General features: G+C 40.0%; 1 protein-coding gene across 4 annotated transcripts; it reads right to left on the reverse strand.

Moving 5' to 3' along the window:
- Nucleotides 1-28,496: 28,496 nt before the first annotated feature.
- Nucleotides 28,497-59,687, reverse strand: CD200R1L (CD200 receptor 1 like). Of its 4 annotated transcripts, XM_057301863.1 has the most exons (9): nt 59,438-59,672; nt 58,481-58,637; nt 54,034-54,131; nt 50,746-50,814; nt 42,128-42,193; nt 40,181-40,498; nt 39,806-40,054; nt 32,560-32,683; nt 28,497-28,761 (listed from the first exon to the last, which is right to left on the reverse strand). In XM_057301863.1, the coding sequence occupies exons 5-9, from the start codon at nt 42,174-42,176 to the stop codon at nt 28,749-28,751; spliced, it is 753 nt and encodes a 250-aa protein (XP_057157846.1). In that variant the 5' UTR covers nt 42,177-42,193; nt 50,746-50,814; nt 54,034-54,131; nt 58,481-58,637; nt 59,438-59,672; the 3' UTR covers nt 28,497-28,748. The 4 variants fall into 4 exon arrangements, with proteins under 4 accessions (XP_057157846.1, XP_057157845.1, XP_057157844.1 ...); XM_057301862.2 differs by lacking the exon at nt 54,034-54,131 and having other exon boundaries at nt 59,438-59,687; XM_057301861.1 differs by having other exon boundaries at nt 58,481-59,672.
- Between the last annotated feature and the right edge of the window lie 12,402 nt (nt 59,688-72,089).

Here is a 72,089-nt window from a genome sequence, read left to right on the forward strand (position 1 = left end):
TGTGGCCCCCACCGGGAAAATGACTCAGCACAAGAAGACAACTTCAACGCCTTATGATTTCAACCCTGACCAATCAGCACTCCTGGCTCACTGGCTTCCCCCCACCCACCAAATTGTCCTTAAAAACTCTGCTCCCTGATTGCTTGGGTAGACTGATTTGAGTAATAATAAGACTTCTGGCCTCCCGCACAGCTGGCTTTGCATGAATTACTCTTTCTCTATTGCAATTCCCCTATCTTGATGAATTGGCTCTGTCTAGGCAGCCGGCAAAGTGAACCCCTTCAGCAGTTACATTCTGAGGCCCAGACTCTCTACCTGAAAATCAGGATTCTTTGGGACACAATAAGAAGGATTACATAAGTTGTCAGTGAATATGGTCTTGGCCATCTGGGGGTCTCCCGTGGCTCCACAAGTCACTTCTTTAAATGAAGACTGGGGCTTGAGGACAGAAGTTTCCTCTAGCATACCCACAATGCTGCACTTTATTTTTTTTTTATTTTGACACAGAGTCTCACTCTGTCACCCAGGCTGGAGTGCAGTGGCACGATCTCAGCTCACTGCAAGCTCCGCCTCCCGAGTTCATGCCACTCTCCTGCCTCAGCCTCCTGAGTATCTGGTACTACAGGCGCCCACCATCATGCCCGGCTAGTATCTTGTATTTTTAGTAGAGACAGGATTTCACCGTGTTAGCCAGGACGGTCTCGAGCTCCTGACCCTGTGATCCGCCTGCCTCAGCCTCCTAAAGTGCTGGGATTACAGGCGTGAGCCACCGTACCCGGCCTGCACTTTCTAGCAATATAAAACCTCACAGATTTGAGTCAAAGCTACCAGGACTAATCAAAGCCCGCCCATCCTTCTATCAGGGTAGATGTAGTAGGCCAAGGATGACTTCTTGGCCTGCTGTTTTCTTCTTGGACATGATATTGAGTCAAGATGAATTTAAACCCATAATCAAATAATGAGAGCTCATCCTCTGCCCCATAATTCACGTTGACCTGGAAAGTATATTACCTCCTTCCTAATTGCCATGTGAATCACATGCATCTGATGCTCAGAGGAGTGAAGGTAAGACCAGGATTTCAAATATCAGAATTTGAGGTACATCTGATTCAAATTTAAAGCATTGCTGAAATGATGCATTTAGCAAAAAACATGATATCTCTCCCCGCAGTCCCCCTGAGAATATGTGCATAATAAAGGTATCATCCATTTTACATGCAAAGCCTTTGTGATGTTTTCCACTGTCTCAAATCTAATCACAGTTAACCCAACAAAGGGATTACAGCTTTATCGGGAGTTTATTTTCCAAGACTGCCCCATGGCTCTGCGAGATATGGTATCCTGTTTTTCCCACTATGCTGAGCCCAAAGATCCCATTAAATAAAGTTGGACTCTTCAGTTATGCAGAAATATAACCAGTCTGCTCAGTGTGGCTTGGTACTATATTTTCATTTAGGAAAAAATAAATTTCTAATACTAAACAGTGTTGACCCCTGTAACTCAGAAGTTAGAATATAATAAAAGGAAATTCTAAAATTTCACCAGAAGAAAAGGCACTCTATATTCACATACACATGTTTTGCCATTTAATGTACCATAGCCGTAGAGTCTACCTGCTAGTCAATGATGTCTGAAGTTTTTCAGTGGATAAACTAGTGAGGGCATTCTATATCCCTTTGTAGTATGAAACAAACCCATCAGAAATCTTTATAGCACCAAATCTAATCTATTTTCTTGATACATAATTAGTTCAGCCCAATCTGAACATTTGGTATTGTGTGGGCTTGGTAACAGAGTAGCTGGAGAAAGATATAAATAGGGTGGCACGTCTCCACTGTGTAGGTTTCCATAGACTAAAGATCTAATACTGCCATGGTCCTCAGTAGGCCAAACCAGTGGAATAGATTGTCCAGGCCCAGGTATGATTAGGTTCAATCAACCTTTTTAACTAAAACAAAATTATTATATTTCCATGTAAAATTGTGAACTTAAATCCCAAGGAGGAAACCTATTATATACCTTCAGACCTCTACACACTCTCTTTCTACTAACAGTCATAGAAATTCAAGCCACGGGCCAGGCGCAGTGGCTCACACCTGTAATCCCAGCACTTTGGGAGGCCGAGGAGGGTGGATCACGAGGTCAGGAGATCAAGACCATCCTGGCTAACACAGTGAAACCCCGTCTCTACTAAAAATACAAAAAATTAGCCAGGCGTGGTGGTGGGTGCCTGTGGTCCCAGCTACTTGGGAGGCTGAGGCAGGAGAATGGTGTGAACCCAGAGGAGGAGCTTGCAGTGAGCCGAGATTGTGCCACTGCTCTCCAGCCTGGGCAACACAGCGAGACTCTGTCTCAAAAAAAAAAAAAAGAAAGAAATTCAAGCCACGTCTCCTCAGGTGTGTTTCCTTTGACGCAATGATGAATGATCTAGTAGGAGATGGTGGCAATGGCAGAAGGTTGTGGAACTGTTTCTTTTGAAAGGACATTGATAACCCCATTCTACATTGGATTTTTGTTCACCCACATAGTTGCCTCTGGCTGTTACCTCCACAGAAAGGGAGATATTGCATTTTCCAAAATGGCTGCAACAATACTTCCATCTTTCCTGCTCTTATTATGTGATCTCACCACACCCATATCTTGAAGGGAGTCTAATTCTCCTCAGTTTGAATCCGGAAAAAGCATATGGCTACTCCTACTAGTAGAATACAGCAGAAGTGATGTTGTGTGATTTCAAAGACTGGGTCATAATAGATAATGTAGTTTTTGCCTTGTTTGCTAGAATGTTTACACTTGGAGTCCAGAGCTGCCCTGTTAAGAAGCTCAACTACCCTGAGGTCACCATGATGTCAGGAAGCCAAACTCCATGGAAAGGCCATTAAGTGGGTACTGCACTTGACAGCCCAGTGTCATTCCCAGCAAACAGTCAACACCAACAGTGGGAGAGTTGTCTTGAATGTCTACACCAGTCTAATCTTCAGAGGACAGCAGCTCCGTGACATCTGACTTCAACTGCTTGAGAGATCTTATGCCAGAAATACCCAGCCAAGCTCTTCCCACATTCCTAGCCCCAAAGAATTATTAGCAAAATAAAACAGTTGTTTTAAAATGGTTGTTTTAAGCCACTAAGTTTTAGGGTAATTTGTTGTGAAGCAATAGTAGCCAAAACAGAATTATTTCGTAGTCACTTTTATTTCCTATTGTTATGGGGCAGGCAGCGGAGCGGGGGGAGTGTTCCTTTTCCTTAGAGCTGCCAAGATGGTGACAGGCCACTTCCAAGATGGCGGCAAGCCTCTTGTTCTCTGACCTGGGGTTCTTGGCCTCACGGATTCCAAGGAATGGAATCTTGGGCCATGCAGTGAGTGTTATAGCTCTATTAGAAGCCATGGGTCACGGAAGAGAACCGTGCAACCCAGCGATTAGTGTTCACCTTGCTTAGGACAAACCCAGGCACTTAGCTGTGCGGGAACAATGGCGAGGGTTTAGCCCGATCAGGAGCAGCAGTGGGAGCCTTGCTGGATCAGGAGCGCAGGGGACACCCTGCTGCATCTAGAGGGGTGGAAGACAGCGTCAGGTCTGTGATGGCGGCAAACAGCAGTGGTGGATGGCCAGCGAAAGCTCAGCTGGAGCCATAACAAACACAGACCAGAAAAGTGTGCAGTTGCAAGATTTAATAGAGTGAAAACAGCTCCCATAAAATGGGAGGGGACCCAAAGGGGGTTGCCCTTGCTGGCTCCAATGCCTGGGTTTATATCCCGATTATTGTCCCTCCCCCTGTGCTCTCAGGCGATACATGACTGGCTATTTCTTTACCTCCTGTTTTAGCCTAATTAGCATTTTAGTGAACTCTCTTTACTACCTGACTGGTCGGGTATGAGCTAAATTGCAAGCCCCGTGTTTAAAGGTGGATGCGGGCCAGGGGCAGTGGCTCACACCTGTAATCCCAGCACTTCGGGAGGCTGAGGCGGGCGGATCACGAGGTCAGGAGATCAAGACCATCCTGGCTAACACAGTGAAACCCCCTCTCTACTAAAAAATACAAAAAATTAGCCGGGGTGGGGGCGGGGTGGCAGGCGCCTGTAGTCCCAGCTACTTGGGAGGCTGAGGCAGGAGAATGGTGTGAACCCGGGAGGTGGAACTTGCAGTGAGCCAAGATTGTGCCACTGCACTCCAGCCTGGGCAACAGAGCGAGACTCCCTCTCAAAAAAAAAAAAAAAAAAAAAAAAGGTGGATGCGGTCACCTTCCCAGCTAGGCCTAGGGATTCTTAGTTGGCCTAGGAAATCCAGCTAGTCCTGTCTCTCACTATTATTCAGGCCGTTTCCAAATTTAAGGAAATCAGAAGTTTCGGGTCACCCTCAGGGAAGGAGCATCTTTTCTAACACACTTGACTGCTGAACTTTCCAACATCTTAGTGTTCCTAGAATCTGCTAACAGCCAATGGGCCCTGATAAGCAGCCATATTATTAGGGAATTAGGCATAGAAAATTACATTTACCAACACTCTTCTAAGAGAAATTGCTCTGTATATTTGGGAACACACTTTGATCAACTACATAGCAGGGATGAGTTGAAAATAGGGCAGAGTGAGATACTCAAGTCCATTTTCAAGTAGTAACAGTCACTAAACTTCCTTCTAAGAGGAGAAGGGAGTCATATATATTGTAGATCTTTTTGCTTTGTTGAGCACCTAGCTAAGTAGGGAATGCAAATTTAGGAGAAGAACTGAATTACTCAGCAAAATAGAGGAAACTGGACCATGCTTGGAAAAAGCAAAAAGGAAACACCCCATTTGCTGAGTAGCCATAATGCGAACTTTGGGAAACAGAGATATTTAACAGTGTTTTGAAAGAGTTTGCTGTGGAGCATATAAGAAAAATGGTATCCCCTCTCATCTTTAACAGAGTTTCAGTAAATAATGTATTGTTCAATAATTCTCCTGTTGCTAGTGGTTTAGGGAAATGCAAAAGTGTTGAAGTTAGCAAGGGGATGAAAAAAAGACTATATTCAGAAGCCATCAGAAAGCTAGGATAATCCCAGACTGGTAAAGATGTAGCAGGGACAAAACATTTTTAAAAAATAAAATAAAATAAAAAAAGGATGAGGCTGAGTGTAGTGACTCATGCCTATAATTCCAGCACTTTTGGGAGCACTTTGGGCTACGCAAGAGGATCACTTGAGGCCAGGAGTTCAAGACCAGCCTGAGCAGTATAAAGAGACCTCAACTCTACAAAAATAAAATTAGCCTGGCATGGTGGCACACACCTGTAGTACTAGCTATCAGGGAGGCTGAAGCAGGAAGGTTGCTTGAGACCAGGAGTTCAAGGCTGTAGTGAGTGAGCTATGATGGCACCACTGCACTTCAGCCTAGGTGACAGTGTGAGACCTTGTCTCTAAAAAACATAAAAATTTTTAAAAATTAAAAAGAGAATGAAAATTGCAAAAATAATAATTTACCTTATGGTATCACCCAGTTATGGAAGGTATTTTTTAAAAGAAGAATTTTATGCACACTGTCCTCTGAAGATTGGAAGAGAGAACAGGTACACACACAGGAATTATTATGCACTTATCAGTACTTTTTTTCTCCAGGTGCTAATGATTATTTGATTTTGAAGGATAAAGAGACTTGTGGAGAAAGTTGGGCTATAGATAAATAGAAAAAGTCATATACCGGAGTCCCATAAAAATGGCTCAATGTTTTAACCAACTGCTACCAGTGAGTCTTCATCTCTTGCTCTTTTTTAGTCTTCTCAAAATTTTCCGCTCGTCTGTCCCATTTTTAGGAAATTAGTTCCAATGTGAGTCTATCCTGATGAAACAATCTGCACTGAATTGTCACCCATTGAGTCTATTTTGTGTATTTTAGCTCCCAGGGTCCTGTGCATTTGTAGCCTATACGAACCTCTTACTCCATAAAGTTGGGTGTAAGAGAAGTATCTCATTTCTTTCTTCAAATTTAATCCAAATTTGAGTGTGAAAAAATGCTGAATATATGTGAAGAGATTTTTTTCTTGAGCTCTCCTTAGCTATCTTTTTGAAAGCAGAGCCTCCCAAAGGAATTCAATGATTATAAATCCCCTCCTTGAGAGTTAACCAGGGAAGATTGACTCCTATGGCTAGAGAGGAGAAGTTGGCACCAGGATAAGAATTTCTCTAAACAAACATTGCCAGAAAACTATCTTTATCTCCCATCCATTCTCTTAAAGGCCAGTTTACCTTTCCTAAAAGTCTTTTGTTTTCCTGTAAATGCCCTTTGTCCCACTCCCCTTCCCCTGCTAAAGATGGTACATAAGCCCTCAACTTTAACCACTTCCTTGAGTCATATTTTTCTACAAACTTCTGTGTACATTCATGCATAAAATTTGTCTTGTCTCTTGCCAATTTGCTTTTGTCAGTTTAATTGGGAAGGCACCAAGTACTAAACCTATGAGGGTACAGGAAAAATTTTTCCTGCCCCACAAACCTCCTGCCTTCTAAGGTGTAGAAAAATTCTACCTCTCATTACTGGGGTTGGTGGGGAGGAATCTTCCCTTCAGGCTCCACCTATAATCTGGGAGACTCAGGCTCCAACTAGAATGTAGGAAATAGAGGGAGAACTGAAGGGAGGCCTTCAGTTCACCCTGATGATGATACATGCTCATTGTCCAGGTTTCGTTGTTCCAGGATACTGTAGAGTCTGGTGTCTGTGTAGAATCCCCTGCTGTCTGTGGGCAGAGCCCTGTGCTGGCATCCAGCCACCTTAGCTGCAGCTTTCTTCAGTCTTGTCTCCTCCCTGAGTCTCTTCATGGTGCAGGGAGCACATCCCCCGACTCTCCATGCAGATTTCCATTCACTCCAGTCTTAAAGAGTCACCCTTCTCAAAAAACACTTATTTCTGCCCCATCTCCCTAGTACAATCTACTCAAAGGGCTCAGTTATTGGGAACATAAGAGCCAGAAAGACCCATGGTTTATAGTAATTTTTGCTTCCTATGCCCACCACATAAACCTCTCTTGAGGCAAGGGAAAGGCTCAGAGGGCAAAGCTACCTTCCTGGGAGAAGGAAAGGAAAACACAAGGCAAAAAGAAAACAATGATATCTCAACAAAACACTCAAACACATATTTAACAAGTTATTCTGGAAGCAGCAACTACTGCTAAAAGTAGCCCTATTTGAACTCAACAGAATGGGCCCTTTAAAGTGAGTCCTCTAGTTCCTGCGGACCATACCACGGCCCCTCCCCAGAAAGGCTACACCGGATTGAAACACAATCCACTTGAGAAAAATCTTGAGTTTGGGCATGTTATTCTTGGAGACACATTTCTCGTCATATAGCAACGCTTGTGGAGCTTTCATTTCCCCTCAGCAGAAAATTCCGAACTGAGATGGTCACCTTGAAGGTAACAGCACCCACAACAATCTTGGAATCTCTGATCACAATGTCCTTCCTTCTTTCTAAGGCGGGATTAACCGACCTTCCCTCTTGAGTTCAGTTTCCCTGCCCACTCCAGTCTCCACCCCATAAGAGATGAGACCTGCCTCCCAGGACATGGGCTTAAATGACCTCTGAGAGGTAAACATTGAGAAGACATTTTCCTGCCCTAGACCCTACCCTTCAGGCGCCTGTCAGCAACGATTCTGATGTTAGTGAGCCAAAGGCAGCCCTGTCCTACCTGGCTCCTGCCAGAAGCTGCTGCCTTTGAAAATAGCAGAAAGAGCTTTTTCTGTTAAGAGGAAGCAACAGAACCCCTGGCAACAAGCAGACCTCATACTTCCCTCAAGCCACTTGTTTACAGACGGGCCCAGAGTAGGGAAAATGAGGTCAAGGAGCCGCTTCTGTTTCCCTCTTTACTGGGCCTAGGTGACCTGAGAGATGACCTTCAGAACCACATACCTTTATCTACTGCCTCGGTGCCTGTGAGACTTGTGATATCAGCAGGGTTCTGCAGAAATCCCTTGTTATCCTTCTAAAGATAACAAGTTAGAAGTCTTTTAAAAGGATATAGATTTTCATGTGCAAACTAAGAGATATATTCTGGAAAAGTGCAAACTATATAGTTTTCATAGGGCATTTTCCTGCATTCACTTTGATCAAATAACCAGCAGCCCAAGTCTTTACTCTCTGTTTTTATACTTCTTTTAGCATCCTCACTTTATAAATGAGGTAAACTGAGGCTCAGAAGGATTAAGTGACTCATTTCAGGTCCCACAGCTAGTAAATGATATAGAATCCCGAGGATTCCAAGCTAAGATTTCTGATTTTCTTTACCCGTTTGTAGCCTTTTCAGATGTATATTTCACCAAATCATGTTTAGGTTTATTTGTTAGTTTAACATAGGTGGCTTAAGACTGAAACTTTCTAACATTAAGAGAGTCTGAATCCCTGTTAGAAAAACCAGACATGTATTTATGAAATTCTAAGCAAATTATGTGTCTCTGGGAGAAACCGGTAGATCACAATTGGCAAAGGAAGTCTAAACCAGTCTCTCTTAATTATGTTACCAAGAGTTGCTTTCTGTGTATAGGTCATTAGTTCGATTTAAGCATTAGTGTGTGCAAAGGGTGTGTTTCTGTGTGTGTGTATTAGAGGTGTCCATGGGATACACAAATAAGCTTTAATATAGAGCAGGATAAAGCCAAAGAATAAGTACATTGTATACAACAGAACAACTAGAGTGTTCTGTAGCTTTGAAAAACATTGTGGCCAAACAAAATGTTCTGCCAGGGGCAACATGGGCTAGGTCTCTATCATCCGAATATGAATGGGTCATATTTTCAGGTTCTGTTGGCCTTTGAGGCCCAGCCTAACACACTATGTTCTTGTGTAGCTGAGTTGCCCAACAAAACCAACGGTTCCATTTGAAGATCAAGAAAGAAAAAGTTAACTTTCATTCCCTTTCTCAGAACTGTACCTTCTTTAGAGAAATCCTTAGTCCTCAACAAGTGCCTCTAAAGAGAATAAAATGAAGCATGTTTCTTCTGAGAAGCTATAGCATTTTGAAAGCATATTTTCAATTGGATGAGGGTTTCATTACAACCATGTAATAGTAACTACTGTTAATTGAATGTGCAGGTATAATACAGATGTCATCTAATTTAACCACCAAGAAAGGCTCATGACAAAGGCAGCATTTGTCATATTTTCAGATTCAGAAACTGGGGTTTAAGTATTTTAAGTAATTTGATCAAAAAGAACCTGTGGAAAATGATGGAGCTTTCTGACCACAAAGCCTTAGCCACTATGCTATATTGCCTCTCAATTTTACACTAGGGAAAGGCTAAATTATCCACACAGGATAGACGGTAGTTAGCACGAGATGACCAAGAGCCAAGTTGTGAAGAACTGTCCTTGTAAATTAGAGGACAACTTTAATTTTGATCTTTGCTTTGAAGGGAACTCACCCCAACAAGCACATTCCAGTTTTTAGCTGGTTACATTTGTTTTAAAACATACTGATATTTAAATGCTTTGCTAAAAACACAATTCCTCTCATCTTCTGAAACAAGAGAAAAAAAGTCACATAAAATTATGTCCAAATTATTCACATGTAAAAACTTTGCTTGAGCTGATTACATGATTATTTTGTCCTAAAAGAAAATTACATGGAAGTTCAAATTTATCTGAAATGGAGAACTCTATGGAAGTTTCACTACAAGTACCAGTGACATTGATAATTTTAAATCACAATAGTCTTCATACAAATCCCATTGTAATGTTCTTGAAAAGTAAAAATGATAGCACCAAAAATTGTAAAATAGTGATTCGTTTTGTCTACTTGGCATTGCTAATGCTAAAGTCAAGATACAAAAACAATTACAGATAGGGGAAGTTACTTGCAATGCATACATAGACAAAAAAATTATAGCCTGAGTATATAAAGACACCCACAAATCAATAGGAAACATAAATATGAACAATGACAAATGATAGCACAAGAAAAAAATGGCTTATGAACAAATGAAAAGCCACTCAACCTGACTAATAATCAAAGATATGTATTTTAAAATCATGAGATACTCTTTCAGTCCTTCAGAGTAGCAAAAGATAAAAAGTCTAACAAAACCAAATTGGAGATGATATTAAAATATAAAACCATTAAAGTGTAGGCCAGGGACTGTGGCTCATGCCTGTAATCCCAGTGCTTTGGGAGACCAAAGAAGGAAGATTGCTTGAGGCCAGGAGTGTGAGACCAGACTGGGCGACACAGCAAGGTTCTGTCTCTACAAAATAAAATTAAAGTGAAAATTGACACAGCCAATTAGGAGAACTGGGAGTTACGACATTTTACATCTCACTATGTACATGTCAAGAGTTTTTTTGTTGTTGTTTTGTTTTGTTTTGTTTTTGTTTTTGTTTTTGAGAAGGAGTTTCATTCTTGTTGCCCAAGCTGGAGTGCAATGGCTCCATCTTCGCTCACTGCAACCTCCACCTCCCAGGTTCAAGTGATTCTCCTGCCTCAGCCCCCCAAGTAGCTGGGATTACAGGCATGCACCACCATACCTGGCTAATTTTGTATTTGTAGTACAGACAGGGTTTCACCATGTTAATCAGGTCAGGCTGGGCTCAAACTCCTGACCTCAGGTGATCCACCTGCCTCAGCCTTCCAAAGTGCTGGGATTACAGGCATGAGCCACTGTGCCCAGCCTCAAGAGTTTTTTACAGAGATAATCCTTGAAATAAAATTGTTCGGAAAGAAAACTCAATTTTAGTAAATATAGCTATATTTACAAGACAAACTCTTGACATATACATAATAAGACATGTAGGATTAGCAGCATTATGTATCATAGAAAAATTGTGGAGAATATCCATCAATGGTAGAATATCTAAACGAATGGTGATATATTCAAACAATGGAATATTATTTAGCAATGAAAATGAAAGAAGAACAGCTACACACAGTAACATGGATAAATACTTCGGACATGATGAGAAGAAGCAAAACCTATAAATTTCAGGAGAATGAACACATATGAAACCATTTATATAAAATTTAAAATATGCAAAATTTAAAAATATATTTTATAAGGATACAAATATATGTGGAAGCTATAGAGAATTTCAAGACAATGACACACCTTGAGTTCAGGACCATGGTTATCTGTAGAAGGGAGAAAGGAGATGAAATCAGGGAGGGGCACATAGAGGGCTTTAACTGGGTTTGTCAAGTTTTGTTTCTTAAGCTCAGAAGTTGATGAGGTATTTCTCTTTTACTGTTTACATCTTTTTTTAAAAACAACTCTGGGAAAAAATCTAATTTGATTAAAAAAATGGGCAAAATATTTAAATAGGTATTTCTCAAAAGAAGACAAACAAATGGCAAACAGGCATATGAAAATGTGCTCAACAGGCCAGGTGCGGTGGCTCACACCTGTAATCCCAGCACTTTGGAAGGCCTAGGCAAGTGGATCATTTGAGGTCAGGAGTTTGAGACCAGTCTGGCCAACAGGGTAAAACCCTGTCTCTACTAAAAATACAAAATTAGCCAGGTGTGGTGGTGCATGCCTGTAGTCCCAGCTACTCAGGAAGCTGAGGCAGGAGAATCACTTGAGGCGGGGAGGCAGAGGTTGCAGTGAGCTTAGATCCTGCCACTGCACTCCAGCCTGGGCAACAGAGCAAGACTCTGGCTCAAAAAAAAAGAAAAAGAAAAACGAGGAAAAAAGTGCTCAACATTATTGATCATCAGATAAAAGAAAATCAGAACTAAAGCTATAATGAAATACCATCTTACGCAATTAAAATGGCTTATATCCAAAAGAGAAGCAATTACATTTTATAAATTTTTAAAGGTACCCCCAGAGACCAACACCCTCTCTCCAAGTGGGCAAAGTGAAGGGCTGCTTGTCAGCTTCTGAATGCATCTCTTCCTTTTGACCATGGCTGTGACTGAGCTCCCAAGAACTTCCTTTTCAGATAGAAGAATGAAGACAATTCTGAAGCCCATTTGGGAAGAATGAGAAACTCTCCCAAATTTTTACCCTGAGCTCCTTTTTCAACAATACTCAGGAACCCACTAGTGTGGATTCCATGCTCTGCCCTCAGTGTGGGAGCTGGTGTGAAAAGGAGACCTAACTTTTAAAGGCAGAGATAGATTTGGGTTTGAATTCTAGCCTTGCCACTTTCTAGCTTCGGCTTCTTCATTTATAATATGGAACTAATAAGACAAACCTACTTCACTGGGTTTTTATGAGGATGGAATTAGTTACTTCCTATAAAATGCCTGGTATACGTAAACACCCATAAACAATGTTTTCATCATTCATACAAGTTAGCAGTCTAGGAAAGTAGTCTGTTATTATTCTCTTTCTTGCTCTTTTTTTCTCTAAGATGTCTGCCATTTTCAAATTTGCCCTGTAACTATATTCTTTCAAATTCCCTTTCCTGAGGTTTATGGTGACATCTATCCTAATTCACTGTTAGACGGTCAATTTGCTAGTTATTTTTAAACGTAGAAAAAAAGAAAAATATTAAAATGTTTTACTTATTCATGGTTCTTACTCCCTTAAAAGCACTAGTGGAGGTCATTAAGACCATTACCTCAGAGTGCTCAGACATTACTAAAACAAATTACTCTGGGTCAGTATAAGGAGAGCCTTAACACTCATTCCAGTAGAGGAGGTTAGGAGGCCCCCTGAGAAGAAGCGAAAGAATGGATCTCTTGTTGGCTCACACATGACATTATTTAGAAATGGTTTGTTTTTCTAATATGACCAGATGGCTCCCAGCCACATATAAAAACACTCCAAGCTACACTGATTCGCTTGACAAGTGTCCTACAAAATGCAGTTAACCTAGACTGAAGGGCATGTGTCTATTTGGGGATAAACCTTATTCAAGGTTTGTATTGTCTGCTGATGAGAGCTCTTCCTTGAGAATATTAAAATACCAATGTTAGAAGGAAAAGCACTTCGTTGAGCCAGAAGTTGTAGGTTTGCATATTTACTCCACTACTTCCTGGTGAGGTGGCATGAGTAAACTGTTTAGTTTCTAGGCCTCCATTTCTTCATTTGTGAAGCAGGGATTATAATACTGTAACTCACAGAGTTCTGATAAGATTTAAGGGAATATTATGAATGACTCTGGAATGGAGCCAGATGCCTAGGAAGCACTCAAAGATGTTAGGTAAAATATCAGCTGACAGTAGATGAACTTGGACATGTGTCTTCAAATTTTATATCCAGATTTCAAGATGGTGGGGGACATAATGGAATAGAAAAAAGTTTTAGATTTTCAGCCAAGGAAAAAAAGAAATTGAACTTGCTACTGGCTGGGTGGCTCTGAACAAATTTCTCAACTTTTCTGAGTCTTATTTATTTTTTTGTAGGTACATAGTAGCTGTATATATTTATGGGATACATGAGATGTTTTGATAGAATTCTTGCAATGTGACATAATGAGTCTTATTTTCCTAAGGTACAAAATGGGGCATCATAGTATCTTCTCTCTCTACTTTCTAGGATTGTTGAAGGCTAACAAATTTCATCTTTGTGTATCCCCAACCTTCACATTCTGCATGCTTTCTGTCCCTAAAAGTAATTACCATTGTTAAGCATGTATTTGTGTTTTCTCAAATTACTAACTTCTGATGGAATAGATAGTCTTTTAAAAATTCAGTGGAAGAATTCTAGCTGGGCTTTGGAATTCTAGTCTTCTCTAAGAGAGCACTTTATATGTAAAGGCAAACAGCAACTCCACAACAGAACACTAGTAACAGTAATGATTAGGATAATTATTTATCTCTGGAGAAACACCACCATCTTCTGTGACTTTATGCTTGCAAGTTCAATCAGATGAAATAATTCCATAATAGTTTAAATCCCAGAACTACCTTTACTCAGAATCTGAGTAACAGTTTCTGAATACTCTAGAAATCAAATGTTATAGCCACTTGGCTGCATTGTTGGGTAAATCAAAAGATAAGGCCTGTAATAGCCTGAGTTCTTGAAGGGTTCACACTCAGTGAGTTGGGTGGTATTCTAGCACATGGGGTATGCATGGAAATTTACATAATGTGGCTTGGAGGAAAATAATTCTTGTTAGATTTTAGTTTGGCTGAATGGGAAATATCCAACTTTATTGTCTTATCTCCCTTTAAAAAACAAACAAAAAAATTTCTTTAATGTTTACATTATACATGAATACAATCTCACTAAAAAAATAAGTTCTATGGATAAAGTTTATGTCTCCTTAATCACTACTCCCCTTCTTAAAGGTGACTACTATTACCAGTTCATTGTACATCCTTCCAGAACTCTTTTCTCTGAATTTCTTAGCACATATGTGTGCTATAGAAATATATAGTTTCACAAGTGTGTATTTGTACATAAATAATACAAATTATTCTATGACTAGCTTTTTACTCTACAGTGTGTATTAAGGGGGAATTCCATGCCAGTTTGCAGATAGCCACCTCATTCTTTTTAACTGTTGTATACCACTCTGTAGCATGAATGTGCTACTTTTTTTTTTTTTTTTAAGACAAGGTCTCCCTCTGTCACCCAGGCTGGAGTGCAGTGGCGCAACCTAGGCTCACTGCAACCTCCGCCTCCTGAGTTCAAGCAATTCTTCTGCCTCAGCCTCCCCAGTAGCTAGGATTATAGACACCATGCCACCACAGCCCGGCTAATTTTTGTATTTTTAGTAGAGATGGGTTTCATCATGTTGGTCAGGCTGGAATGTGCTACCTTTTGTTTAACCACCTTCCTCCTGAGTTACAAGTGAGTCATTTCAAATATATTGCTCTTATAGATACTGTTGCAATGAATATATTTGTTCATACCTTCTTAGGTACATGTATAGATATGAAAAAAGTAATTACTGATCTTAGGATATACACATTAAAAGCTATAACCCTGAAAAGTTACCTTTCCACATGCCTGTCCCAGTTTATTCCCTCATCAGCAGTGCATCATGGAACCCATTTCCCTGTACTTTCACCAAGATTTGATAGCAAATATTTCATTTTTGCTTAATGAGAACAAAATCTTATCTTATTGTGGCTTTTATTTGTATTTATTAGATTAGTAGAAATATATATTACCTTTTCACGAGTGTATTGCTTATGTGTATTTTTCTTCAATAAACTACCTGTCAATATATACATAAGTCTTCTCTAGACTTTATTCTTTGAATCTATTTGCATTTTCCTGCATAGATGCCACATTTGCTTAATTACTCTAGCTTTTTAATATGCTTTAATATCTTGGGAAGGGGACTTTTTTCCATTTGTATAGACCATTTTCCTTGCAAATTACTTACACAAGGAAATATCTAATCTCACATTACACTTGTCACCAAATGATAGACACTAATCTCCATTTCTTAGAAATGAGGAAATAAAACCACAAAATGTACAAAGTCAGATCTAAAACCCCTACCTTTGGGTCCAGACTTTTCTTCTAAAGTTCTGCAGTTATACCAGATGCCACAGAAACATAGGATCTTAGAGGAGAAGTAACTTAGGTAAGATTATCTAATCTAAACTCCTCCTTTTACAGATGAGTAAATTAAGGTGTGGGAAAGCTAAGTACCTAAAACCTAGCATTAGAACACAGATCTTCTGGTTTTTGGTTGGTTGGGTTTCTATAATGGCAGTATTTCATAAACAAATTCTAGTGGGTTTTTTTCCCTATCACTGTCCTGAAAGAGGAAAAAAATTTAGAACCATTGTCAGACCTTTAGTTTTTTTTCAGTTTTTTAATTATGAAATAAAGGGAAATAAATTGTTAAAGTTGAGACTGGGCACATACGAGTTCAAACTCAAGAGTCTTTTATATGTTTATACCAACTCTGTGGGAGAGACAGGGGGAATAAAAGCATTCTCAGTTACAATAATGAATATATTCTGTTTATCCACTGCCCACCTCCTGGATGTCTCAAGCATTTCATGGATGGTGCTGCATCTGTAAGCGAGGATGGACAAACGTGTCCAGAACAAGCAGTTGTAACTATTGTGAGGCCCCATCTGGAACAGAAGGTGATTCAATCTCTTCCTTTGATTGGAATCTTTCATACTTTGTTTTTCAGCATTCTGAGCTAGGAAACATGTGAATACTGAATTTCAACAGCTATCTCATTTCACCTGATAGTACTTTTCTTTGCCTAGGCAAAGGAAAAGAACAGTTTAACCTGCATCACAAACTTCAAAAGAGTTGTAGCTACTCCTGGAAAGAGAGAGATAGGAGGCTGCCCATGCTTCAACATCCTCTGGATTTTGAGCCAGAATGAAAAAAAAGAAGAAAACAACACTTGAAGTTCTGACTTAGTCTGGGCCCACAGTCTCAGATCCTTTGAGTTACACAGCAGGAAGGAAAGAGTCCCCTATGGGGTCATGAACCACATTGTCTGATTGAATAATTGGTGCTTATTTCTGGGTCCTCAACTTGGCCATCTAACAGCTTGCATGTGCTCCATTTATAGTCCTCAGGCAAATTCTTTAAGCTTTTGAGTTGCATTTTTCATTTCCATTGGTTATAAATAATAGGTCAGGACAGATGTCTTTAATAGCCTAAGATCTAAAACATATGTTTGTGCAATGAGACCACAGAGGTAGAACTATAGAACCTGAAGCCAATTTTATTTTTAGAAGAGACTTCAGTTGTCTGTTCAACATATTTATTTTAAACGTAATTTTTGTTCATCCAATATGTCATGCTGTTAAGAAACATACCAGATAAGAAGGCCAACCTCCTGCCCTCCAGGAGTACGTAATATCATTCCTCAATGCTCCTTCTTCATGCTCAAAGAGTACCAGATTGAAGAACTGGAGATCCCAAAAAAGGTAATAGGAGTAAGGTGAAGTTGAAGGGGAGCACACTTTCCCTTCAGTCAGTCTCAAGCCCGTGAAAAATCCCTACCAATTTTCTTCAGGCCCTTCAGCAGGAATGTAGAATAGCTGTATGGACCTCTCAACTATACATGATAGCTTTGGTCTAATTTATAAAAATGTTCCTTTGTTCCCTCTGAGACTGCAGTTCTCCTATCTGCACACACACTTTCCTGACTCTGCAGCAGAAACTTAGTTACGAGACCCATTTCTTAGGTCACTCTGTCTTCCTCTTTGGGTGAAGAAGTTTCCTTCTTCTCAGATATTCCTCCAGTGAATTTTATGTCATTCTTCACTAATTTTGCAGACACTTTCCTGCTCCTTCTGGAGATTTCTGGTCCTAGAACAACTTCACTACTATGTCTTCTTCTTCTTCTTCTTCTTCTTCTTCTTCTTCTTCTTCTTCTCCTCCTCCTCCTCCTACTCCTCCTCCTCCTCCATCTTCTTCTTCTTTTTCTTCTTCTTCTTCTTATTCTTCTTCTCCTCCACCTTCTTCTTCTTCTTCTTCTTTTCTTTCTCCCTCTTGTTCTTTCTTCCCCTTTTCTACTTTCTACAAAAATAAGATCTAAGAGGTAATGATGTTGTGGAACAATCCTGAGTTAGGATCTTGACTCCACCACTTAATAATTGGAGTTTCAATGTTCTTGACTGTAAAATAGATTAAACGTTAACACCTACCTGCCTCAGCAGATTGATGAAATGATTAAGGTATATGAAGCAGATGCCTCTATAAGTATTGGCTCCAGTCTCCTTTTTAAATCCCAAATTGCTCTTTTATGCTATATACCATCCAACTCCAGTCTGTGGTCATCTTTCTTACTTTTAAAAAAAGTGTTCTTGGCTTTAATCCCTGAATTTCTCCCTGGACTAATTTTCTCTGTCCTGTGAGCATTGCCTTCAGTTGGCCAAGCCAGCTTTGTCTCCAGTGATGTTCAGCTTTCCCCACCACTACTCGCACCACTAGGTTGTTGTAAACTGTAGATCATAGGACCATCTTCTAAGACATCCCCATCATATACCTCCTACAGGTCCTGTGATATGTTGATTAGTTGCTTCTTTATTGTGATAGGTAAAAAGGGAACCCTGATTTGCAGTGTGGTGTAAGTATTCTTACTATGTGCTACTTCCAGCTACCAGTGGTTTAATGATCAGCTTACAAATATCCTGAATATTTAATAATAAATCTTTCAACCTATCAAGAGCTAGCTCCAGCATACAGCTGGCACAGGTTCCAGCTAAATGTTCCTCTTGTTTCAAAGGGATCTCCTTATAACTCTGTAACTATCAAATTTCACAGGACCTTCTACTATGTCTTGCCTCCACCCTTAGTTTGTAGCCCATTTGCAGTGCTGAAATGATTGATATACGATTGAACTCAGCAAATTCCTCAGCTTTTCCTGGACTAGAACGCCTCTCACATCAGATGGTAAACCATTGTCTCTGCCCCCAAGAATTTAGTCATTGGAACGGATTTTCTTTCTTTTCTTCTTTTCATCTTAAATGTGATGTTATTTATTTAAACCCAAAGAGACACATGCTGTAGGCTCTTTGTGTCCCCCTAAAATTCATGTGTTAAAATCCTAACCTCCATTGTGATAGTATTAGGAGGTAGTGCCTTTGGGAGGTGACTAGGTTATGAAAGCAGAGTCTCTTATAAAAGCGACTCTGTAGAGTCCCATTGCCCCTTCTCCTGGAGAGGACACAGCAAGAAGATGGCTGCTCATGAACCAGGAAGCAAGCCCTCAGACACTGAACCTGCTGGATTCTTGCTCTTGGGCTTCCCAGCCCTCAGAACTGTGAGAAATAAGTTTCTGTTGTTTATAGCCACACAGTTTATGGTATTCTGTTATAGCAGTTATAGCAGCCCAAACAGACTAAGACAGGCATATATACAAATAATTTTACTTACAGCCAAGAAAGATAACCCTGTCAAATTTCTCTCCATTTCTCAGTTGATCTTGTGAGAGCAGCAGCAGAATGAGAAGAAACTGAGTTAAACTCATGAGATTAAACAAGAAAAAGTCTAAGACTTGTCCTAAAGCATGCAAAACAATGATCTTTATCTTTTAAGCATCATTGTCTAAAACTGCATGATGAAACACAATTCTAGATGAAAAGAATCTAATACTTTAAAATACTTTAAAAACTTTCCAAACAGCCAAATGATGCTCAAAAAGAGCACATCTTCTTAATTTTCTAATTTCTCATTTTATGCTGACAATTTTTGGAAGAGGATCAGAAAGTATCTTTCAATAAAGAAATTCCAAATTGGCCTTAGTTTAAAAAAATTCTTGACTCTTTTTGTGACACATTTGAATTTCTGGGTTTTGTTTAATCATTATAATTTAATGGATTCAACAAAGCTTTTGGGCTTCAAATCAAGTGATTATGATAACCTCCTTTGTGTCTATATATCCCAGAGTCACATGGGTAGTGGATCCATTTGAATCCACTACCTTTGTGAAATGAACTAGGTAATTCACAAATTTCTCTTTTGCTTTGGCTTAAGTCTGCCAGCTTCCAGTGATCCTCTCCTCCTGGTGTTCATGCCCCAATGTAATTCTTTTCTACACTGATTAGGAATGACTTGTGTTACCAGTAGAATACTGTACAGAAATAGAAATGGCGTGTTTTTTTTGTTGTTGTTTGGTTGGTTTTTTTTGAGATAGTGTCTCACTTTGTCACCCAGGCTGGAGTGCAGTGGCACAATCTCGGCTCACTGCAGCCTCTGCCTCCTGGGCTCAAGCGATCTTCCCACCTCAGCCTCCTGAGTAGCCAGGCCTATAGGCATGCACCACCATGCCCGGATAATTTTTCTTTTTTAATTTTTATAGAGATGAGGTCTCACTATATTGCCCAGGCTGGTCTCAAACTCTTGGGCTCAAGCAATCCTCCTGGCTCAGCCTCCCAAAGTGCTGGGATTATAGGCATAAGCCACTGCACCTGGTTGAAATGTCATTTAAAAAAATATTGCAGCTTCTACTTTCCTCTCTCTTGGATCACTGACAGCTTCCACATCATGAGAGCCCCATGAGAGCATTCAAACAGCCCTATGGAGAGGTCTATGTGGCAAGGAACAGAAGTTTCTGCCAACCCTAGTCATCAACTGTTAGCACATGAATAAGCCGTCTTTGAAGTGAATCCTGAAACCCAAATCGAGCTTTCAGATGACTGCAGCCCCAGCTGACATTTTGACTGCCGTGTCATGAGAGCTCGAACCAGAACCATACAGCTAAGCTGTCACTGAATTCCTGACCCATAGAACCTGTGTGAAATAATGCGTACTTTTATTTTAAGCTGCTAAATTTTTAGTTAATTTGTTATGCAGCAATATAAAACTAATACATTTAGGTAGAAATTTAAAACCCAATATTAAGCGAGCCAGTGTTTTATAAGCCTCTCAGGGTCTGTAGGTGCAAAAAGATTCCACTTTAATCATTGTGATGGACAATAGTGAGTTTTTAAGACCCTCTTGGCCTTTAAACTCCCCTTCACTGTTTATGAATTCTCTACCTTCTGGGTCTTGGTGAGAGGCTGAGCATTTTCTTTCATCCTGGACCCAGAAAAGGCAAGATGTGCACTTGCCAGCCTAGGATCTTGAATCAAGCAAGAGCTAGTGATGCAAACAGGTGTACAATGAGAGGTGGAGCAGTGTCCAATGCCCAGTGGCCATAGTGACAGTAGAGTAAGCTACAACCACGGAGATTCCATGAGCTACCTTATATTCCTTAATAAATGTGTTTTGTGCTTAAACCAGCATCTTCTGTGTGCATACTACATCATGATGGGTGCAATCGAAGTCACAATAGAAGAATCAAACACATCAAACGACTGTTGTCAACAGTAACTACCTAAGAGAGAGGATGACCTCATTCTGGCCAATTGAATCTATCTTCAAAAGCACAAGTTAATTGACAGGAAGAAACTGAATCACAATATGGAAAAATAAAGGTTAAAAGGCACCATCTCTAAGAGAAACCATTAGAGATAAGCATCAGTACACCTAGAGTCTGAGATCCTCATGCACTGGTGATTTAAGAATGAAATGTTTTACAAAGTCCAAGTTATTTTCCTTCAGTAGCTTTACATTTAAATTTGTATTAATTTACCAAAAATAATTTCAAACCTTTTATGAGCTTCAAGAACAGCAGGTATCAAGATATGAAAAACCAAATTAATTTTAAGTGAATACTAGTTAGAGCAATGACACTTAGAAAATAAAATTTAACTTGCACACAATTTAACATGCTTGGAATTGAAACCAGCTATAAAAGTCTGAGATGGTCATAAATATCAGATTTTTATATTGTTTTCCCAAATAATTAAGAAGGAATAGCCATGACAGAACTTGAATTTAATGTTTCATCTTTCTCCTCATATGCCTTTGATTAATTTTTGAGTTACAAAATTCTCATAAATTTTGATATTTAGGCTGCTAAACAGATCTGTAGGCAGGCCAGAGAAATACTACAGGAAGAAGAAACAAAAGTGCAGAATCACAGCTTTTTGCAAACAGTATTTGGCCAGCTGCATCCCAGCCTCATTTGGATCTACTCTTAATAGCCTGTCAGCTCTAACCTCAGTCCCTCTCCATGGCCTTAGCAACCCCTGCAACTCTTACTCTACCTTTTGGCAAGAAAGTATGTTGGATTGTTTTACTTTTCATTTTTTGGAAATACTTAATAACACAAAATGCATGAATACATTCTTGGTACAAAATTCAAACATTACAGAGCAAGCCCCTCTTCACCACCACCCACTGTCAATGCTTGCAACCTTCCAGACATTTTTCCAGGTTCATATTAAACTATATACATACAGGTGTAAAAGCCTGGCCTCAACTCTGATTTGTAAGAAAAATTATTAATATTTAGAGGATGTATTCTAGCTTCATGAAAAAATTACTCCCAGTCCATCAACCCCTTCTATTCTCCCTTCCATCATGGTTGCATCTAAACTTGGTAATGGTTGGAAAAGTATCTGGTCCTCTAAATCATCTGCGCCATAGGCATTTAGGAAGAAAACTCTTGTTCCCATCTTTTCAGCTGTTTAGAACTGGAGACTACCTTTGCCACATTAAGGCTGGAAGAGTAAAAATCAGTCTTCTATCTGTAGTGCTATTATAGCAAGAGAATTCCTGCAGTGCCATCCAGGTTCTTAGCTGCTAAAACTCCCTTTGGGGTCTTTCACTTTCTGGGTACTGCCTGGGAGAGACAGCTTCACTCAAAGGAATCCACAGTCCCATTGCTTGCTCCATTTGTCCTGTCCTCTCAGTTCAAAGAATTTTTGTTTTGTTTTGTTTTGCTTTTTAGGCTCGGGGGTAGGATGGGAGAGAAGACTCAGAATTCCCTCTGTTCCCCTAAAGCTTGGATGCTTTTAAAAAGCAGAGGTAGGAAGAGACATGTAGGTGATATTTCCACCTTTTGTCCACTTACATCTTTCTGCTGAGGTAATGCGTCTAGAATAGCCACGTTAGAAACAGGAGGGAACGAGGAGACAGTGAAATTATTAGGATAATATTACAAAAAGAAATCATTTTGTACTTATTCTACATGAATTATATCATCCTATATGAATTATTCTGTAAATTTCTTTTTCTTCTTATCAATATGCCTTGGTGAGTTTTCTATGTTGTTATATGTAGTTCAACATTATTCATTCAATAACAATTTATTGAGTCCCTATAGTACACCAGGCAATATCTACTGGGGGCTCCCTATATGCCACTGGAGAAACGGGCTACATCTCTATTCTCATCAGTCTTATGTTTTAGAGAGGGAGAAAGATAATAGCCAAATAAGCATGTGCATAACTAATATAATAACATGAAGTGATATGTGCTATGAAGACAAAGAAAGTGGGTGAAAGGATATAGGCAGGAGTGGCATTTCAGTCAGAGAAGGCCACTCTGCTGAGGCAAAATCATTGCTTTTCACTGTTTCATAGCATCACATTCCCCTAAAAAAGGATAGCGAGGTTTATTTCCCATTTTTTTTGGCTATTACAAGTCATATTGTAATATTTACCTCCTCGTGCACACAAATAGTAGTACTTTGAGTAGACACTGAAAAGTGGAATTACTAGGTCATATTGGCAAACTGCTCTCTGAAATGGATGTGTTAACTTGCACTCCCATCAGAAACTGCATGTTCCCTACACCTCTTTTAATAGTTAATACTATCAAAATTATTAATTTTACCAATGTGATATATGAAAAAATGATATCTCAGCTATTTTTAATTAGCACTTCTCTTATTACTCTTTAGTTTGAATATCACTTCATACGTTTATTAAACATTCATTTTTCCTATCTTGTAAAATGACATTTTATTTCCTTTGCCCATGTGTTTATGGGATTTTCTGTCTTTTTCTTTGGATTTGTTGGCATTCATGTATTCAATTTGTCTTACATATGTTGCAAATATTGTATCTAATTCTTTGTCATATAGAACTTTATTTATTCATGTGCCGAATGTATCCATGTATCCCTTTAGTGGTCATATATTTCTCAGTTCTTGAGTTTTTAAATTCAAATTCAGTGTATGTTAAGTATTCCCTATATATAAGACATCATGCAAGGCAGTTTGAAAGACATCAAAGTAAATGAGATATGTTGTCTGCCCTCATGAATCTCACAACTTAGTGGTGGAGACACATGAAAACAAATACCTGTAAAGCCTAGGGCCTTGATCATCCAGAAAATACCATTAAAAGAATTGCTATGGTAGAGCAATGCCTAAGTCAGAACCAGGCACCGAGGAATTTTTCACAGATGCAGTAGCTCTGAAGAGAAAACAGCCTTGTGTAAGATACGGGTGAGAGTAAAGACCTTCATCTTAGATGAAACAGCACAAGCCAAGGCAGAATATGCAGTAAGGAAAGGATAGAGAGAAATTTCTAAGAAAGCTGGACAGTGGGTGTGTGGTTAGGAATAAAAGGAGTGTGGCAGAGAACAGACTGAGAAGGTAGGATGCAACTATTTAATCTTTTACCCATTAATAAGAAATACTGATAAATTCCACACTTCCTAGTCTTTTTGAAAAGTAGTCATTAAAGAAAAGAACAATTAACTGTGAGAAGTTAAGCACAAAGCTGGAGTGATTGGGTGAACACAGATAGCCTTGCTCTAGTGTTCGATGGCAGCTGAAGATGGATTGTCACACAGCCTGTGTGTATGTGTGTGCACTACCGGTGGATCTGCTGGTTTCGACCTGGCCAGAGCCCTTGCCCAAGAACAGCTGCAATTTGCAAGTCTTCTTAAATCTGTTTTACCATCCTGCAGAGGTAAGAGTTGGATAATTTATGCCTTATGACTTCACAGTCCTCTGGGGAGGCTGCCAAGGAAAGCATGTTTTGGATAGAAATCTTAAAAAAAGCAAAAAAAAAAAAAAAAAAAAAAGTAAAAACCTAAGCCCAGTTTGGCATAGGGCTAAGGTTTCACATCCAACTCCTCCCTAGGATCTGCCATTTAATCATCCTCCAGGATGCAAGGGCTGCCATGGGTTACTGGGGATAGCGATTAGGCACCGTTGGGCCGCATCAGCAAACACCCTCTCCTGATAGGCAGTTGGAAAGTAATGGGATTTGGGTTTTAGTTGTGAGAGAATGATGGAAAATGTTACAAACAGCTGACCTCCTTTGCCCCTACTGAAATAGCAGCCTTCCTCTGCACATTTATATGTTGCTTTGGGGAGAGTGACAAAAGACAGATGCTTCTTGCTGGAATGCCAGTTGCTTAATCATTCTTTCTGGTCCCAAGACATTTACTGTAGCTTCTTGGAGCTGACATCTTGGGCCACTCCTTGGTTTTCAATGTCTTGTAAATTGTGTTGCAATTTTCCATTACATGGAATATGGGAAAGTTTGTGGGAGAGTTTTTTTGAAGGTGTTATGTCGCAGATGGTGTCCTCAGCAAAAAGCCTTAAAGTTGGAAGTGCAGGAATTGCAAATAAACTGTAAGCTCTGCAGTGAGACACACACACAAAAGACCTGGTCTGGCTCCTGTCTCCCACATGGCTTCACTCAGGTCCACGGAAGTGTTTATGTCCATTCCAAGGCTCGGCAGTAACATCTGAGATTAATCTTCTCAACAGCATGACCTGACCACGCAGTGCCCACAACAGAGGAGACCTGCTTCCTCTCCAGGTTCTGTGGCCTCACAGCACCCAGGAAGAAGCATGGTAGATAAAATGTCCTTCAGAAGTACAGTAAACTCTCAGCCGCAGACTGCCCTCCTCAGCAGGTCTCTTGCTGTCTGTTTTCAGAAAGATAACATTAAGGAGAAACTGAAAAGTTTTGATGTAGTCAGGCATTTTTATTATGTTAAGAAACAAGAGTAAACGATTAGTCTCATAATCACATACAACCTGTTTCCCAGGAGGATGGCATGCTTAGGAACAGGCAAATCATGACAGTGATTTGGAAAGATATTCATATTGTTTTCCCTTAAAAGTCATAACATTTGGTTGAACTTCACGATTTCTCTTGTTTTAGTGTTATCTTGTTAAATTTACTTTTTCTGAATGTGAGCCTGTGAATGTTTTTTGTCACCCTCCTGTCATATTTACAAATTCTCTTGATTAGCCCCATGACCTCCTTCCCCTGTGCAGAGATGCTTCTTTCTTTCCTCCCTGGTGACTATTATACTCTGAAGAGCTCCCTCCTCAACATGTGGGAGCTTCAAACTGAAGAAGTCACAACTAAAAATGTTTTCTCTGTGCGTTGGCCCCCCATGTCTTTGGGAGAAGAGACATTCTAGGGAGGAACTCACCAATGTGTGCATGAGGAGCATTTGGAAACAGGTAGGATGGATAATAAGACTTTGTGCTTCTATGACACTTTTCACAAGGACATTTAGAAATGTATAAAGATTATTCCCCAAGCCCTCTCCTCAACTGGGTTAAGAGCAAGAATAATTTTCATGTTTTATCAAGAAAAACCAGAATAAGGAGAATTGTCTCTACTCTGCCAGCTTTACCCAGCTCAGAAACCAAGTCCCACCCTTCTGAGATTAGAGACATCATCTGTCAGACTCACTGCCTCTCCCCAGCCTCTCTTTGGTTCTCTACTTTGTATAAACCAATGTTCTTGGCTCCTTATTTAATCTTAAAATCAATGTTGGGTGAATCAGTCAGAATATTTGGACATTCTGTTCAGAAAACATTGTAAATTGATCAAGATTTGCTTGTCCTGCAAAACTCTCCTGGCATTCTTAATAGCAGTCTTCTGTCCTCAGATGACCTCATGAAATGTAGAGTTTGTGTGAGGAGATGATATGGACAATTTCCCCATTGCCCTGAAAGAGACACACCCTGTTACACCACTTTGCCTTCATCCATGCTGTCCTCTCTTCCCGGCATGCCTTTCTTCCCTGCCTGCGTCCACCTTCAATGTTCTTATGTGCCTTCTAAAATTAAGTTTGACTACTATCATCCCCCTCATCAAGGCTTCACACACATACTTCATTTCTCCTTCTTAACAAAGCCCCAATTTTGTTCAAGTCCCACTCACTCCTCTCCCACAAGATGTGTGTCTGGTGAAAGGTGTTGATCTTAGTCCCATCTGCATGAAAGGACTAATCAACATAAGCAAAATCTCAGTCCCTTTGCCAGGGATTGGCTAAAGAATTGTCATACAGTCTTGGCCAATCAGACAGGAGGGAAAGCATGTGAAGGGCTCTCAGTCCTCATTAGTAAGATGGGGACCAAGAAAGAGATGGTCAGCCCTCTTGCCCTAGTTGTGCCATGTCTGACTGTGGCCTTAGGGTGGCTGCCTTCCTCTCAGCAACAAGCCAAGTAGGCCAGCTGGCTTCTTAGTAACACTCCATGGTCACTTAACTCTGAGAGTCTCAGTTTCCTCTTTTTCAAAATGAGGAAGTTGACCTCAATTATCTGTAGCTTCCTTTTAACTTTAGAATACCACACATGCCTCTAAAAGATGATGGGGGAGGAGATATGGAGGAGGATCTAGGAAGTGAAGAAGGCCACTTAATTTCATCTGTAGCTCTAACCATCTGCTGCTATGAACATGAGCAAGCAGCTATTTGCATTTTATGATTGGGTGATCTCAACTCTCTAGTTTAAGAAACAAGTACTAATCTTGGTTTAACCACTAAAATATCCTCACATTTCCCCATTCCCCGAAGTGAATCTATTAATATCCCTTTATCTTGTTTGGTAAACAAAATGTTTTTTACTAACATTAAATGAAAACGGTAGTACAATTCAAGTTTAGGAACCAAAAAGATTTTTTCCCCTTAATTTCAAGTTAAACCATTTTATTCTCCTTCTGTAATTGTTCCAAAACCACCCAAGAAGACCTAAAGAATTTGTAAATGGAGAAGTATGGAAAAAAAATTTTTTTAATGCAGGATTACATTGCTTAAGGTTAGTAGATCTTAGCTTGCTTCGAAATGTTAAGAGACTTAAGTTGAAGCACCATCTAGTGGCTCTCAATTGTGTTCTGCTAAAAGTTGCTCCCAGTCTCCCTGTATTTAGGACCACAGTTAATTTGTTGGGCATGTATATCATTGACCCTGGAACAGCAAGTTGAAAGTGCACAGATCTACTTATATGTGGATTTCTTCCACTTCTGCATCCCCTGAGACAGCAAAACCAACCTCTCTACTTCCTCCTCCTCTTCAGTCTACTCAATGTGAAGACAACAAGGATGAAGACCTTTATGATGATTTCCTTCCGCTTAATAAATAGTACATATATTTTCTCTTCCTTATGATTTTCTTAATATTTTCTTTTCTCTAGCTTTCTTTATTGTAAGAATACAGTAAACAATACATATAACATACAAACTATATATAAATCACTGTTTATGTTATCAGTAAGGCTTCTGGTCAACAGTAGGCTATTACTATTTACGTTTTGGGGGAGTCAAAAGTTATATGCAAGTTTTCCACTGCATGGGGAGTTAGCACCCTTAACCCCCATGTTGTTCAAAGGTCAGCTCTATATGAACACATATGAGGGTTCAGAAAAAAAAAGTGGAGTTTTTTTTATCTTTATATAGCAGTGGGAGGATGGGGGTAGTAGCTGTAGCTTTTTACCCTTTCAATCTAATCATGGCAGTGAGAATGGGATAAAGAAATAGCGTGAATTCACATAAATCTCTTCTAGAAACAATAAAGTTCATCCAGTGGAAAAAAGAATTAATACAAATTTAATACAAATAAAATTTCATAGATTTCAGTTCTCCTGTTTCTCCTACTCACATTCTCTCTAAAAGCCCATAACAGTATCTTTATCTTCCTTCTGAATCCCATAATGTAGACATGTTCTCACACATCTAGGGATTGGCTATTAGATCATTTTTATGTATCTCCAAGTTCTCAAGCCCCTTCCCACAACAAGCCCAGAGCATCCCTTGCATTTATATAACCAACAATTTTTCTTGAACTGTCATAGAGATAACACTCATATCTATGATTCCTATCTTCTGAAGTTACATCTTTTTATTACCTCTATGGGCAGAATGAAAATAGACCATAACAACTGCACATGAGTAGGAACATCTGTTTCATTGTCACTAGGGGAAGAACAAAAATTGGACATGAAAATGGATATGAGTAGAAAATAATTTGTAGCAAGATTGACACAAACCTTCAGATTAACAAACTAGGTATTTGTATCAATTAGTATTAAGTTTAGCTGCGTGTAGAGTAAAACCAAAAATAACACTGGCATGAACAAAATTTTATTCACTCTAACACAAAAGAAGTCAATGAATAGGTGGTTGAGGGTTTATAGGGAAACTTCATGGTCATCAAGCCCAGGATCCTTCTTCCATCTTTCTTTTCTTCTATCCTACTGAGTGGCTTCTATCCTTAACATCATCCATGGCCCAAGTTCACTGCTGGACCATCACTCATCTCACCAATGTTGCAGTCCAGAGACAAGGAGGAGAAGCAAAAGAAGACCCTTCCTTCTTCTTTAAAGAACTTTTCTGAAAGTATTACACAAGATTTGTATTTATATCTCATTTTCCAGAGCTTATGCAAGTGGGCATACTCAGCAAAGGAAACTGAGAAATGCCTTTTAGCTAAGTACATTCCAATAATAAATTAAATTGGAGTTATGCTATTAATCAATGTGTCAATTACCTAAGACACCAGGAATGCTGTATAACAAACAACCATAAAACCTCTGTGGCAACAATTGCTTATATGCCTGGGATCAAGTGGAGGTCAGGTCTTCTCATCTTGACTGAGCTTCCTCATATGTTTAGGGGATGGCTGACTATTGCATCTTCTAGGTTGGCCTCAACAGAGAGGTAGGGATGGGACTGAGGGGACACAGCTCTGATCTACATGGTTCTCATCCTCCATCTGGATGGGCCAGGCATGTTCTCATGGAGTAACGAGTAGAACAGAACTTCTTGAGACCTGTGCTCAAAACAGATACATTAACACTTCCACCTCATTTTGTTGGCCAAAACAAACTGCATAGGATGGATAAATATGTACTCTCTGTATGGAAAGAACTCTAAAGTCAACTGAAAAATTACATGGATAGACGGAGAGGTGAAGATTCAGAGTCATGGATATACTCATCTGCCACAAGGAGAAAGGGGAGGATGAGCATTGGACCAGTGATATGGCTTGGCTGTGTCCTCACCCAAATTTCATCTTGAATTGTAGCTCCCATAATTCCCATGTGTTATGGAAATCAATTCCATATTGTAGCTCCCATAATCAATTCCATAATCAATGGAAATCAATTCCAATTGTAGCTCCCATATGGGAGGGACCTGGTGAGCGGTAATTGAATCATGGGAGCAGGTCTTTCCCATGCTGTTCTCATGGTAGTGAATAAGTGTCATGAGTTCTGATGGTTTTATAAGCAGGAGTTCCCTTGCACGCACTCTCTCTTTGCCTGTCACCATGTAGGACGTAGCTTTACTCCTCCTTGCCTTACACCATGATTATGAGGCCTCCCCAGCCATGTGGAACTGTGAGTCAATTAAACCTTTTCCTTTATAAATTACCCAGTCTTGGATATGACTTTATTAGCAGCATAAGAACAGACTAATACAACCAGGTAACAAGCAATCTCTGCCGCAGTATGGTATTTTTTTAGTCTGTTATAAAATTGTGTTAATGGACTGATTCCCATTCTATGCCCTGTCTTAAACATAAGGGAATTATAATAAAAAAGAAAGGCACACAAGAGCTTACATCATATTATATATAGTAGATATATAATTTACTAATTTAGTTATTTTTTACTTATGTTCAATTACAAAAAGCGTAAGTGTTAATCTTAGTATTTGTTCTATTCTTTATTATGGGCAGAGACTGGGCTAGATGTTGCAGTGAACCTGATTCCTTTTCTTCCAAGGCAGCTAGACTACATTTTCCAACCTCTGTGGATGTTAATATAGCTATGCTACTAAGAACTAACCAATGGAATGTGAGCAGAAGTGATTACTACTCCAGGCCTGGCCCATAAACACCTCCCACATAACATCCTCTATTCTCTCTCCCTGTTTCCTATTCACCAGCTGAACTAGAAAATATTCTGAGAAGGGCAGAGCCATAAGATAAAGTGACAGCTTAAAGCAACACCTCTCTTCTCTGCCCTGCCTCAGCCCCACTAACTGCACTAGAGTGTGATGTAAGCAAGAATTAAATTTTTGTGGTGTGAATACACTGAGATGTAGGGCCTGTTTGTTTCAGCAATTAAATAACCATATGCGTATAATATCATCCAATTTATGCATTCATTTTTTCCCTTAGGGCTTTGCTAAAAATAAAAGTAATAGGCCAAATCACCAGTTTGTTTTCATGCTGCTGATAAAGACATACCCAAAACTTGGAACAAAAAGAGGTTTAATTGGACTTACAGTTCCACATGGCTGGGGAGGCCCCAGAATCATGGGGGTAAGTGAAAGTCACTTTTTACATGGTGGCAGCAAGAGAAAATGGGGAAGAAGCAAAAGCAGAAACCCTTGATAAACCTATCAGATCTTGAGATAAACCTGTCGCTATCATGAGAATAGCACGGGAAAGACCAGCCCTCATGATTCAATTACTTCCCTCTGGCTCCCTCCCACAACACGTGAGAATTCTGGGAGATACAATTCAAGTTGAGATTTTTGTGGGGACACAGCCAAAACATATCAACTTGCTACTTTAAATAAGAAATGTCTTCTTTTAAATAAAAAATCACTTTTTACTAAAGGATTACCATCTGTATCAAGTGAATATAGGATCTCAGTTTACAGTGGCCCTAGAAGATATAAGGATTTCACCAGTGTCTTACTCTTAGCATCATTAATCCATCCAACGGCTACAACCTAAAGTGTAAACAAGAAAGGGAATTGAGACATTAGAACTCTAAAAGGTAAGGGGAACTTCAGAGTCATCTTCAATGACACTGACATTTCCTTAGTTGAGATCAACTTACAATTTCTGCTAAAATGCAAATACTGCTAAAAATGACTCAGCCATTTACTCAATAATCAGTCCAAACATGCAATACTACTGCCCCACTAATTGCTAGCAAGCAAGTAATGGATGGAAGGTCAGCTACTAGCTGACTTGCAGACAGTGCTTCCAGTAGCTCCTGCCATTGCAGCATTGATTAACAATTTGGGTGTGTACAGGAGCCAGGAAGCTGCGAGGAAAGCACCATTTAAAGCACCCAAAGGGTGTATAAAAACTGCCCAGCATCATAATTTGCCTTTTGCTGAGCTATCTTCCTCTTTATTTTGAAAAGCAGTTGTTTCACATTTGCAAATAAAAATTTACCAGGGAAAATGGGAAAGTAGATAAAGTATCCTAGGCATTTATGATGGCAGGCACGAAGCTTTTGCATGTGTACTTACACTGTATGCTAAGAGTCTGAAACAGGTCTTGGTAACTGTATTAGTCTGTCTTCACACTGCTGTAAAGAATTCCCAGAGACCGAGACCGGGTAATTTACGAAGAAAAGACTTTTAACTGACTCACAGTTCCACATGGCTTAGGAGGCCTCAAGAAACTTACAATCATGGCAGAAGGCGAAGGGGAAGCAAGGCATGTCTTACATGGCAGCAGACTGGAGAGTGAGCAGGGGAAACTGCCACTTATAAAACCATCAGCTCTTGTGAGAACTCCCTAACTATCACAAGAACATCATGGGGGAAACCACTCCCATGATCCAATCACCTACACCAAGTCCCTTCCTCAACATGTGGGGATTACAATTTGAGATGAAATTTGGGTGGGGACGCAGCACCAAACCATATTAGTAACTATCACATCAAGTCACAAAAGAAGTTAAGCTAGACTTTGAACCCGAAGGCTTATTGCAAATGGCTGCTTTTTTTGTGATGTCTCATCAAATATAAATTGACATCCAGCTCTTTCGATTTTCATTCTTTAGGAAAAAAACCCATAAAATATATAATTAAGCAGGAATGAACACAAGCCCTTTACAAAGAAATTTGAAAGTAAACACTTGAGAAGCCCCAGAAACTTTCTCCCACCAAATTCTGAAGATGTGGACTAGGCCACTTCTCTCCTAGACTAAAACCACAATGAAGCACTTTCACAATGAAGTTCTTGCCCCCATGCTGCAGGCAGATCTGCCTGGGCTCTCAGTTGTTAATGATGCCTTCACATTAAAGAAGGGGCTGGAGGGAGAATACAACATACCAGAAAAGTGTCAAGCTTTTCCCAGTACATTGTAAACTCAAAATGTTACAATGATACTTTTTTTTTTCTACTGTGTCTTATGCTTTTCAGTCTTCAGTTCCTACCTGACATGATTTATCCTCTGGAAGAAAACAAATCCTGTGGTGACCAGAATGACCACAAAAAGAGAGAGTTTCACATAAAGAATGATCAGTAAGGACAACGCTGGAGATCCTGAGGTTCTGAGACCTTTAAATACAGACAGGGGTGAAAATCATTTTAAGCATTCTTCTACTTACAAATTAGAGTCAATCATTTTAAAGAACATTTTAAAATATTCTTAAGAGTTCACGGACTGTCATAATCATAAAACCTTCTAAATTATCACTCAAATGTTACTAATATATCATTCTTTCATGACAGAGTTTAGGAACCATGTTTGTGTTTTGTACATCGTAGGTTTCTGACAAATTTTCTGAACAAATAAATGCACATTACGCATTGCTAATACTTTCCAATTTTATAAGAAAAGCAATATGTCAAGCTTTCCCCTGTATATTCCAACTTCCCATGCAAATATTAGCGTTTGAAAGAACATTACTCTTAGTATTTGGGGTTTGAGCTGATAACACTTTCCACACAGTGAAGTGATTTTCTTACTAAGTTGATGTAACCTCTTTAGCAAGGTGTTTTATATCTTCCTACTTTCATTTTTATTTACCTGTGAAATGGCCCTAGGAATTATTGAAAAGATAAATCAAACTAATTAGGAACATCATTCTTTTTTTATTTTTATTTTTTGAGAGGGAGTCTTGCATTGTCTCTCAGGCTCTAGTGCAGCGGCGCGATCTCAGCTCACTGCAACCTCCGCCTCCTGGGTTCAAGTGATTCTCCTACCTCAGCCTCCGGAGTAGCTAGGATTACAGGCATGCACCACCATGCCTGGCTAATTTTTGTATTTTTAGGAGAGATGGGGTTTTGTCATGTTGGCCAGGCTGGTCTCAAACTCTTGACCTCAGGTGATCCGCCCACCTCAGCCTCCCAAAGTGCTGGGATTACTGGCGTGAGCCACCATGCCCAGCCAGAAGCATAATTCTGAAGTCTCTTGTCCTATGAAATTGACCACCTAGGCAGGGTGTGGTGGCTCACACCTGTAATCCCAGCACTTTGGGATGCCAAGGTGGGTGGATCACCTGAGGTCAGGAATTCGAGACCAGCCCGACCAACATGGTGAAACCATGTTTCTACTAAAATGCAAAAATTAGCCGGGCGTGGTGGCATGGGCCTATAATCTCAGCTACTCGGGGGGCGGAGGCAGGAAAATCTCTTGAACCCAGGAGGCAGAGGTTGCAGTGAGCTGAGATCGCACCACTGCACTCCAGCCTGGGTGACAGATTGAGACTCTGTCTCAAAAAAAAAAAAAAAAGTAAAGTAAAAAAGAGAAAAAGAAATTGGCCACCTAAAGAATGTGTGAACTCTAAATACAAGTCTGACTCCTGGCTCCAAGAGGTCATTCTATCCCATTAAATAACCTGCTCAAACACTAAACTAGAAAAATGTCAGACAATCCCAGGCATTGTGAGGAAATAAGAAAAATGACATGGTTACAGTCCTCAAAATATCTTGTAATCCAACTGGAGAAGTCAGACTCATACAAATGAGAAGACAACTTATATGAAAGAAAAATAAAATCTCAAGACCCCAATTCACTATGCCAAATGGGAAAAATTAAGCTGAAAACTGAGTCATGCAAGCAACTGCCTTTCCTTTTATTCCTAAGCAGATAGCTACAGATAAAACATAAATTTCTCCACAGGTAGCTACTCTGTGTTCACCTTATCATAATTGACTATTCCCCTAATTGCTCCTTTTCTCTTGCAACTTGTGAATTACCACACCCTTCCTCTTTCCCCTCCAGCGCACTTTTACCCTTTAAATATTGAAGCCCTCAAAGTCATCTTTGGAGAAAGGCACAGATCACCGACTGTTTCTCAGATTCTGTGGTGTTTTTTTGTTTTGTTTTGTTTTGTTTTGTTCTGTTTTGATCTGTGCAAATTGTCCTAAACCTTGGCAAAATGAACTTCTAAATTGAGACCTGTCTCCAATACTTTTTAGTTAAATGTACAAGAGAGAAAACAGTGCTGGATGAACATTACAGATTATAAATCATCTAAGGAATTCAGAACGTTTAATCAACTCTAACACAGAGGTCAGGGAGAAGCAGGACTTGAACTGGACCTTGCTGGTCTGCAGGATTGAATAGGTTAAAAGAAAGACTTTTCAAGATAAAGAAATAATTTGAGAAAAGTTTTAAAGATGAGTTTACCTAAGTCATATTTGGAGCATAGAATGGAATATGTAGAGATGAATCTGCAAAGATTTGAACCTAATTCTGCAGTGACTTGTATGTGTCAGCAACTGTGCCAGACTTTAGGAATATAAAAATAAAAGTAGTGGTTCCAACTCTCAAGGATCTTACACTGTGCTGAGAGTCACAAAAGTAAGTGGTTGTAATATGATAAGCAATATGTATGTATTTGGTCTTTGTCCTCCAGTTCCTGGCACACTTCCAAGGATTTTTCCTAAACTTCTTGGAAGTTCCACAGTGATCCATCTTTTGTATGCTAATGAGATGAGTGGTGGCTGGGAGCCTGAAGACAGCTTCAGGATGGGGCTGGTAATTAGAAAGACCAAGACATGGTTAGAGGGTTGAAACTTTCAGCCCCACACCACCGCTCTCCTCTTCCATTGACCTCCTGGGAGGGGAGAGGGGTTAGAGATTAAGCTAAAAACCAATGCCCAATAATTTAATCAATCATACCTATGTAATAGAGCCTCCACAAAAACTCTACATGACAGAGTCTGGAGAGCTTCTGGGTTGGGAGATTTTCTGAGCTGGTGAACACACTGAGGGCCTGGGAGGTTGGCACTCCCAGAGACATCACGGAAGCTCCTTCCTCCATACCTTGCCCTATGCATCTCTTTTTATTTTTTTTGTCTGTTCCTGAGTTGGACACTTTACAGTAAATTAGTAATAGCAAATAAATGCATTCCTGAGTGTGAAATTTAAAAATCTAAGCTGTTGGAACTTTAAAATATGTTGAGCCTTAACGGAATGTGATTATGAGACCTGAGTTATGTAAACAAGCAGCTATGACCTAGGCAGCCAAAATTTTTGTTTACCTGATTGTACATTAGCCTTTTTCCTTGCCTACATTGTTTTGTAAACTCCCGTAAATGATTAAAGGGTGCCAGAGAAGACGTCTTCCCTCTAAACTGTTGATCTTCATTATTGATTAACTTCCTTCTTTCTTCTCTCATACAATGACTACCACATTGCCTAACATGAAATGTTAACTGTACTCTTTTTATTTATTTATTTATTTATTTTATTGATCATTCTTGGGTGTTTCTCGCAGAGGGGGATTTGGCAGGGTCACAGGACAATAGTGGAGGGAAGGTCAGCAGATAAGTGAACAAAGGTCTCTGGTTTTCCTAGGCAGAGGACCCTGCGGCCCTCCGCGGTGTTTGTGTCCCTGGGTACTTGAGATTAGGGAGTGGTGATGACTCTTAACGAGCCTGCTGCCTTCAAGCATCTGTTTAACAAAGCACATCTTGCACTGCCCTTAATCCATTTAACCCTGAGTGGACACAGCACATGTTTCAGAGAGCACAGGGTTGGGGGTAAGGTCATAGATCAACAGGATCCCAAGGCAGAAGAATTTTTCTTAGTGCAGAACAAAATGAAAAGTCTCCCATGTCTACTTCTTTCTACACAGACACAGCAACCATCAGATTTCTCAATCTTTTCCCCACCGTTCCCCCTTTTCTATTCCACAAAACCGCCATTGTCATCCTGGCCCGTTCTCAATGAGCTGTTGGGTAAACCTCCCAGATGGGGTGGTGGCCGGGCAGAGGGGCTCCTCACTTCCCAGAAGGGGCGGCTGGGCAGAGGCGCCCCCCACCTCCCTCCCGGACGGGGTGGCTGGCCGGGCGGGGGCTGACCCCCCACCTCCCTCCCGGAGGGGGCGGCTGCCGGGCGGAGACGCTCCTCACTTCCCAGACGGGGCGGCTGCCGGGCGGAGGGGCTCGTCACCTCTCAGATGGGGTGGCTGCCAGGCGGAGGGGCTCCTCACTTCTCAGACGGGGCGGCTGCCGGGCGGAGGGGCTCCTCACCTCTCAGATGGGATCGCGACCGGGCAGAGGCGCTCCTCACATCCCAGACGGGGCTGCGGGGCAGAGACACTCCTCACTTCCTAGATGGGATGGCGGCCGGGAAGAGGCGCTCCTCACTTCCCAGACTGGGCAGCTGGGCAGAGGGGCTCCTCACATCCCAGACGATGGGCGGCCAGGCAGAGACGCTCCTCACTTCCCAGACGGGATGGCGGCTGGGCAGAGGCTGCAATCTCGGCACTTTGGGAGGCCAAGGCAGGCGGCTGGGAGGTGGAGGTTGTAGCAAGCTGAGATCATGCCGCTGCACTCCAGCCTGGGCAACATTGAGCACTGAGTGAAGGAGACTCCATCTGCAATCCTGGCAACTCGGGAGGCCGAGGCTGGCAGATCACTCGCAGTTAGGAGCTGGAGACCAGCCCGGCCAACACAGCGAAACCCCGTCTCCACCAAAAAAACACGAAAACCAGTCAGGTGTGGTGGCTCGAGCTTCGCAGGCTGAGGCAGGAGAATCAGGCAGGGAGGTTGCAGTGAGCAGAGATGGTGGCAGTACAGTCCAACTTAGGCTTGGCATCAGAGGGAGACCGTGGAAAGAGAGGGAGAGGGAGACAGTGGTGAGAGGGAGAGGGAGAGGGAGACCGTGGGGAGAGGGAGAGGGAGAGGGCAACTGTACTCTTAAAATTGGAAAGGAAATGAAAACAAACTGTACAGAAAAGAAAACAAACTGTAACTTTAATTAAATCATTATAACTCATAAACCAGCTTTGTATGTAAAAAAGGTATAATCCTACTGAATTTGTTTTCTGCCTATATAAGCAAGACCTTAAGTTAGAAGTTTGAAGCACTGACCCCATTCCTTTGGAGTCTGTGTTACCCGAATGGCTGTTCTCAGACTTTTGCTTAAATAAACTCTTTTAAACTGGATTCTGATCCTTTTGATTATTTCAGGTTGACATGAGTTCTGTGAGCCATTCTAGCAAATTATTAAACCTGACAAGGGAATCATGGGAACTCTCTGAATTTATAGCCAGTTGATTAGAAGTTCAGGTGGCAATCTGGGACTTGTGACTGGTGTCTGAAGTGAGGAAGGTCTTATGAGACTAAGCCTTTAACCTATGGGGTCTGTGCTAACTCCAGGTAGTTAGTGTCTGAATTGAATTGTAGGACACCTAGGTGGTGTCCAGAGAGTTGGAGAATTAGTTGGTGTAGGGAAAAAAACTCACACACATTTGGTGTCAGAAGCATTGTGAATGAAAACAGTGCCAAGCAGTCAATTACAGGGCTGTGGAGGTGCTATGACAGAGGCATGCATGAAGCATTCTGTGAGCACAGAGGAGGAATAGCTAACCGAACTTCAAGGCAAGAGAAAATCATCCCAGAGGATCAATGTCAAACTAAGTCTTAAAACTTCAACAGGAACTGATCAAATGCAATGGAAGAAGAAAGTGCAGGGAAAGAAGTACCTTATGGAGAGGTAGAAATTGCATGTAAAAGGGAACAGAGGAATACAAGCACTTAACACTTTTGAAGAGCCCAAAGAGGCCCACATGCATGGGGTACAGGATCATAAAATGTATTATTAAAAAGCTAATAAAATATTTAAAATTAGTAAATATTATATAAAATTATATATTATTAGATATTTAAAATTAATAATTATAATAAATATTACAAAGAAGCTAATTAAGTGAACAAAGAATGAAACATTTATATTTTATTTGGCACTTGGGAGATGCTTTTTGTCAGAGCATTTTCTGCGCAGGGAGACACAAATGAGTTAAGGAATAGATGTGAGGTGATATAGAAGAGACAGTAAGTGTAGGCTCCTCTTTTAAAAAAATTCTTGGATATGAGTAGAAGCCAAGAGTTAATGTTTGAGGAAGTCATAACACCAAGTTTTTGGATACAGAAGAAAAATAGGCGTGTTTTATGAGCAGCTTTAGGAAAATAATTTAAGGAACAAAAAAACTAAACAAAAGAGAGAGGAGAATGAAGAAAAGCTCCTAAGGAGATAAAAGGGAAAAAAGATTTAGAATTTGGGTTGAATGTTGGTACTACAGAAGGGAAGATCAGGTAATACTGAAGATAAATGGACTGATCTATAGATAAGACGTATGAAGTAAGAGGCTAGACTTGATGGGAAATTGATCATGGAAAACACAGCTAACGAATACATGGTTTCCTTTTGGGGGTGATAAATATGTTCTAAAATTGATTGTAGCAATGGTCACACAAGCATTGAATTGCATGCTTTAAATGGGTGAAATGTATGGTATATAAATTAGATGTCAATAAAGCTGATGCAAAAAAGAAAAGAACAAACATGAAAGATATTATGAGGAGTAATTAATATGATTATATTTAATATTAGTTGTAATAATTATCACAATAGCTAATTTTTATTAATACGATATATATAATAACCAACATTTATTAATATAAGGAAATCTAGTGGCTAACATTTGCTGAGTGTCAATTATGTAGCAGGTATATTAATACAATTATATGTACAACATGTTTTCATATATATGTAATTTTATTTAATTAACCCAATAATCCTATTAGGTAGATCCTATTATCCTCATTTAACAGACAAAGAAACCATGAGACAGAGATATTAAATACTGTTCAAGTTCATATAGCTGGTGAACAAAAAGCCATGCTATGTGAAAGGCTTTGCTCCTAAACACCAGATTATCCTGCCCAAAACAATATAAAGATGTGGACCTTAGCTTTTCATCTTTGCATCACCAGCTTCAAACTTATAAATAGCATTCAATAAATATTTGGAGAATTAATTAATATATTGCTTTTGGATGATGAGATAGGAAGAATTACTTGTCTCTTATTCAAGGTAACAAAGTAATAACTACTACAAGAAATAAAATCAGGAAGAAAATAGCTGTCATTCTGGGCTATCTACTGAACAAGGATTGTTAAAACTACATAAAACTCTTGATATTTCATATCAAGAATTAATCTCAAAGTAAGGGCCTATAGATCACTAAGTTAACAAAATCTATTTTTATGGCTGTTCTACTAAAAGACAGATTCTAGCATTGTAATGCATTTCTCAGTTTGAGAGAATATTTTCAAGCTAGGAGCTCAAATTTTCTTACCTGCTGTTTGGTTATTCGTTATTTTCTATGGAAGAAAAAGTTGAGCATCAAGTTTACTCTTCTACAAGAAACAGGCGCTTACCTGAATTCACCTTTACGGACAGACTCTTGTTGCCAGTCAAATGGGAGACATGGCAGGTCACAGTAGACTTGTGGCCCTCCCAGGGGCATGTACTCTTAACCGTCACTGTGCCATTGCCCCAGTATTCTTGCTTAGTGGCAAGAATAGATCCCTCTGGGATCCAGGAGATCTGGGCAGCTGGCTTCCCTGTAACTGCCTTGCATACTGCAGTTCTATTCCAGCTTTGAAATAGGGTCACTTCGGGTGTAACTGCAGAGAGGAAAGAGGGGGAAAAAATGCTTCAGTTTTCACATAAAGCATATGGAATTCAGAGAGACATTTGTTTCAGTCACAAATCTGGTGATGTGAAATACCTCAGTATGTGATGCTCCTTACCTAACACTTGGAGGTGATATCCATGATGGAAATTCCCATCAGGTGTTACCACTATGCCTCTGTAATACCCGTCATGAGTGGTGTCCACCGGACGAATCTGAAGGTCCGAATTCTGATCAGGTCTAGAGACCCAGGTTATTCTCTCAGCAGTACAGTTGGTTTCCTTGGTCTCATTTGTTTCTTTCTTGTAGGCTTTTGTGCAGGAAGGCTGGCCTCTCAGGATTATTTCCCATGTTATTATGATCAAATTTCTTAATGCGATAGGAGTGCAACAAAGCACAGCATTTGTATCCATCAGTACAGGCTGTGAGATGTTACCTGGACACACACACAAAGGATAATGATATCGAAAACCTTGATAAGGAACTTCATGTGTTATGTTTATCCACAGTATATTACATGAAGTTTTATTAGAACATAAATTTGCTGATCTTATTCCAGAAATATTAGACTTAGGTAAGAACATAACATTCACAAAATATAAATAATATATTGAACCCAATCTAAAGATTAACAAACTTTCTCCAGTATTATGTATTATTAGAAAAACAATATACATAACATTGTATTCTGAAATACAATAAAGTATTCTGATTTTAGTTCAGGAGTTTTAATATCTAGAAACAGAAAACAGAATTATAATTTAAACAACAAAGGCAATGTTCTAAATCTAATCTTTAGGTGGTAGAGACTACTGTATTTATCATACAATTCATGTGCCTTGGAAAAGAAAATGGAATAACTAGTGATGTGATTGTCTCCTCCTTCGTTTTGGTGAGCACGAGAAAAATCAGTAACATCAAAGTTAAATACCCGTCTCTAAGGTTGTTATTTCAGACAAACATAAATGTGGAAAGTTTGTGGTTCTTTCATTAAAGGTAACTAATGTGGCATTCAAGTGGAGCTAGCTGGACATGTTTTATTTAGATGATTACATGTTTTATTTAGAGAATTACAGTCAGTGAGATCCACAGATCTTTAAAAAATCTATAATTTTGCCAGTTGAGCCATCCCATGTAAGTAAAAAAAAATGCCTAGTGATAAGATGTTTAGAAATATTTATTTCTAGTTTAAAAAGTAGTGTGGCATATAATTTTTAAAAAGCTTTATTTTCCTTTGGACATTTATCATGAAAAAGTTTTATTGCAAATTTGTGACACTGTCAAACATAGCCTTTGGATATTTTCCTTCCTTCCTGTTTAGTCACACATACAACCCCAGAGAGTTCAGTGGTAAACTTTCCTCATAGATTTTATTTCTGTATATTCAATCCAATTATCAGGTGTAAATGTAGAAGTCGACTCCTTTCTGTCCATCTTTTAAAGTAAAAATTAAGCCCTGCATCCTACAAGCATCTGCCAACATAGATTCTCACGCATCTCATAAGCCAACACAATGTTTCCACAACTGATCAGGGTTTACTAAGAGGTACTTATTCTGCCGAAGTATGTGTCACTACTCACCTGTAACAAAGGTGAGTGTCAGAGATCTCATCACTATAGCATAAGCAGAATCAGTTGCAGAGGGGCAAACCTTTATGTGGATGAAGTTTGTTTTTGCTACACCCTGCAATTAATATCTCTCCTCTCCTGTTTTGGTGTCACCTGTCTCTTATGTGGTACTTTAACCCTCATATTTGACAGTCAAATAACGATCACATAACCAGATGCAGAAAGAAGTAGGACTTTAACGCAGACCTGAAAGGTCATTAAATCCACGCTCCTTCCAGCACTCCACCTTAGCAAAGGTTCAGAGGTAAGCAAGAACATGGCTTGTTTGGAGAACTAGAGACTGGGACATTCAGGGTCCCTCGTACCACAGCACTCAGATCAACATGTTCTTCAAGTAGTCACAAGGCTGGCCTCCAGCCAGGCCATCAGCTAATGATTCTACTGAAGTTCAACTTTCCGTCCCTCAGTGCTGGCCACTACTAAGGAAGCATATTACCTTCTGCAAAAATTGTTGAATAGTTCTGTGTCATCTGCTTTCCACCCATACATGAACTACTTGAAGCTAGAAAACATTTAGAGAAGAATAAGCGAAATCAATTTTATGTACTCAGAATGGAAACAAGTGTTTCCCCACAGTCTTACTCAACATGAAGACAATTAGTTAACCATAACTAAAATTATACAAAAATCATTGTAAAACAGAAATTAGAAGTTATGCCATCATTAGAGGAAAAAACATGTTAACATCTTGAAAATTATACTTATAAGCAATTAATAATGATTTCTCATTCATGAGATGCTTTGTTTAGTCAACTAGTTTGTATGAGGTAACCATGCCTCCCCCCTATTCCTCCTTCCCCAACCAAGGAGATGGCTCCATGTGGGCATCTCACATGAGCTGGTCCAATTATACTCCTTTCTCCAAATGCTGGAGACAGCATCTTTAAATGAAATTTCTCTGCACATTTTTTTTCCTTTTTAACCTAACTCCTCTAAAAGAGTGAAAGAAATGAACACAAAACTGGAATAATTACTAACCAGGAAGTAGCTCTATAGACACTCTTGTTGCTACTCAAATGTGCCTATCATAAGGTCATGGTAGACACATTGTGGCCCTCCCAGTGACATGAACTCCCAACAGTCACTGTGCCATTGCCCCAATATTCTTGCTTGGTGACACAATCCCCCTGCGGGGTCCAGGAGATCTGTGCAGCTGGCTTTGCTGCAACTGTCTTACACACCACAGCTCTATGCCTGCTTAGAAACAGGGTCACTTCGGGGGAACTGCAGAGAGGTAAGGAAAAAGTGCTTCAATCTTAACATAAAGAGTATGAAATTTAGAGAGACATTTGTTTCAGTCCAAATCTGATGATGTGCAATGCTACAATATATGATGTTCCTTTCCTAACACTTGGTATGGTTAGGATTAGGTACTTCAGTGATGGCCTAGGGGAATGAATGTTGCAGTAATTCTCAAAGCGTGGTTTTCAGATGGCTAGGGATAGCCAAGACCCTTTCAGTGGACATCATCATGGGTGATATCCATGATGGAAATTCCCATCAGGTGTTACCATTATTCACCTGTAATACCCATAATGAGTGAGGACAATGGGATCAACCCAAAGGGAAAGATTCCAGTCAGGACTGGAGGCCTACGTTATACTCTTGTCATTGCAGTTTTGTTGTTTTTTTTTTTTGCATTGTCTCATTTCTCTTTCCTGTAGGCTTTGATGCAGGAAGAATTGTTTCTGATGAGTATTTCCCATGCTGTTACCATCACACTTGTCAATAGGATGGGATGGCAACAGAGCATAGCCTTTTTATCCATCAGTAAAGACAGTGAAGTGCTAACTGGACACAACAAGAAAACGAAAATGATAAAAATTTCTACATGCCAATTTCTTCCATTGGGTCTCATTTAAAGTGCCATAAAACCCTTCTTTTTCTTAATAAGTATTTTACCCACCCTGGATGTAAAAAAGTGGTTGGAGAGGAGAGAGGAGAGATATTTTTGTGTTCATTTCTTTCACTCTTTTAGAGGAGTTAGGTTAAAAAGGAAAAAAAAAAAAACGTGCAGAGAAATTTCATTTAAAGTTGCTGTCTCCAGCATTTGGAGAAAGGAGTATAATTGGACCAGCTCATGTGAGATAACCACATGGACCCATCTCCTTGGTTGGAGAAGGAGGAATAGGGGGGAGGCATGGTTACCTCATACAAACTAGTTGACTAAACAAAGCGTCTCATGAATGAGAAATCACTATTAGTTGCTTATAAGTATAATTTTTAAGATGTTAACATGTTTTTTCCTCTAATGATGGCATAACTTTTAATTTCTGTTTTACAATGATTTTTGTATAATTTTAGTTATGGTTAACTAATTGTCTTCAGCTTGCAACTCAAACATTTGATATAATTGCATTTCCTCAGGATAATCACCATGATTTGGTATGCAACAAAAATGTGTTAAATGTATTTCCAATGCCATCATGTAGAATACTTAAAAGATACTGTATATAAGGCTTCAGATTTAATACATTAATTATTTTTACTGAATCATCAAAGACATTCTTAGGCAATGTGTACGTGTGTGCATGAGTGAGTGAAGAATACAATGACTATTGGTACAGCTTGGTGCCTCTTATAGGTTGAATTGTATATCTGAAAATTTACATGTTGAAGTCCTAACCCTCAGAGATGTGATCTTATTTGAAAATAAAATCATTACAAGTATAACTAGCTAAGGTAAAGTCATACTTGAGCGGCATGAGCCCCTAACACAATACAATTGGTGTTTTCATAAAAAGAGCAAATTGGACACAGATATGGACACAGGGAAAGCACCATGTAAAAATTGGAGGTATGCTGCACAAGCCAGGAAATACCAGAAGCTGGGAGAAGGGCTTGAAACAGATCCTTTCGTAGTGCCTTCAGAGGGAGAATTGCCCTGCCAACACCTTGATCTCGGAGTTTTAGTTTCTAGAACTGTAACACAATAGATTTCCATTGCCTCCACTTCTCACTCCATGGTTCTTTGTTACAACAGCCCTAGCAAACTAATACAGTGCTCTGCACTTCATTCATGCTAAGGCACCAGTAATTTTAAACAACAGTTCAACTGCACTATCAGTGAAAATATCAGTAGAAAGGCAAATAACATCACTGTATTATCATTATCATTATTATTGTAACTCATTTTTACCGAGGTGACCCACTGAAAGGGTCTTGGTTATCCCAGCCATCTGAAAACCACACTTTGAGAACTGTTGCAATAGTTATTCCCCTAGTCCTTCACCAAAGAACCTATGACTATGTGTTTAGGTAACCATAACTGGGGAAAAAGGAATACAAGGATCTTTTGAAGGTTATTTGAATACTAATCTGAATTGATCCTGATACCCAAGAACACAAAGAATATTAAGGGCCTCCTGTTAGAGTAGAAACATATCGGAGTCAGATGATAAAAGAAATCCTGGGCCTGGTTCATATCACAGTGGACCTTCAAATCACCTTATACAGTGGTGATTTTTCAGTTGCTGAATATTTAATTAGAATGAACATGCTTAGCAACTTGCAGACCATCTTGTTGATTCCTTGATCTGTAAAGTAAGTGCTATTATAATAGGAAAGACCAAGATAAATCCCCCAAACCACCCCCCTTGGCGAAGATAGTAAATAAATATTAATACTGAAGACCTAAGTATGAGTCTCCTCTCAGAGACTTAAAGTATACTAAAATCGTGGTCCCCATCATGTCTCCTACTTAATTTACCAGTTAGATCCCTGCAAAACACTGGATGGTGAATTATAGTAGATCAATGCAAAATTACCAAAGTATCAGCCCCAACTGCAGCTACTCTGCCAGATAAGCTATCTTTACTAGAGATACTCCAGTTGCAGTATGTGGTTATTGATCTGGTAAATGCATTATTTTCAACATTCATCAGGAAAGAACATCAAAAATAAGTTTGTATTCCACAGGACAGTAGAGAGTATATAAATATGGTCTTGCCTTAATGTCTACTTTCATGTACAATGTAATCTAAAAAGATCTAGGCTATCTGGGCATTCTGCAAAGACCATCATATTGGTCTACTATATTGATGACATCATATCAATTAGATCTTCTGAGCAAAAAGTGAGAGTTATTATGAATACCTTAGTTAATCACATGCATTCCAGAGGTGAGAAGTCAATTCTACAAATATTCAGGGCCTGACACATTAGTGAAGTTTCTAGTAGGCCAGTGGTCTGGACCCTACCATATATCCCCTCTCGAAAAAAGGACAAATTATTTAACCTTACTTCCTACCATTGAGTAGCACAACACTTGGTTTTGGAGGCAGCCTGCTGCATATTTGCGATTACTGCTCTGACCCTCTAATAGGATGCTAGTCCAAGTGTGCTCCAGACCAAGAAAGGAATCTGTAACAGGTCCATGCCACAGTATACCAGCCCTGACAATAAGTTCATAAAATCAGGCAGATCTGTGATACAAGAAGATTCTGTGATAAAGATGAAATGTGGAGCCTCAGACAAGTCCAGTAGGACAGTCACAGTACAGGCCTAGGGTTCTGGGGGTAAATCTATGTCATCTGAAGCAGATAACTAGTTGCCTTTTAAAAAATAGCTCATGGCATGCTACAGGACCCTGGTGAAGACTGAGCATCTAATCATGGGATATGAAATGATCAGGCTCCTAAAACAACCCATTATAAGCTGCATACTATTAGACCCAACAAATCATAAAGTAAAGTGGGCCCAGTAGCACTCCATTGTAAAACAGAAATGGCTACAATGGGGCTCAGGCTCCAGACTCAGGAGAACACCAGTCATTTTAGTGAACAAATGGTCCAGGCCCCCACTTCATATACCACTGTTATACTGTCATGTCTCCCTCAGTTCACATCTAAGCCCTCCCTGTGTGTTCCCTAGGACCAAAACCCAAAGCTTAGCTTTGGATGGGTTATGGATGGGTTGCCTCAGTCTCTGATATAAGCCAAAAGTGGACTGTTGTGGCACTGTAGCCCCACTCTGGTCTGGCCCTGAAAGACAGTGATGATGAAAAATACTCAAGTAAGAAATGTAATACTCAGTAATAAAAGAGATAAACTCATAAGCAGTGGCAAATGCTTTGGCTTGTTTGGTCAGAGACCTGGAAGAGTCAAAATTGGAAGGTAGAGGACAAGAAGGTGTGGGGTAGAGGCATATGGATGCATTCAGAAATTGCCAGCTTCATGGAGCACTGGCACAGCCTCTGGAAGTCACAACTAACGTTTGGAAATGATATCTTATGAGGATGGGACACCACCCTTTAGGAGGGTGCTGTGTCCCTAGCTCCCCAGTTCATAGAATAAACTGGATCTGAGAGACAAGGAGTAGAAGTGGGGTAGTCTCACTCACCATCATTCTTTTTTTTTTTTTTTTTTTTGAGACCGAGTCTCACTCTGTTGTCCAGGCTGTAGTTCAGTGGCATGACCTCGGCTCACTGCAACCTCCACCTCCCTTCACTGTCATTCTTATTGACTCGTTTAGAGAATTTGTGCTTCCAAATCCCAGTAATTTTAGATTTGTGAGTCTAGGATCTTGAGTTTCATAGGGGAGATACTTCTACCAGGAGACACACTAAGAATTCCTCTAAGCTATAGCTAAGCTATAGCTGTCCCCTAGTATACCAGTAGGCACAAAATGGAGTTGCCTTTTGGCAGGGATAATTTAAGCCTGATCATCATGAGACAATAGTGCTATGAGATCTTTGGGATGTCACTTTGCCAGCTGGAAACCTCTGTGGCCAATGGCACCTTTGCCCAAATTTTGCTGTGATCCACTGGGCTCATTCTGCCTGTTTGGCCTGGCAGGCAGCACTTGGCTGGTGCTATTGGCCTGGATCCCACATCTGCCAAGGACGAGCCAGGCACAGACCAATGAGGGATGTGTGAGTGAGCATGGGATCCAACCACTGCACACAGCCAGGCACACTACCTGCAGAGGAGTGGGCAGCTCCAAGTGCTGGCATGGGTGCCAGCTCCCTGCAAGGCTGCAGCTTGACAGGCATACCATAAACAGCTTCTGGGGAATGTGGTGGTGCCCAGAAGCTTGGAGACACCAGGAACTGCAGAGCCCTAAAAGGGTGTCACAGCCCTGGCTCAGGGAGCTCCTAGGTCTGGGCTCCCCAAAGAGCCACAGCTCTTCTCTCCTTCTCTCTTCTCTCCTTGTCACCCACAATGTGGCAAGCAAGGGGCGTGTTTCAGCCCTGTTTGTGTTATAGCTCTTTTAACCCTATCATTTGGCAGGTCCTGAGTTTTTGTCCTGTGACCAGGAAGAATGAGGTATGCAGACAAGTGGAGGGTGAGCAAGGTTAAGAGGAGCTTTATTGAGTGATAGAACAGCTCAGAGGAGACCCGAGTGGGTAGCTCCTTTCTGCAGCCAGGGTGTCCTGATGAGTGTTTGGTTCCTAGTAGAGAAGAAACCCTAGAGTGGGTAGCTCCTCTCTGCAGGCAGTTCATCCCATTGAGTGTTCAGCTCCTAGCAGAGAGGAAACCCTATAGTGGGCAGGTGCTCTCTACAGGCAGGTTGTCCCATTATCTACTCAGCTCTCAGCAGAGAAGGTAGCCCCTCTCTGCAGCTGGTTGGCCCATTATGGCCCCAGAGGGGAGAAAGTGCATGCCAGTTGGTCCATGGGTGCCCATAGGTGGGCTCAGAAAAAGCACTACAAGTTCCAATTTCAGTTTGCGGGACCAGTAGCCCAGCACCAAGGCTTCAGGCCTTCCCAGCCTGAAGGTGGGGCTTCACCAGGGACCTGCGCCTTTCTACCCTGGAGCCTCTCTACCTCCTGCTGCTCTTCATGGTGTCCATGCTGTTCATGTCCAGGGGAACCTGCAGGCCAGCATCAAGCTGCCCTCAGCAACCCCCCTCGGCCTTCCTCCCATGCTTATTGGTGCCCAAAGTCTGGAGGGGGCCAAGGTGGCAGGGCTTCTGCCTGTTCCCAGCTCCCAAGAGCACAGGGGTGCCCAGGTTGCAGCCGCAGCTTGGGCAGCTCCTTCCCTGCCAACTTAGAAGCGGCAGGGCTCCCACTTGTTCCCAGCTCCTGTTGGCTTCATGGAATGCACAGCTCTGGTTGCACCCCCTCTCTGTGTTTTCCCCACAGCCACAGTAGGCAAAGAGCAGGTGGCATGGTGGCCCCAGCCAACCCTGCACAAATGAACCCAATGCGACCAGGGACAGCAGTGTGTCTTGACTGTGCCTTCAGCCAGGTGCTTGTGGGCTCCCAGGATGAAGCAGGGAGTGAGGTTGAGGCCATAGTAAAGGCTCAGTGCCTGGTAGTGGGTCCTGCCTGGCCATGCAAGAGTGGGGGTAGTGCGGTCAGCTGCCTCGCAGACATGGAGCACAGAGGTCCCATCACCGCCACTGCTGCTCTCACAGCCACTCCTGCTGCCACCACCTGCACCTCCCTTCTGCAGCTGGCAGAAGGCCACTGCAGAATAGGCAGAATAGGACTGCAGAATAGGACATCAATAGGCAGAAGTCCTACTGATGGCAGTGGCCACTCCAGACAGCCCGCCACTGCATCAATAGGACTGTTTTTATATAATGGGAGTAGGGAGAAATATGCCTTTTGTACTCTCATAACCAGCTTTAATTGTAAATCATTAAATATGCATAAATCAGGAAGGTCTTTTAAGGGCCTGGCAACCAGGCCTCAGACCACTCAGGGGTCTATGCTTAAGACTCAATCTTGCTGTGGATGTATCCTTGATCCTAATTTCACTAGGATGTTTTGTAAGTCAACAGTGATGAATTTACCAAACACCTTTTTGACATATACTGAACAGTTTGTGAGATTCTTTTTTCTCTTTAATCTAAAATTAGGTAAAGTATATTAGTAGATTATTTAATATCAACTATTTTACATTCCTAAAAATGTTACCTTGTTGTTGGTTTAATTCTTTTAGTGCACTACTGATTTGATATGCTGATATGTGGAATCTTTGCCTCTACATTTACAAGTGAAATTAGCTTAGAAAGTTTTTTGTATACTAACTTTGTCAGGATTTGATATCTGAGTTATACTTGTAAAATTTAGAAAACATTTCTCCTTTCTCTATTCTATGGGAAAACTAAATGACATAAAAATTATCTGTTCCTTAAAGGCTTAAAGTGATGTAAACTATTTCTCTTACATAGCAATCTAAGGCCACACATTTTTTGGCAGTAATTCTCAATTTCTTCTATGGTTCTCTATCTATTCATGTTTTCTATCTCATCTTGAGCCAGTTGCTAATTTACTTTTCCACTAGAACATTTATTTCATGGAAGTTTTCTAATTTAATAGGAGAAATTGTACAAAATATTCTTTTATATTTCTTTGGTTTCTTGATATTTGTTGTTAATTGTTGATTTTCTCCCCACATTTTGTGTATTTTTTTAAATTTACTTCCCATTTAGAATAGTCTTTATCCCATTAAAAAAATCAGTTCTTGGAATTATTTATAAATTCTAGCTTTCCACTTCTTAATTCATGCTGTTCTTCTTTTGACTTTATTACTACCTTTCCTACTTCCTTCCGCTATTTGAGTACAACTTGACTTTCCAGGCTCTGCTCTCACTGCTATCCAGCATGCACACTAAACTCCTCCCACCCCAGACTGCTTCTATTGGCTGAACATTTTATGTGCCTTTCTACCCTGTACTTTAGTCCACAATGATCCCCTGGCCTCTTTTTTCCAATAATTTATGCCTTCTGAAATCCTTCTAGAGCCTGTGCAAAAGCCACTCTCTGTAATACACTGGTTTTGTATTGTAGTGCTCCTCTCATTCTACCTTGTAATATAATTCTGTATCCTTGTCTAATTCCAAGACCAGAATATGTAGACTACTTGAAGGTGCTGTAAGTTTTCTTCTTTTTAGCTTCTATTTTTGTGTGCTACTAAGAAATCTACATGTTTGCTTTTTGTTGTTGAATTAAATTGAATAAGTCGGTCCTTGCTTGGTCTTCAAGCAATAGTGTGCAGAGAGGTATCTGTTAAAATTGCACACAGGACAAATGATCATGTAAATGTTTCTGCTGATGATCCAACCCTCCCATCAAACTGGTTATTAAGTAAGTGAGCATTTTACCTTCATTAAGACGTATTCTCTAACTTTGTATTTCCAGTTGTGTCATCAGACAGGAATTATTATCTGAGGCTAGAAAATATTTAAAGAAGAAATATGGAGAAAATTAAGAACTTTTGTTTACTGAAATGGACTAGAATCCACTGATTTCATATAAGATGATCACAGAAAACAACATTTCAATTCCTTAAATTAATTAATAATCACACCAAAAAAACCTCTACATAAAAGAAATCAGCAGTGAGACCATAACTAGATAAATGCACGTATGTCAGGATTTTGACATTTCTTTTGTAGTTATGAATAAATGATTCATTCAATGTTATTATAACAGATCAGTCTGTACCAGTCTTTTGCCAGCCACATCCACTTCTAATCAGTGGAAGAGTTCAATGCAGGGCCCAGGAGTAAAGTTCCATTTCCAGAACTATTATAGAAATGATAGACAACCTCCCCCACTTCAAATAAAAAACTTAGAAGTACTGGATGAACTAGAACAATTCCTGTTTCAAATGCATGGCTGAATTTGCAAAAAACAAAAAAACAAAAAACAAAAAACGGTAAGGGAAACCTCTCAAGGTAAAAAATGACAAAGAAACAGGAAACCATGAGATCATTTGCTGGTCTCAATAACAGAAAGCCTTTTAAAAATAATTACTTAGATAAATTTAAATTTATTGTGATTTATTTTACAGCTCATTTAATGGTCTACCTTGATAAATATTCTGTGTTCACCTAAAAAAATGTGTATCCTCCTGTGATAGCTAGTTTTATGTGTCAAGTTGGCTAGAGTATAGTATTCAATCATTCAATCAAACACTAATTTAAACATTGCTGTGAAGGTATTTTGTATGTGATTAATAACTACAATCAGTTGATTTTAAGTAAAGGAGATTATTCTCAATAAAGAAGATGGGCCTCACTCAATCGGCTGAAAGGCCTTAAGAGAAAAAGTGAGGATTTCCGGAGTAAGAAAAAAAATTCTCTTTAAGGCTGCAGCATTAGTTGCATTAGTTTCTGCCCAAGAGTTTGCAGACTACAAGTCCACCCTAAAAATTTCAAACTTAACAGCTTCCACAATTGCAATAATCAATTCCTTGAAATAACACACACACACGTACATACACACATAAATATACATACTTTCCATACTTTCTACTCATTACGTTTCTCTGGTGGAACCCTGACTGATACAGATTTGGTACCATAAGTGGTCCTCAAGAAACAGAAGCTTAAGGATAAATTTTCAGAATTGTTTCGGGGTTTTCTGGAATTGGTCATCTAATCTAGTTAGATTTAAAAGCACTAATGACTATATTTCTAGTGCTAGAGGGCACACTGATAGTCCATGGCATGAAGTAACAATAGAGATATGCGAAAATGTCACAACTGGATAATCCTACTCAAATACTTATAAAAGGCAAGGTCTGAGTGATCATGTATTTGATACTTTAGAACATTTACATATAACAAGATTGGCTGGTTTCTCCTAATTTGCTGCCCAAATGGATAAAGAAAAAGATGAGTTCAGGGCTTCAAATTCTCAACTTAAACTATGTGAATGAACTGGAAGTTTCTATGTCTGCCGTGAAAGAACCCCCTATCTTCTCAGCAAGGCTGAAGTTTCCAGATACCAAAACTTATCCCGTAAGAGGCTGAATGACAACACAAATTGAATTCCTAACCTGTCAGAGTATCCTCTGCTGGAGTGAGGTTCTTGATTGAAAAGGAAAGGGGTCCTGAAAATTGGAATGTGAACATATAGGCAAAAGCTGAGGAAACTGAGCACATAAAATTTCTAAAGTCTCCTAAGTCTTTGCCCATAGAAGCAGCCCTCCCACCCCTGTTTGAAGTGGTTAATCCCCTGCTTTGCCTGAAGAAACTGTAATGATTTTTCTTCAACTAGTTGCCTTAAAAGACACTTTCTATTCTCCTCAGGATCTTGCCCCTCACTCCTCTTTGCTTCCAGACTTATAACTAGACTTGAGTCCCTGCAGGGCCCAAAAAGTGAGGTAGAGTGTGACCCACAAGAAGTTACACCACACACCAAAATATCTATATGATTTTTCCAATATATACAGTTATAAATCTGGACAATATGTATAGGAATGAATATTAAGGATGTGGAATAATGAAAAAGACAAAGCTGAATGAGGCCAAATTATTGATATGAATCCACTTAGGCAGAGATTCTAGATTCAGTGCTGTAGCTCCAGGCATTAGAAAGGGCTCTGTGTGTGTTGGTCAGTTCTTGCACTGCTATCAAGAAATACCTGAGACTGGGTAATTTATAAAGAAAAGAGGTTTAGTTGGCTCATGGTTCTTCAGGCTGTATGGGATGCATGGTGGCATCTGCTTCTGGGAAGGCCTCAGGGAGCTTTTACTCATGGCAGAAGGCAAAGCCAGAACAGGCATGTTCACATGGCCAGAGCAGGAGGAAGGGGGTGTGGGTGGGAGATGCTACACACTTTTAAACAACCAGATCTCATAACTCACTCACTCACTATCATGCAAACAGCACTGAGGTAATGGTGCTAACACATTCATAAGAATGTCACCTCCATGATCCAATCACCTCCCACGAGACCCCACCTCCCATACCGGGGATTACAATTAGACGTGAGATTTAGTGAGGACACAGACCCAAACTGTATCACTATTCATTTGTTTAGTGACCTTAAACATGGACCAAATTGTGGTCAACACTAAATAAAAATAAAATATCAGAACTGCTTCAGTATATGGAAAAATGAGAGTGCCAGAGGAAGAAAGTACCAGAATCTGCATATAAACTCTTCCCACTTCTTGCTAGAATTCTAGCTAGAAAAACTGAAATTGTTTGCTGGGTGTTAATACATGAACAATGTTATTTCTTCCTGGAAAAAATATGCTGATTGTGACTGTGATTATTAAATAAATTATATACATATTTTATATTTATTATTGTCATTATTATTTAAAAGTAATTGTGGTTGTTTTGATTCTTAGGAGCTATTAGCATCACACAGTCCAAAGCTATTTCATAACCACAGATCTGCTCCTTAATCCCAATCAGGGATACGGAATGTATATTAGTGATAGCAAGAGAAAAGAGGAAAAATATATTGATGGTTTGATATGGTTTGGCTCCCCACCCAATCTCATTGTAAATTGTGATCCTGAGTGGGGCCTGGTCGGGGGTGACTGGATCATGGGGTGGTTTCTAATGGTTTAGCACCCTCCCCCTAGTGCTGTCTCATGATAGAGTTCTCACAAGATCTGCTTGTTTAAAAGTGTGTAGCACCTCCTCACCTTCTGCTGGCCATTTGAAGACATGCTTGCTTCCCCTTCACATTTCCACCATGATTGTAAGTTTTTTGAGGCCTCCTCAGCCATGCTTCCTGTACAGCCTGTGGAACAGTGAGCCAATTAAACCTCTTTTCTTTACAAATTACCCATTCTTGGGTAGTTCTTTATAGCAATGTGAGAATGAACTAATACATGGTTACTTAATGCCCAAAGAATAGGCAGAGGCACAGCTCAAACCTGTATGGAGCCTAGAAGATTTCTCATGTGGGGCAGGTGCAGCAAAACACAACCATATGCAGTCATCGCCAAGGTTTGCCATCTTTTTCTGAGTGATTCTAGCCCTTGCTGACTGCCAGGCTGGCAGAAGGAAAGGCTGCCTTTCCCACAGGACTAGGGTGTATCTAATCTACCCTTGTCCACCAGCCCCACCCAAGGCCCATGCCTTGCCACTCCTGAAATAGGGTGCACACAGCACAGCCTCCATTTCTCCACCTGGGTGTTTTGCAGTGGTCTGGGAGCAGTTTGGCCCCCCTGGAACACCTGGTGCTCAATCCTGAGGTGTCAGAGGATAAAACCATGCACTCGATCCCAAAGTCCAGGGTTCAAGCACACCACCCAGAGGTATCAAGATGAGATCTGTGGCCTAAGTTCAAGCCAGAGAGGAGCCCCCACTCTCAGAACACTGAGAAGAGTAAGGAGTAGGTTTGTGTTTTGGCATAGTAGTTGGGCATCCCTTTATCTGTGAGACTGATTGAGTAAGGGTTTAGCCTGTTGGCCAGCTGCAGCTTCTGCCCAAGGGATCTCCACGGCCCACAACATCTGGAACACCTCAGTGATCTAGACACAGAAGGCTTGGGACAAAACTAGCTGGTTGGGCCTGCTCCTGGGACCAACATCAGAGGGAAAACTGGTCAGGAGAGCACACAAGCTGGGTGGTCTTCACCACCATGTTCTGGGAAAAGAATCCCAGGCTACAGGCACCGCACCAGTGTTGCGGGAAGTCAGGGACCCTGAATGGAGGGACCAGCTGGAGCTGTGGCAGAGGAACATAAACTGTGAAGATTTCATGTACATTTATCAGTTCCCAAATAATACTTTTATAATTTCTTATGCCTGTCTTTAATCTCTTAATCCTATTATCTTCGTAAGCTGAGGATTTACATCACCTCAGAACCACTGTGATAATTGTGTTAACTGTAAAAATTGACTGTAAAACATGTGTGTTTGAACAATATGAAATCAGTGCACCTTGAAAAAGAACAGAATAACAGTAATTTTTAGGGAACAAGGGAAGACAACCACAGGTAAAGTCTGACTGCCTGTGGGGTCGGGCAAAAAGAGCCATATTTTTCTTCCTGCAGAGAGCCTATAAATGGGTGTGAAAGTAGGAGAGATATCACTAAATTCTTTTCCTAGCAAGGAATATTAATATTAATACTCTGGGAAAGGAATGCATTCCTGGGGGAAGGTCTATAAACGGCTGCTCCAGGAATGTCTGTCTTATGTGGTTGAGATAAGGACTGAGATGCGCCTGGTCTCCTGCAGTACCCTCAGGCTTACTAGGGTGGGGAAAAACTCCGCCCTGGTAAATTTGTGGTCAGACCGGTTCTCTGCTCTCGAACTCTGTTTTCTGTTGTTTAAGATGTTTATCAAGACAATACATGCACCGCTGAACATAGACCCTTATCCATAGTTCTGCTTTTGCCCTTTGCCTTGTGATCTTTGTTGGACCCTTATCAGTAGTTCTGCTTTTGCCTTTTGTCCTGTTCCCTCAGAAGCATGTGATCTTTGTTAAACCTTCTCTGAGTCTGCCAAGCTCAGAGGACCAGCGGGTCTCCAAGGAGTTGTGGGCCTCCTGGTAACCTAAACTTTGCCCTAGACAGGAAGAGAGAGTAAGCAACTTAGAAAACATATTTGAGGATATAGTCAACAAAAATTTGCCCAATCTCACTAAAGAGGTCAACGTGCAAATTTGAGAAATTCAGTCAACCGCAAGATACTACACAAGATGACCATCTCCAAGACACATAGTCATTAGACTTTCCAAGGTTGATGTGAAATAAAAAAATCTTAAAAGCAGCTGGAGAAAAGGGCCAGCTCACTTACAAAGAAACCCCATCAGATTAAGAGCAGACATCTCAGCAGGACGCTTATAAGCCAGAAGAGATTGTGGTCTATTTTCAGTATCTTTAGAGAAAAGAAATTCCAACCAAGGATTTCATACTCTCCAAACTAAGCTTCATAAGCAAAGAGAAATACAATCTTTCCTAAGCAAGCAAACACTAAGAGAATTCATTGCCACTAGGCCAACCTTACCAGAGATCCTTAAGGGAGTTCTAAATGTGGAAATTTAAGAACAATGTCTGTTACTACAAAGACACACTTAAGACATAGCCCTATAAAGAAACTACACAATCAAGACTATAAAGCAACCAGCTAATGACATCACAACAGAGTCAAGACTTCACATATCAATATTAATATGGAATTAAACAACCTAAATGTGCCACTTAAAAGGCACAGAGTGGCAAGTTGGATAAAAGAACAAGACATAACCATCTGCTGTCTTCCAGAGACCTATCTCACACAGACCTAACAACACACACAGGCTGAAAGTAAAGGGGTGGAAAAAGATCTATCACACAAATGGAAAACAAAAAAGAGCAGGGGTCACTATTCTTATATCAGACAAAACAGAATTTAAATGAACAACAATAAAAAAAGGGACAAAGAAGAGCATTACATAATGATAAAGGGTTCAAATCAAAAAAAGAATTAACTATCCTAAATATATACATGCCTGACATTGGAGCACTCAGAATAAAAACAAAAAAGTATTTCTAATCCTATGGAAAGACTTAGCCACTAATAATAGTCAGAGACTTCAACATCCCACAGACAGTGTTAGATCATCAAGGCAGAAAACTAAGAAAGGAATTCTGGTCTTAAATATAATATTTGATCAATTGGGCCTAACAGACAACTACAGACAACTCCACTCAACAACCACAGAATATCCATTTTTCTCATCTACATGTGGAACATGCTCTGAGGTCAGCCACATGCTCAACCACAAAACAAGTATCAATAAATTAAAAAATGTCAAAATCATACCAACTGTACTCTCACACCACAGTAGAATAAAAATAGAAATCAATATCAAGCATGTCTCTGAAAACTATACAATTACATGGAAATTAAACAACTTGATCCTCAATAAGTTTTGGGTAGACAATAAAATTAAGGAAGAAATCAAAAAATGTTTAAAATTAATTAAAACAGAGGCATGACATATAAAAATCCCTGAGATCCAGCAAAAACAGTATTAAAAGTTTATAGTGCTAAACACCTACATCAAGTAGTTAGAAAGATCTCAAATTAACAATCTAACATTACACTTAGAAGAACTAGAAAAGGCCGGGCGCGGTGGCTCACGCCTGTAATCCCAGCACTTTGGGAGGCTGAGGGGGGTGGATCACAAGGTCAGGAGTTCAAGACCAGCCTGGCCAGTATGATAAAACCCTGACTCTACTAATAATATAAAAATTAGCCAGGTGTGGTGGCGGGTGCCTGTAATCCCAGCTACTCAGGAGGCTGAGGCAGGAGAATCTCTTGAACCCAGGAGGCAGAGGTTGCAGTGAGCCAAGATGGCACCACTGCACTCCAGCCTGGGCAATAAGAGCTAAACTCCGTCTCAAAAATAAATAAGTAAATAAATAAATAAAAAGAAGAAGAAGATGAAGAAGAACTAGAAAAACAAGAATAAACTAACCCCAAAGCCAGCAGAAGAAAATAAATGACTAAAATCAGAGCAGAACTGAATGAAATTGAGATCCAAAAATCTATACAAAGGATCAACAAAACCAAAAGGTGACTCCTTGAAAAGACAAACAAGGTCAATAGAGTACTACCTGGATTAACAAAGAAAAAAAAAGAGGAGATTCAAATAAGTACAATCAGATATTACACAGGTGACATTACAATTGATCTCACAGAAATACAAAAGGTCCTCGGAGACTATTATAAACACCTCTATGCACACACACTAGAAAAATCTAGAAGAGATTGATGAATTCCTGAAAATACACAACCTCCCAAGATTGAATCAGGAGAAATTGAAACCCTAAGCAAACTAATAACAAGTACTCAAACTGAATCAGTAATTTAAAAAATCTACCAACAAAAGCAGCCCAGGACCACTTTTAGGTCACAAAATTTTAGTTTCACTTCAATCCCAGCCCCCAATTACTCTGAATTCAGCCAGTCACCTAGTCAGTACACCACTGGGATAAGGTAACTCAGAAGGAGTTTTGCTGGATAATGTACACATTTATCACTGCTGCTAGGACAAGTCAAGAAACACCTTATAAGTAAGTAGATCAAGAGTATCCTCATAATCATTGAAAGAAAGCTTTATTTTCAGCTGAAAATGTCACAGTATCAGACTTACCAGGCACCATGATAATGATGGAAATCAGTAATCTTGGAGCTGACATCTTCCCTAAAGTATGCTTTTGGAGTGGTTTTCTACTTAAACATAAATCCACTTTAAATCAATCAACAGACTCGGTGAATCTGTTTCTCTTGGTCGCTTTTGCTTGTTCTCTCTTCAACAGGATTGCAAAACATATTTCTTCATTATCTTGCTTATCTTTAATTTTTGCTGTCATTCTATATGTTTTTGACTGATTAACCACTGATGGGAAATGTCAGTGAGTTTTGCTGAGTAATAAAGCAGTAATAAAGCAAAAAAGCCAGTGCTTACAACTCATTGCTTCTCCCACAATATTGAAGTAGCAAGATAAACTATATAACAACTCATTTAAAAAGTAGCATTTTGAGAGTATAAATTACATATGCTAAAATGAAGAAATCTTGAGTGTACGGTTTGATGAATTTCTACCTATATATGCACTTATCTAATTACTTCCAAAACCAAGATGTTGATAATTATTATTCAAAGTGTCCTTTGTTCCAAAGTGTCCTTTGTTCCTTCTCTGCTAATATCCTCTCCTCCAGAGAAGTTGAGTAAACACTACTCAGACTTCTAATAGCTTTAATTCATTCTGACAGTTTTTGAACTTCACAAGCATGAAATTCTTTGCAAAGTTCAATTTTTAATGCTGTATAGTAAATTTTCAATAACTATATCACAATTTATTCATCAATTTCTCTGTAGATTTACATTATCCCAGTTTAGGGCTAACATAAAGCTTCTAAGAACATTCTTGTTTTGTACATAATTTTTGGTCTATGTGTACATTCATTTTCTTGGATATACACCTAGGAATTAAATTGTTGGGTTATAAGATAGTCATATGTGTGTCTTTAATAAATACTTTCAGTCATGGTTGAATAGTGCAACCCCCGCCCAACATTTATTTGTTGAAATTCTAATCCCCAGTACCTCAGAAGATGACCTTATTTGGAAATAGGGTCATTGGAGATATAATTAGTTAAGATGTGGCCATGCTGAAATAGATTGGTCCCTAATCCAATATGACTGGCGTCTTTGGTTTATTCTTTTTTTCTTCTTTTGCACTTCTTAGCTTCTTATGGTGTCCTTATAAAAAGAGGAAAACTGGGCGCATACACAGGAACACCATGTGAAGATAAAGTAAGATGAGTGATGTTTCTTCTACAAGCCAAGGAAAACCAAAGGTTGCCAGGAAACCACTGGAAACTAAGACCGAAGCAAAGATTCTACCCTTCTGTTTTATAAGATTAAAGATTCTTTTGATGATAGGACACAACATGAAGACTCTTGGATAGGTGAAAGGCAAACCTCTTTGTTACTTATAGCTCCAAACAAGAGAAGAATTCCATGTAGGGCCACACAGTGGTTGCACACAGGGACAGGGTAACAACACACTGGAGCTGTAGAGAGTACCTTATATATGGTAATTGGAGTAGAATTAGATTTCCTGAGAACCCTGTGCCTTAGCTAATTTGAATAACTTCACAAGCTCTGGGACATAGCTGTCCATGGGGCTGTTTGTAGTTGTCTGGTACTTGGCCCTGGGCAATTAGGGCAGGTATATAGTGACATACAGTGTGAGATCCAGATAAGGGAAGAGGTTGGGGGGACTTAAATCAGATATTCAAGAAGGGGAGCTAACTGTTAGGGGCTCAAAACTGGGACTAGAAGGCATTTTTTTAACATGAAAACTATATTAAAATTGACTTCTTGATCGCCACATTAGTGTTAAGCTTGATTACTTGAATTATTTGAGTGGCCTAAGTTGTAGAGCAGAGTTTTAGTAAGTGGTGCATACATTGCCCTAAATAGCACACACACACACAAATTTTATTATTTTCTCCTTAAAAAGGAGGAAAACAAGTAGGAGTATATAGAGTCCTTGTAGGCTGGTTCATAACCAAGTTTCACATTGTATGGCCTTAGCCAAGAAAACAGATCTGGGATTTCCAAGATCTCTAACAATATCCTGATTGACTTAAAGTATGTTAAAACATGAGGTATATTTTTGTGTGTGTGATAGTAATCTCTTGGTACATGCCAGGGTTCAAGGTGGCAGGTCCAACAATTACATTTTTGGAGAGTATGAAGTTAGTTAAGTAAGGTATATGTAAAGATTAATGACGTTTGTAACCTAGAGGAAGAGGTAGCAGCTGTGGGTCATGGATGCAGGGCAGGATGTTGTGGTGGCAAACTGGAATGGAAAGTGTCGGAGGAGGTAATGGGCAATGGGAGGTCCTCTCTCCAGGGGGTTAAGGGATGAACCCATATGAGGCAGTTGCTTCCTGGGGAAAGCAATAATCTCATTAATTATTAGAATGGCTCAAAGAGTAATACACTCTACCAGATTTTCCTTTAGGCATGGAAGTATAAAGAGGTACATTAAGGCAAAGAACAAGAGTTTAAGGAAATGGTGAACTCAGGAAATGAAACAGAATGTCTTATATCAAAGGAAGTAAAATGATAAATGTCCTGTATCCAATTTTTTAGCTCCTTAGGAAAGCCAGCCTATGGATGTTGCTGGGGTGGTGGTCTCAGTGTCTAGGGTGAAGTCGTTTCTGGGGAAAAGGGCAAATTCATCTTCAAGGTCAAAGTCTTGGGCTGAAGTAATATCATCTATAATGTGAAACTGAAACTGGAACTGTGATGTGGGACATCCTTTTCAAATGATCACAAACTTGAGTTGATGTGGGTCTTATTTTTGTGGCTCTGTGGTACTATAACGAGGCTGAACCACATGTGGAATATGAAGGCAATGTTAGGCCTAGGGGCTTGATATGCAAATATCATTTAAGTCAAGGAGCTTTGAGGTGCACAGTTAGCAAAGGTGAGGTCGGTATCCATGATACTGCTGTTATGTATAAAGCACTAGAACTGAATGGCATAATTAAAGCCTCAATTAAGTGTGGCTGAATTTAAAATTCCCAACAGCCCAAGGTTTTGAGTTATGAAATAGGTTGTGCTGCAAACAGATCTTCAATCAGGGATTTCTCTTCCAAGATGGCCAACTAGAAACAGCCAGGAGGAATATCTTCCTCTGAGACACCCGGACATTGGAAAGGCTGGCACACTTCTAGCCCTTCTTCAGAGGGAAGGCACTGAGAGCAGATGGAGGGAAGAAGCAGATGCTGGGCTGAAGGGGGAGGAAGATGGAAACGCTGCATGGAGCTATGGAACACTAGAACTCATTCCTGGCTCCCAGTGACTCCTGCAAGGTGATGATGGGTTAAACAGGCAAGGAGCAACCCAGTTTCACCATGGGCCTCTGGAATCCCAGCAGGAGAAGACCCCTGGACCACCATGGACACTTGAACTGATAGAAAGACCTGCTTAGAGAAGTGATAGAAGAAGAGCTCCTGCTGGTGTGAAGCCCAGAGAGTTGGGTTCTAGAGCATCTGTAGTGAAGCACAGCCAGGGTTACCCATACCCCTAGGCTCAACTTGCTGCCACAGGAGACTTTGGCCCTAGGGTAACTGTTGGACCTTAACTCTGCAGGGTGGTCTTGCCCATGAGATGGGGCTGGTTTGACCTGAGCACCCCTCAGTCTACTGGCCTCTCCCAGAGCTCCAAGTACCAGGTACCTCTTGGCGGCTCAGATCATAACTTCTGCACTGACTGGCACTGGTGGACCATGCCTGACTGGCAGAGTGCTCCAGCAGAGCAGACCCTGCAGACACACACCAGCTCGCCTGCACCCTCCCCCATCCATAGGCTCACTTGTGTCACTTTGCTGCCAGCCCTCCCCCGCCAACATTACTTTGCTGGTGCACATGTGCACCAGGGGACCTTCCCTTCCCTTACACACTACCATGTGTGTGCACATGCACCCTGCCCTGTCACTGCTGCAAATGTGAGTGCACCCCGCCCCTACCCTTTGCTGAACAGCCATTGTCACTGGAGCATTGGCAGGCACAGAGCACACTAGACCTGCCCCCACCTGCAACTACCCTGTTCTGACACTGCCACCAGAGAGAAACTATGGAGGGAGAAAAGCAGAACCACCCCTGTCCTGAGCAGCCAAGGCTGCCTGTGTGAACTCTTGCAGAGGGCACACACAGTCCTGCATCTGCCAGTAACCTGTCCCCATGCTAACACCATGAATGGCACAAATGAGTGCACAGACACTGGCAGGGGCCCTGCACCCCTGAGCTATGATCCCACCATACTGCTGCAAACAACCACATGGAGGCTGGCAGCCTGGCACCAACTAGCACCCTGGTAAAGTCCATGAGTGTGCACCCTGACATGCTGCCACTGTCACTGTTGCTGGTACATGTGAACCAGGATGGATCCCGCTGCTACTGCCCTATGGAATGGTTTGCCTGGCACCACCCATTAGAGTGTTGTAACCATTAGAGTGTTGTGACCAGCTTGGAGCACCATGGCCCCTCCAGTGCAGCAGGTTCCTTCCTAACCTCAAGAAGCCAAAGAACAAAACCAGGACCCAATAATAGAACCCCAGAGTTAGAGCATGAAGTCCAGGGGTCCTGAGCTGAGCCTTGGACCTCTAATAAAACATTCTAGAAATGAAGCCAGTTGATTGAACCTACCTTATACCACAAACAAACCCCTAATATCATCAAATAGGATAAAAGAAAAAGAAAGCCCATCCAAAGGACAGCAGCTTCAAAGATCGAAGGAACATTGGTCCACAAAGATGAGAAAAAAGCAGCACAAGAACTCTGACAACTACAAAAGCCAGAGCATCTTCTTTCCTCCATATGATCACACTAGTTCTTCAAGAAGAGTTCTTAACTCAGCTGAGATGGCTCAAATGACAGAAAAAGAATTCAGAATATGGATAACAACAAAGATTGTTGAGATTCAGGAGAATGTTGAAACTCAAACTAAGGAAACTAAGGATCGCAATAAAATGGTACGGGAGCTGACAGACAAAATAGCCAGTATAGAAAAGAATGTAACCAACCTAATAGATCTGAAACCACACTAAAATAATTTAATAATGCATTCATAAGTATGAAGAGCAGAATACAAAAAGCTGAGGAAAGAAACTCAGAGCTTGAAGACTGGCTTTTTAAAGTAAGACAGACAAGAATAAAAATAGAGAAAATGAAAAGGAATAAACAAATCTCCAAGAAACATGGGATTATGTAGAGAGGCCAAACCTACAACTCATTGACATCCCTGAAAGAGATGGGGAGAATAGAAGCAACTTGGAAAACATTTTTCAGGATATCATCTATTAAAATTTACCAAATCTAGCTAGAGAGACCAACATTCAAATTCAGGAATACAGAGAACTCCCACAAAACACTTCACATAAAGATCATCCTCAAGACACAAAATCATCAGAATCTCCAAGGTCAAAATGAAAGAGAAAAATGTTAAAGGCAGCTAGAGAGAAAGGACTGGTCACCTACAAAGGGAAGCCCATCAGAATAACAGCAGACCTCTCAGCAGAAAATCTACAAGCCAGAAAATATTGGGGGCCTATATTCAACATTCTTAGAAATTCCAACCAATAATTTCATATCCAGCCAAACTAACCTTCATAAGCAAAGGAGAAATAAGATCCTTTTTAGACAAGTAAATACAGAGAGAATCTGGTACCACAAGACCTGGCTTACAAGAGCCCCTAAAAGAAACACTACGTATGGAAAGAAAAGACTGCTTATCAGCCACTACAAAAACACACTTAAGTACACAGACCAGTGACACTATAAAGCAACCACACAAACAAACCAGCATAATAACAACCTAATAACACAATGACAGCATTAAAGCCACATATATCAATACTAACCTTGAATGTAAATGGGTTAAATGTCCTAATTAAAAGGTATGGAGTGGAAACCTGGATAAAGAAGTAAGACCCAATGATGTGCTGTCTTCAAGAGATCCATCTCACATGCAATGACATCCATAGGCCCAAAATAAAGGAGTGGAGGAAAATCTACCAAGCAAACAGAAAACAGAAAAGAAGCAGGGGTTGTGATCTTAATTTCAGACAAAACAGACTTTAAACCACCAAAGATTTAAAAAGGCAAAGAAGGGCATTACATAATGGTAAAGGGTTCAATTCAACAAGAAGACTTAACTAACCTAACTATATTAAATATACATGCACTCAACACAAGAGAACCCAGATTCATAAAGCAAGTTCTTAAAGACCTTCAAAGAGACTTAGACTCCCAAATAATAGTAGTGGGAGACTTCAGTACCCACTAACAGTAATCGACAGATCCTCAAGGCAGAAAATTAACAAAGATATTCAGGACCTGAGCTCAATATTGAACCAAATGATCCTGACAGACATCTACAGAATGCTTCCCCAAAAAACAACAGAATATATATTCTGCCCATCACCAGTTGGCACATACTCTAAAATCAACCACACAATTGGATATAAGACATTCCTCAGCAAATGCAAAAGAACCAAAATCATACCAACCACTCTCAGACCACAGCACAATAAAAATATAATTCAATACTAAGAAAATCAATCACCACCATACAATTACATGGAAATTAAACAACTTGCACCTGAATGATATTAGGGTAAATAATGAAATTACAGTGGAAATCAAGATGTTCTTTGAAACTAATGAGAACAAAACTACAACATACTAGAATCTCTGGGACACAGCTAAGGCAGTGTTAAGAGGGAAATTTATAGCACTAAATGCCCACATCACAAAGTTAGAAAGATCTCAATTTAAAAAATGAACATTACAACTAAAAGAACTAGAGGAGCAGGAGCAAACCAACCCCAAAGCTAGCATAAGACAAGAAATAACCAAAACCAGAGCTGAACTGAAAATAGCCTTGGAGACACAAAAAATTACAATCAAAAAGGACAAAAGGAATATTACCACTGACCCCATAGAAATACAAATAACCATCAGAGATGACTATGAACACCTCTACGCACACAAACTAGAAAATCTAGAAGAAATGGATAAATTCCTGGACACATACACCCACCCCAGACTGAACCAGGAAGAAAAGGAATTCCCAAACAGACCAATGACAAGCTTTGAAATTAAATCAGTAATAAGTAGCCTACAAAACAGGAAAAGCCCTGGACCAGATGAATTCAAAGCCAAATTCTACCCCATGTAACACAACAGAGCTGGTACCATTCCTACTGAAATTATTCTAAAACATTGAGGGGGAGGGACTCCTCTCTAGCTTATTCTATGAGGCCAGCATCATCCTGATACCAAAATCTGGCAGATAGAATGGAAAAACAGAAAAAGAAAACTTCAGGCCAATATCCTTGATGAACATAAATGCAAAAATCTCCAACAAAATACTAGTATACCAAATACAGCAGCACAATAAAAAGCTAATCCACCATGATCAAGTAGGCTTTATCCCTGGGATGCAAGGTGTGTTTAACATACAGTAAACAATAAACACGATTCATTACATAAGCAGAACTAATTACAAAAGCCACATGATCATCTCAATAGATACAGAAAAGGCTTTTGATAAAATTCAACATTGCTTTATGTTAAAAAACTCTGAAGAAATTAGGTATTGAAGGAACATACTCAAAATAATAAGAGTCATCTATGACTAACCCACAGCCAACATCATACCGAATGGGCAAAAGCTGGTAGCATTTCCCTTGAAAACCGGCATAAAATAAGGATGCCCTCTCTTACCACTCCTATTCAACATAACACTGGAAGTCCTGGCCAAAGCAATCAGGCAAGAGAAAGAAATAGGCTGGGCACAGTGGCTCACGCTTGTAATCCCAGCACTTTGGGAGGCCGAGGCGGGCAGATCACGAGGTCAGGAGATCGAGACCATCCTGGCTAACATGGTGAAACCCCGTCTCTACTAAAAATGCAAAAAAAATTAGCTGGGCATGGTGGCAGGTGCCTGCAGTCCCAGCTACTTGGGAGGCTGAGGCAGGAGAAGGGCGTGAACCCAGGAGGCGGAGCTTGCAGTGAGCCGAGATCATGCCACTGCACTCCAGGCTGGGCAACAGAGCGAGACTCCATCTCAAAAAAAAAAAAAAGACATCCAAATAGGAAGAGAGGAAGTTAATCTATCCCTATTTGTAGATGGCATTATTCTATATTTAGAAAACCCCCCAGTCTCAGCCCAAAAGACTCTTAAGCTGATAAACAACTGATAAACAGCAAAGTTTCAGGATATGAAAATTACTAGTATTTCTATATAGTAACAACAGCCAATCGAAGAGCCATATCAGAAATGTGATCCCATTCACAATTGCCACAAAAGAATAAAATACCTAGGAATGCAGCTACCCAGGGAGGTGAAAGATCTCTGCAATGAGAGTTCCAAAATACCACTCAAAGAAACTGGAGATGACACAAACAAATGGAAAAACATTCCATGCTCATGGACAAGAGCATGGATAATAATCAGTATTATTATAATGACTATATGGCCAAAGCAATTTATAGAGTAAATGATCTTTCTATAAAATTACCAATGACATTCTTCACTGTACTAGAAAAAACTATTTTGAAATTCATATGGAACCAAAACAGAACGCAAATACACAAGGCAATCCTAAGAAAAAAGAACAATACGGTAGACATCATGCTACCTGACTTCAAACTATACCACAAGACTACAGTAATGAAAGCAGCATGGTACTGGTATAAAAACAGACACATAGACCAATGGAACAAAATAGAGAACCCAGAAATAAGACCACTCATCTATAACCATCTGATCTTTGACAAAGCTGCCAAAAACAAGCAATGGGGAAAGGACTCTACTCAATAAACGGTGCTGAGATAACTGACTAGCCATAAGCAAAAGATTGAAAGTGGACCTCTTCCTTACACCATATACAAAAATCAACTCAAGATGGAATAAAGACTTAAATGTAAAAACCGAAACCATAAAAAACCTTGGAAGACAACCTAGGTAATACCATTCTGGACATAGGAACTGGCAACGATTTCATGACAAACACACCAACAGCAATTGCAACAAAACCAAAAATTGACAGATGGGATCTATTTAAACTTAAGAGCTTCTGCACAGCAAAAGAAACTATCAACAGAGTAAACAGATGACCCACAGAATGGAAGAAAATATTTTCAAACTAGCATTTGACAAAGGTCTAATATCCAGCATCTATAAGGTACTTCAATCAACAAGCAAAAAACAAACAACCTCATTAAAACGTGGGCAGAGGACGTGAACAGAGAGAAGGCATACGTGCAGCCAACAAGCATTTGAAAAAAAGCTTAATACCACTGATCATTAGAGAAATGCAAATCAAAACCACAATGAGATACCATCTCACACCAGTCAGAATGACTATTAAAAAGTCAAAAAATAACAGATTCTCATGAGGTTGCAGAGAAAAGGGAATGTTTATGCACTGTTGGTGGGACTATAAATTAGTTCAACCATTATGGAAAGCAGTGTGGTGACTCACTACAAAGCTAAAATCATCATTACCATTCAACCCAGCAATCCCATTACTGGGTATATACCAAAAGGAACATAAAGTAAATATAACATGTTCATCATAAAGACCCATGCACACGTATTTTCATTGTAGCTCTATTTACTATAGCAAAGACATGAAATCAGCCTAAATGGCCATCAATGATAGACTGGATAAAGAAAATATGGTACATATACACCATGGAATACTATGCAGCCATAAAGAAGAATGAGATTATGTCCTTTGCAGGAACATGAATGGAGCTAGAGGCCATTATCCTTAGCAAACTAATACAGAAATGGAAAAGCAAATACTGCATGTTCTCGCCTGTAAGTGGGAGCTAAATGATGAGAGCACATGGACACAAACAGGGGAACAACAGACACTGAGACTGACCTGAGAGTTAAGGATGGGAGGAGGAAGAAGAGCAGTAAAAATAACTATTAAATATTAAGCTTAGTATCTGGATAATGAAATAATCTGTACAACACACCCCCATTGCATGAGTTTTCATATATAACAAACCTGCACACATACTCTTTAGCCTAAAATAAAAGTTAAAAAGAAAGATTTTCAATCATATGGTCTGATTTGTGTGCACGTTTTTAATAGAGGACAGGTTGTTTGCTAATTAAAGTATCGGTGCCTGAGATTGGAGCTCTAGACTGTAGTGACACCCTTCCATTTAGCCAGTTACTGTGGGCCCTTTGCCTCAGTTTTCAGTTTGGTTGGTGATGGGCAAGCCGGTGAGGTTTTGGGGCTACAGGGTTTGCATTAGCCAAACTCAGTGGCATGTAGGCCTCAGTATTTGTCATGTTTGGTTGAAACAATAGCTTACTTAAAGGGTTTAGGTCTTTTCATTACCAAAAGCACCAAACCAGTATTAACAGACCAACAGTCAACAGAATGGTGTGCAGCTGCCCTTGAAAGTCTTTTGTTGTCTGATTTTAACTTTTTCAGCATGTTTTATCATGAAGGAGGGGTTGTCTGGTTTTATAATTATAGGATATGGTTAATTTTATTACTATCTCCAGATGTGATTTTTATTTACTAACTAGAGTTTTCTATCTCCCTTCTTGGCAATGCACACTGTCAGAATGACCTAGGAAACTAGTATCAGTTTCCTGAAGGGAAAGAGACAAACAGCCCAGATTAATTACCTCTTATGACCCAAATATTAAGGAAGGTTTTTTGGGTGATGGAAGTTCAGGCATAAATGGGTCCCCTATCAGATGCATAGGTACCTGACCCTTGGGGCAATCTATGATTAATAGGCCCCAGGAGAGTATATGTCTTCCATCTGGCTTCCAGCCCTTATGGGATGTGGACAGGATCAAAAATCCCTAAAGACAGAGGCGGGGAAGACATTATTAAAGGGTCTCAGATATAATGAGTCATCACATACTAGGATATGAGACATAGCCCCATTAAATATAGGAAAGGGTGATTGAAAACTTTTTAAAAATTGGTATGAGGTATAAATTGGCTAAGGAGCTAAGGAAGATTAAAGACTGAGGCAAGACAGACCCATTTAGGGGTTTATTTGCCAGAAAGGACTTTTAAAAAGTTGTTTAAGGAAATCATTATGTCTGTCAATTAAACAGACTGTCTGGGGAGATAATGGCCATGGATATGACAGCCCAGATAAAGGAAGTGGTTGAGGTTTGGCCTCATTTGGGTGCTCAAGAAGGGGAACTTTCTGGCATGTAGCCAACCAGGACCTCTAAACTGAATCAAGACAGCATTAAAAACAGCAATAACAACTATATTAACAGTTCTCAGAATGAACTAGCCCTGCTGATGCCTTGATCTTAGACTTCTAGCCTCCAGAACAGTGAAACAACACATTTCTGTTGCTTAAGCCATTTAGTTTGGTAGTACTCTTTATTACAGTGGCCCTAGCAAACTAATACACTTCCAAACTAGCAATGCCATTTTTCATACCCATTAGTTGCAGAGGGCAGGTTTTACCACACTGTCACCACATCTCCCACCCCAGTTCTCCAAATTTCTGACTGCAGTTATGATTATCCTCATTTTAAGCAGTCAACAGCCCTTGTGATTAGTGCTAACATGTTAGTCACCACCATTCCATTAATAGAGCATAGTTCATTTGTATGGTCATTATGATGCTCTAAAATTTTCTGATAATATATATTTTTCAAAAGATAAAGTGTTTAATCCTTTCTCAGACCTTGAGAATATTACCAAAGGTTATTCTAAATTATTTTTCATCATTTAATTTTAAATGATATACAACTTACAACACAGCCATCAAACTATACACAAGTTTCTCATTCTTCTGTATTATTTACTCAAATTTTCCAGTAGAGTTTAAATAAGCTGCTACACCATAACTTTGATAACAACATGGAAAACAAAAGATGAAAATTTTATTATGTGATTTGTCAGTTTCCCTAATGATTATTCTTTTTTTTCTCTCTTAAATGTTACAAGTCACTAAAATGCATTTATCAACTGCATAGAAAAATCATTTGACAAAATTCAACACCAATTTTCTTATTCTGCCCAGGCTGCCATAAAATACCACAAACTGTGTAGTTTATAAACAACAGAAATTGATTTCTCACAGTTCTACAGGCCAGAAGATCAATATCAAGGTTCCACCAGGGGTAGTTTCTGGTGAGGTTTCTCTTCTTGGCTTATGCATAGAGAAGGTGATCTCTAATGCCTCTTCCTTCTCTTATAAGAAAACCAGTCCTACAGAATTAGAGTTTCACCTTTATAACCTCATTTAATCTTAATTACTTCCTTAAAAGCTTTATCTCCCAAAATGGTAATGTTTGGGATTCAAGCTTTAACATATGGATTTTAAGAGGACACAATTCAGTCCATAACACCAATTCATAACGAAAACCCACAGAAAAATAGGAATAGAAAGGGAACATCTCCAACTTGATAAAGAGCACCCGTAAAAACCTATAGATGACATTGTACTTAATGGTGAAAAATTGAATGCTTTTCCCTTAAATAGTGAACAGGGCAAGAATGTCAGGTCTCACAACTCTTATTCAATGAAGTATTGAAGATTCTAGCCAGTGCAATAAAGTAAGAAAAGGAAATAAGAGACATACCAGTGAGAAAAAAAGAAATAAAACTGTTCCTACTTGGAGATTACATGATGGAAATGTTACCAGGAAGTGTGGGGGTGCTCCGTTCTTGTTTTACTTCAGAGAAAGAATTCAGCCAAGAGACAATTTAGCAAAGAGAGCAGAGAGTTTACTGAAGGTAAATAAAGTACACTCCAAGGAAAAAGTGGGCTGGTCTGGCTGGAATACAGCAGCAGTAGCAGCAAAGTTTAAGCAGTAACAGAGTTTATTTAAAGAGGCAGTACACCCTCAAATATGAGGCAGAGCAGGCTGCTGAAAGAGAATTGAGTCATCAGCCCCCAGACTTCTGCATTGTGGTTTTTATTATGTTGGACTCGCTTAAAGTTCCTCCTCTGTCTCAAGTCTCCACTTTTGTCTATATCCAGTTTTCCACTTCTGTGTTAAGTCTCCACCTTCCCCCCACCCCTCAATGCTGAGATCCTACCCCAGGTTTGTGAGATTCCCCCTTACAGTCAGTGGATGCATATGTGCAGGACTGATAATCAATACAAATCCTACCTAATGGTGCATTGCTCATGACTGCCACTCCAGGAAGGTTGTAGTGTGGTTAAATCTGAACTTACTGCATCTGCATATCTCTCAGGAATTTCCCCTTTGTGCTTTTTTTCTTCTTATTAGCATGGAGCTAGCTATATTCTGACAGTTTAACAGCAGAATGAGCAATTACTGGGTGTCTTAAGGGGTGTTTCTTTCTGCATAGGTACCTCTCTTCCTTTCTACTCACATTTGACTAATTGCCCACCCACTCCAGCATTAGAGATGTTATTAGTATGCAGATTTGTGGTGATCCCTGGATGCGTGAGGCTTCCTAGATCTCCCTTTCTCACAGGCTCCCCCTCCTGCTATCTGCCTACTCTAACAGAAATGTTTTCTATCTTAACTGTATCAATGTCAGTATCTTGATTCTGTTATTGTTCTAAAGTTTTGCAAAATGTTAGCACTGGAGGAAACTGAGTGAAGGATACATAGAATCACTCTATATTACTTCTTACAATTACCTGTGACTCTACAATCATCTCAAAATAAAAAGTTTAATTTGAAAAAT

This window comes from Pan paniscus, chromosome 2 (assembly GCF_029289425.2).
Source record: "Pan paniscus chromosome 2, NHGRI_mPanPan1-v2.0_pri, whole genome shotgun sequence".
Lineage (NCBI taxonomy): Eukaryota > Metazoa > Chordata > Mammalia > Primates > Hominidae > Pan > Pan paniscus.

What these genes read in the sequence shown, in the direction of transcription:
- CD200R1L (XM_057301862.2), bottom strand. Translation starts at nt 42,176, where the DNA reads ATGGGTGGAAAGCAGATGACACAGAACTATTCAACAATTTTTGCAGAA. An exon ending in TTCAACAATTTTTGCAGAAG is followed by an intron (nt 40,499 to 42,127) that starts GTAATATGCTTC and finishes GTGTGTGTCCAG; the next exon opens with GTAACATCTCACAGCCTGTA. An exon ending in ATATCACCTCCAAGTGTTAG is followed by an intron (nt 40,055 to 40,180) that starts GTAAGGAGCATC and finishes TCCTCTCTGCAG; the next exon opens with TTACACCCGAAGTGACCCTA.